Below are 72089 nucleotides of genomic sequence, written 5' to 3'. Positions count from 1 at the left end.
CTTGTATACTAATATACATACACATGGATATATAAAAATATATAAAGCAATACTAATAACATTCATATATGTACTCTTCTGATGCATTAAATAAAAAGGGGAGCTAATAATTTCTATAACTTTGAATAGTACCATAAGCAATATTTTAAGATATTCATTAACACTTAACATGACATGAAAATATCTGGATTTTTATTGGTGACCGAGGTAGAGACTATTTTTACCTGACTTTTTACTGAAGGAAATATTATATTTTAATTAGATCAGTGAAGGTAAAAGTATATTTTTTTCTTATCCAAGTTTACAAACTCTTTGAATCCCATCTGCATATAGATTAAGAACCTTGCCTTAGAGGCTTGAATTTACAACAAGCACATTGTGACAGGGCAGAAAACATTGTTTGCTCTCTTGTGCTACTGGCAATCAAAATACAGTGCTGAATGTGAACTTTGATGACCAAATAACAGCATAAAGTCTACGAAGAAATCCCCAATGTGAAGGAGTGAATATAAAGAACAAAATTTCACTAATCAATTAATTTGTTAGTGCAACAAGTATTTCTTAAAATTAAACTTGTGCATGCTGCTGTATATGAGGAATAATGAATATTGGATGAATAAAAATATTTTAAAAATATGGATCTTATCCTGATGTAAGTTAGTTTTTTCAAGCTATAAAAAGTCTTAAAGTATATCTGAAAATGTCACATAATAATTCTGTTATCTATTGTATGTGTATGTATGTTTTCACTCACTACTTTATTAATTAAAATTAACTTATGAAATTATAAGCAAGATATTTTTAAAAGTTTATTCTGTTGAATAAGATGCTACCTTTGTAAACTAGTGATTAAGGGGTATAGAGCTGATTTTGATTATATAGCTTCAATACATATTCTTCAGAATATTAAAAATATTATGGATTTTATTTTAAAATTGTATATTAGGTTAATTTAATTACATGGAAAATTTGGAGTTCCTACCATAATGATCATAGGCTCTTTACAGTTTCAATTAGGAATGTATGTTTTACCTTTTTTTAAAAATTTCATTCATATATGTATGTTTCTTTAGTAATCTTTATTAGTTGAAATTTTATCTATAAAATGTTATTTGCTGTTTAATTTAAGAAAAAAAGTACTGACAGTTTCAATAGAAATCAGTTAAACAAAACAAGAAAATGTCAAAGTGTATTTAAAGGAAAAAAAGGAGAGGACCCAAGGTGAGCTCTTCTGGATGAGCAAAATCATTCTTTTTTTCCCTAGTAAATCTACTCAATAGGTTATCCAAAAGAAATAAATAGGAAGGGGATTTGGCATGGCTCTTAAAATCATGAATTATTTACATATATTGAATAAAATAGAGCTAGTTACCAATGTGTCAGCAATATAAATGTTTACTCATCTAGAATTGTATTTGAAATGACCATACATTTATAACTAATTATTAAACATTATGTTCAAAGTTTAATGATGTAGAGACCAGTGTTCAAAACAAAAATGACTTTATTTTTTTCTCCCTTTCTTTTTCTCCCCTTTTCTTTCAAAGGCACAGATATGCAATCACAAATGTCTTAGAGCAAAGAAATATAATGTAAATAGTAGATCTGATTATCAGGAGTGTGTGTACATAATTATAATTTTCTTGTTTTACTTTTTTTTCCAGAGTGCATGTGTATTAATTTCAATACAAAAGTAATAGCTATAAATGAAAAATAGGTTGAAATGTAAAGAGTAGATTTTATTTTGATGATACTAATAACTTTGCTCAGACAGATATCTAGATCTAGAAACAATATTTCTTTCTTTCCCATCTGGGTGCCTTTTATTTATTTGTCTTGCCTGATTGCTGTGGCTAGGACTTCCAATACAATGTTGAATAGAAGTGGTGAAAGTGGACATCTTTTTCTTGTTCCTGACCTTAGTAGGGAAGCTTTTAGTTTTTGCCCATTGAGTATAATGCTGGCTGTAGGTTTCTTGTATATCGTCTTTATTATGTTGAGGTATGGTCCCTCTACACCCACTTTGCTGAAATTTTTTTTATAATAAATGGGTGCTGTACCGTATCAAATGCTTTTTCAGTATCTATTGATATGATAATGGAATTTTTGTCTTTTGTTTATATGAGGTATTATTGTACCATCCTTGCATGCCTGCAATGAATCCCACTTGGTCATGGTGTACGATCTTTTTAACGTATTGCTGGATGCAGTTTGCCAATATTTTGTTGATGATTTTAGCATCTATGTTCATCAGCAATATTGGCCTGTATTTTTCTTTATTGTGTTTTTACCTGGTTTTGGAATTAGGATGATGCTGGCTTCATAAAAAGAGTTTGGGAGCCTTCCCTCTTCTTGTATTTTTTTTTTTTTTTTTTTTTTTTTTTTTTTTGGAATAGTGTGAGAAGGATAGAGGTTAGCGCTTCCTTAAATGTTTTGTAAAATTCTCCTGTGAAACCATCCGGTCCATGGCTTTTGTGTGCAGGGAGTTTTTTGATTTCTGCTTTGATTTCACTAGCTATTATTGGTCTATTCAGGCTTTCTGCTTCTTCTTGATTCAGTTTTAGAAGAATATAGTTTTCTAGAAATTTGTCCATGTCATCCAGGTCTTCAAATTTCTTGACATATATTTATTCATAGTAATTTCTTATAATCCTTTGTATTCCTGTGGTATCAGCTGTTATTACTCCTCTTTATTTCTGATATTATTTATTTGGGTCCTCTCCTTTTTTTTCTTGATGAGTCTGCTAAAAGGCCTGTCATTTTACTTATCTTTTCAAAGAACCAGCTCCTGGATTTATTGATCCATTGCATTGTTATTTTAGTTTCTGTGTCATTTAATTCTCTTCTGATCTTGCTTATTTCCTTCCTTCTACCCTCTCTGGGCTTCGTTTGTTTTTGTCCCTCCAGTTGCTGTAGATGTAGGATGAGCTTGTTTATTTGAAATGTTTCTATCTTTTTTAGGTAGACCTGTATCGCAAGAACTTCCCTCTCAGGACTGCCTTTGCTGCGTCCCACAAGTTTTTGGACTGTTGTGTGTTCATTTTCATTAAAACAAACTGATAGTAACCATAGGGGAGGAGGGAGAAGGATGATGGGGGAAAATAGGGGAAGGGTCATCAAGGAACATGAAAAAAGGACACATAGACAAAGCCAAAGGGGGTAGGATTGAGAGTGGGAGGTGAGGGGGGAGGAGTGGGGGGAAAAACGGAGACAACTTTACTTGAACAACAATTAAAAAAAATAAACGAACAATTACATGAGTTTAGGCATCTATTTGGATCAACTGTGTCAATATGAAAAAAAACACATAAGAGTTAAACGGAATAATGCACATATATAGCAAATTGTTTAAGTTAAAGAAATGCAAAAAATTAATGTATTGAATAATAGATGAGTTTTATTGAATACCTACATATTTTCACTTTCTTTTACCTGTGTGCAGTACATCAAAATGGCCCAGATTATTATTGGACAAACAGGTAATTTTTAAAAAAAAATACTTCTTCTAAAAATATAACTACAATACTGAAAAGAAGCTAAACCAACATTTTTAGTTTATTTTATCTAGTTTATAAAATAAATACTTCTCCAAATAACTATGACAGTAGATGATTCGCCTGAATAACATTCTTTAAATGTTAAAAACCTAAAAAAATACCAGACCAAAAATTGACTCTGTTTTATTATTATTCCTTTGAGCCTATTGAGTTAATGATTTTTTTTTTAATTTAAAGCAATTACACTATCCAATCTTTTTTTTTTTACATAGCATTTCCTACGCTCTGGTTTCTCTTTCAGACTGTGAAAATCTTTTGCCTTTTACATTGCATTTTCTGTTACTAAGGTGTATTTAAAATACTTCTGCCTTGAACAGTGCTATGTAACTAAGTGCATCATTATTAAGTGACAGCTTAGAATATTCCTAGGTACTGTAAAGAAGCAGAAACCATATTATTTACCCAGCCATTTAATAAGTGGTTTCTTTATTTAAAGGAAATTTTAGGTCTTCATAAGTCCCTCCACCTCTGCCCACCACACAATGCAGTAAATGGCAGATTTTAGCAGCAATGGATTTGGGAAAGCAAGCCTTAACTTTTCACATATAAAGAATTCGAGGCGCTATTTTAGTGAAGACTTATTGTTTAAAAGTACAATTTCACTTCCAATTCTCAGGATATGATTGACATTACACTAATAACAGAGATGTATAAAAGTTTATAGAAAAATACAGAGCAAATGAAAGTAAAAGTTATATGTAATTAGTTTAACGTGTGGAAAAGTTAATGTTAACTCAGTGGCTTTGAGAATCAACAGTCAATTTATTCATAAAATAAGTTTAATGTATAAAAACGTTTTTAAATGGCAAAATTCATTGTTCTTTATCTTTTTTTTTAAAATATGAGTCTGTTCCAACATGACTGATACTGAGGAAACTATTTGACTGTCAACAAATTCTGCGTTTGATTATACATGACTCCCCCAACCACAGGTGACTGTGAACACGGACAGCTGCACTCCACTGCACTGAGCTGCTCGGGGACACACGTGCAAACATCATCTCATCCGGTGTTACAACTGTTACAGATTTCAGATAACCCTCCCTCCTGCACCACACAGTCACTCACAAGCTACAGTCCTTTTGACATCCACTCCCAAAAACGCGCTTCTGATTTTTTTCAAGGTAAAGTGCTATATTTATTGTACTACATGTATTTTGGGGCCGCTTAATATGTACATAATTGTACTATCCTTTTTTATTAGATCTATATGGTTTATTTTCTTCGGGTGCCACCAAAATTCTTGAGTGCCACACCACTAACCATATTTTTTCCTCAAAACCTGTGGCTTTTTAGTGCATGATTTGGCCTACCATGGTGATTTTTAGTAACACGTATATCACATTAGAGCAGAACTAATTGTAATTATCTGTTTTTTCCATTTTAATGCATTAATATGTTTCAATAACTAGAAAGAGTAAGATCATATAAAGCAAAAGTCCCTTTCTTATCCTTGTCCCCATACTAATAAGTCCCGTGAACCTCAGTCATATTAATTTGTTCTTTAATCTTGCAAAAATCATGTTCTGCATACATAAGGCAGTAATGCCTCTTATTTTTAACCCAATGGCAGAATACTATACATACTTTTCTGTACCTCATTTTTAAATTTAATATTTCTGGAAGATCTTATCAAACACGGAAAGCTTTCTCATTCTACTATATGCACATTTATCACAACTTATATAATAGGTCCCATCAATGGGCATTTTCATTAACATTCAGTAAAAGTTATTATAAAAATACTGCAATAAATAACTAACTTTGTACTTTTGTCATTTTTGTACACGTGCCAATAGATCAATGGGTTAACTTCCTAGAACTAATATTGCTGAGTTGAAGGATGTGACACATTTGAAATTCTGATAGTGCTGTAAAATAAGTTTGTGACATTTTATGCTCCCATCAGTGAATTACACTGAATGGCATGAATGACAATGATTGTTTTCCTATAACCATGAATGTGACTACTTTCTAATATTTCCTCAACAAACAATATAACATAAATGCTGCTTTCGCTGTGTTCCATAGGTCATATTCAGTATTGCCCATCATCTATGACAAAATCCCTTACATTGCATTCCATATATACAGGTGTCCATTGAAATGCACAACAGATGTATTTTTGGAAATAAAAATCTCATGTCCAAAGATAGTTTGGAAAGCCCTGCTTTCTCTGGAAATTCTCAGAATATTTAACATATTAATGTGCATTGAATGTTGCTAATGAGAATATAAGTAAAATATTTCTAGAAATACTTAACCATGGGGTACCTATTAGCATTGCATAGACCACCAGAATTTCTGATAACAATTTGGAAAAAGTAAAGATCTATATGACCTTTTCAATTTGGGAAGATGCATATAAGCATAGAAATATTTAGGATTATATTTTTCTAGAAGTTAGCTTCTCCCTATTTAATCAAATTAGCATAGAATATTTTTTAAGTAACCAAAAATATTGCAATCAAATTATTTATCTTGATTGATATTTTAATACCTGAAAATGCAGACAGGAAAAAACACATTGTAACTCAAAGAAGAATATTTACAAATTCTGCTATTTTCCCAATGTGAGTTTTAGTCAGTAAAAAGATTTACCACCCTAATTTTTGTATTTCACCAAAGTGACTGGGTAAGAAAAAATAATAAGTTTTATCAAAATATTAGTAAATAGGAAATATACTAAAGTTTCAGCAAATAGAAACCAGCAAACCTTTCAAAGAAGAATAAAAATTCATATTTTCATTCAAGTAAATTTTATTGGCAAAGAAACCTACATAAGAAAATCTTCAAAGGAATATATATTTTTTACATTTCTTTCCCATTACTTTATCCTCTTGATCACATATACCTAGTGTCTTTTAAAATCTCCCAAGCAAAGTGAGGTTGTTCCTTAATGTTCTTATAATCCTTCTTTATGCACATTAATAATAGATAATATATTAATGCCTTTATGTGATGAAAAGCCTCACTCTTGTGTAAGAACCCTTCCAAGGTTAAATCTTATCTTTGTAGCTCACCCAACTGAGCGACGCTGCAATTGAGGCGGGAAGAAAAAAAAATATTTACTGACATCCATTACTTACCTGGGAAGATGGAGGGCGGGGTGTGTGTGTGTGTGTGTGTGTGTGTGTGTGTGTGTGTGTGTAGCATTGCCTATAAAATATACTGCATTTAATACTTTTGTTGTGGTTATGTAATAAAGGTATTTAAATCTTAGTGTATACTAACTAGCATAGAATTAATGCTAAATCAATCCTATTTAAATAAATAAAGTCAATGTTATATTCTTCTGAGTAGAGGACTGATTCTATGAAACAATTCAGCTTTGTGTTAAGGCATTATAAATTTTTAAAAAGATGTGTAGTAATCTTTAAAGTATTTTATGGTAAAAATAATATGGATGAAGTATTTTCATCAAAAGTATTAGGATAATTTCTTTTTTACAATTGGCTTATTTAAAAGTAATTTTTAAAAATAGTTTGTTTATTTATTTATAGAGAGAGGAAGGGAGGGAGAAAGAGAGGAAGAAAAACAGCAACGTGTGGTTGCCTCTCACGTGCCCCCAGCTGGGGATCTGGCACACAACCCAGGCATGTGGCATGAATGGGAATCGAACCAGCAATCCTTTGCTTTACAGGCTAGTGCTCAATCCACTAAGCCACACCAGCCAGGGCTTTATTTAAAAGTCATTTCTGCCAAGGCTTGAGCAGTTAAGATAATAATTGTTTAATTAAAATCCTATACAAAGCGTTTGACGTGAGAAGATTACAGATATGTAGACGTAGCTGGAAATGTCCTGACAGAGATGGCAGGGGCTCTGCCTTCAGTCCCCCGTCAGCATTCTCCAGGCACCTTCCTTTATTTCACCAATTTCTTTATTCTAGAAAGTGTGACAGTAACAAACCAACATCAACTCTTTAATGAAATAAAATTATTTAATAATGATTTTCTGTCTTAACAACGAAACGTGCTTTAGTATAGATTGTTTTTTCTCATCTGATGTAACACAACTGTTTCGCATTTACTTGATTTTAAATGTATTAGTATTAATTCCCTTCAGGAGGCTTCCAGGAACACACATATGCTTGAAAAAAAAGTGTTTTGTTCCTTGTCTCAGTGGAGGAGAATGCATACCATGGGGAATCATAGTGTATGTCAGTCAGAAGTGTGAGAATGGACAGATTATAGAATTTGGGCATGTAGAAGATGTTTTTTGGTGTGTTTACAAAAGTGGGTTTTTGTTTCCATTGGATTGGAAGCAGGGGTAATTCTATGACTGAGTATTTTAATAAATCATGAGGGAAAGAACACATTAGAGTTTAGCATAATTCATAAAGAAGTTAACAGTTGCTCATACTGGTCAGGATAGGGCTATCTTTGGTGATGTTTGCGTCTTGGATAATGTTCTTTGTTCACATATGAGTACAGAGTGGTCTTATGTTTATATGGATCTGTCATAGTCATAAAATATTGAAATTGTCCATTTTTAACAGGAAAATATCAGGTTCTATCTGCAGTGCCAGGGCAACTTGTTGCCATACAAGTCCGTCTAATTCCTACCAGGCCGGCTCCTGGGTGTCTGGGGCTATTCCCATCTTTCTCAGATGTAGTCTACTTTGGACTCAATGGTAATATGAGTTATACCAAAATTTAGGCTCAAAAATATTTCTTCCTTTAGCTTTAATCAGGGGATTATGCTAATTCAGTTGCAGGATATTTCAGTATCACTAACAATTAAAATGTTTTATTAAAAGATTATTATCATAGATTATTTGTCATCTCCCTGTACAGATTTTTGATTATTACATTAGCTATAATTTATGATAATAGATTTTTAGTAAACTAAGGATATAGCTTTATAAATCTTAAATATTTAGGAAAGATTCGCATAACATATGTAATATTAGTTTCATAACATGAGAACTAGATACCCATTAACAAAGTGGTTGCAAACAAATATGTGTGTAGTGCTGGAAGTGTCTAGGTAATGAGTATGTGACTGTATATATTGGATATAAGTTGAATTTTGTTTACAGTATTAGCATGCCAGAAGGAATAACTTTTTTCTACCTCAAAAAACTTTTAAAACTTTGAAATATTTGCTTTCACTAAAATTCAGCATATCAAAACTAGAAAAATTTTGTGGCATCTGTCTTAATGATTTGCACCCCAGCTATTACATTATCCACACTATTAATGTAGGTGGTACCCGTAACATTTCTTTCACCTTCATTTCCCAGTGTATGATAATGTCATGTAAATCTTTCCTACTAAATATTTCTTGGACTTATTCATTCTTGCCCATTCCATTGCCAATATTTTAGTTCAAAGTAACATTATCTTTCCTTTGGACTACACAGGACAATAGCCTGCTATGTGCTCTGTCCAAATCGTCCTCTTTTTTCCTAACCTGTTCTCTATAAAGAAGCCATAGTGAGACTGTACATCACAAATGTTGCCTTGTGATAAGTGACATAAAGTCTGTCCCCAATATTAATAAAACAAGGAGGAAAAAGTGATTAACCTTGTTCGATGAAGCTGACAGACTCATAGATGGAGAACAGATGAGAGCTGGGGAAGGGGGTCGTTAGGAGGTGGAGGGACTGAGCAAAAAGAAAAAAATATACTCATGGACAACAGCGAGGTGACTGTCGGGGCAGGGGTGTATAAGGGGACTCGATGGTAATGGAAAAATAAAATAAAGATTATATAAAAATAAAATAAAACACTTCTAGTTGATTCTTAAAGGATGAATAAGAGTCCAAAAGGTAGGTAACTGGTGGTGGAAATGGGTAGTAAAGGGAAGATTCATGCAGCGTAGCAGCAAATAGACACAATAGAGAGAGAGATACAGGTATGTTAGAATAAACGTTGTTGTTTAGAATCCCTGAAGCCTAAGGTACATTTGAAGGAAAGAAAAATAATGAAACTAGAAACTTTAGAAGTACCTGATCAAGAAAATCCCCTATGCAATGATGTAGAAATTCAAATCTTGTCTGCATTGAATTGGGACTCAATCAAGGTTTAGACTTAGAAACAGTATTAAACTTAAACTTAGAAACAGTTTGTTTAGGGAAAAAATATTTCTCTGGAAGCAGAGAAAAGCAGCGTTAGAGGAGACAAGTTTAGAGCAAGAAGTCTGGTTGGAAAGACATGGTTGCATTCCAATGAGGTCTTCCAGGGACATGATGTAAAGCAGTTCCAGGCGGCTCGGAGAGGTGGCAAGCATTGGGTGATATGGTGCAGATGGAAAAATGTGGTACAGGCTGCATGTGCTGGGTGAGACAGAATAACAATGCATTAATGGAATAATCTAATTGTAAATTGGACTCTCCAGTGTTCTGGTTTGGGGAGTATGGATGGAGAATGGTAACAATGGACAAATCAAGTAAAAGAGAAAACACACAAATTGATCAGCATAAGAGAGGTGGTCTTAAGCCCAATTTTAAATATACTTATTTAGTTTCTGGGATTCAAGCATATTTCAAATAAGTAGACACACCCTAGAGCAAATGAATTGGGAGAACGTTTTTATTTGGAATTCATGGGTGCGGTGTTCTGTGAGAGTGTGCAAAGATGGTTAAGACAGGCAGAACACCACAGGCAACTTCTCTTTATGAGCAAGTACTAGTTTGGAATGGTTTCACACTGTTTTGCATTTTCATTTTTTAACCTTTTTTAAAATTTTCCTTTTTTTTTAACATTTGACCTTTATTTTTTGAGGTATTGTTTCTGTTGTTATTTTAACACCAACCTATTTCAACTACCCTGAAGGTAAAAGAGAAAGAGCATTTTTTACAATAAAGTATTAGCGCCATATGAAACTAAAGCCCCAGGAGCTGCAGAGTTTGTGAAAACTAGAATCAAAGTTGAAAAATTCAAAGTAGAAAAATTTAAATTCAGTGGAGAAAGTTAAGGACACTCTATCAGGTTGTTTTTTGTTTTGTTTTGTTTTTTTCCTGTCTGGTAGATTCTCTCACCATGGTGAAATACATCCACAAGTACACTGATTTCCTGTCAAATATTGGTCTACTTTTATAAGGTAAGTTCTTAAAGGCAATGGACAACTTTCATCCTTAAAATATGAGTAGCTATAATATGATGAACCACTTACGAAGAAGCTCACAAAATCTTTTCCAATTACCTTGCTTGCACAGTTAGATTTAAAAAGCCCTGAAGGACAGAGATTAACATAGGCATGTGTATGTGTATGTGTATGCGTATGAATTGTACATTTCCTGGGGACCCGAGCATAACATAAAGCATGGAGCAGCAATGCCATAAATATTGCACAATTGCTTGTTTGATTGTCAATGAACTCTAGCCCATCAACTTCACATTTGAAGACAGAGAACTTGAATTATTGTTCAAGAACCTCTAAGAACGGACTTAACAGTGCAGTTAGGAAATGGCATTACTCATTAAAAAATTTACTTAGGGGGAAGAAGGTGGAGATTTGTCAAATGAAAGAGAAATAATGACTGATGTGGAAGAAAAATGAAACACACCAAATATAAAATAGTAAAGTAAAATAAATTATTTAGTTTTAAATGAAGTTTCATGAATTTTCATTCATCACTAGTCTACTAAGTTGTGAACAAAAGCAAATTAATGAATAAGATAATTTCTTCAAAAATTTCCCTTTGAAAATATCTGTGAAAGTAGTTTAAAGTATAGTACCTTTGATTTGATGGGAATGTATATTTTAAGAACTTTAATCATTATTAGAAGGGGATGTACCTGGCTCTTTGGACCACTGTGTGATTTAAATTAGTTAATACCAGTAATACAGTTAGAGTAATAAATGGCCCAATGAAAGTCCTCAATAAATGTTAGTTATTGTTGTTGTTATTTTTATTTATATCCCAAGTGGCATGTGGGGTATGGATTGTCTCAGGAACAAAGTGACAGCCATTTGTTAAAGATTTTGCTGGTGGTCTGGGAAAATGTCCTGGTGAAGGGAAATAATCAGGCCAATGAAATGATTCAGACATGTGAAAGGTATAAAAAAACAATCCATAAAATGTAGGTGGAATCAACTGGTTACTACTAAGTTGTATTGATTATCTTAATGGAGAAATAATACTTTTTAAACAGTAAAATATCAGAATTATTTAATTAACTGTTCTTTACTATAACAACCAGTATTGTTATAACATGTCAAGTTATTGATACTAGTTAAATGATTAAATTAGTAGGAATTATATCTAGTACCTATACTGTTATGCTAGGCTTTCAAATTTTATTGTCATCAGACTCTCCTGAGACCATATTTGAAATTATAAAACTCAGCCGGATATTCTGAGTCAGTAGGTCCTGGTGTTACTCAGCATTTAAGTAGACATTCCAGAGTATGGACTTTCCAAAGAGCCTTCAAGAAAGTATCTCTAGATTTGGAATTGCATGCTATAGTCAATAATATATAAGAATATAAATAATATTTATTTCAAAGTTGTTTTTATGTGAAATTTGGAACTCTGATGTTCTTATTATCTTAGAGTAATGAGATTAGAATAATTAGGATTTTGGAAGAATAACCCAAATCTTTAATACTCTCACATGTTTATAAGTTTGTTCTAATCTAATGATGCTTAAAAGAGCCCAGTGGCTGCCCTAAATCTAGTAGAGATCAAATTAGCCAAATTTCCCTTAGTTGTTTTGGGTCGCTGACTGTCTACACAGCTCACTTTGAGAACTTACAGACCATGTGCAAATGAAATGTGCTAACTTGGCTCTGAAAGAGTAAAAATTATTCATCCATAGAGCAGAATAATAATGTTCCCCTGCTCACACTATGTTGCCAGAAAGAGTGGATGAAAGTTAATTGTGACATTCCAAAATGAATATTTTTTGTTAATGAAATGTTAATTGTTTTACATGAGAGTGAATTGTTTCAGAAGAAAGTTCTCTTGCCTAGTAGACCACAATTCCTAAATACATCTGCTAAGTCAGTATTTTGTATGTTGGGAATCTATAAGAAACAGAGTGAAAGGCTTTAGTGAAATTTTGTAACTTTTTACAGTTTCTCACATTGACTTGGTTCAATTATAAAAACCTCAAATACCATTGCAAATACCTTTGTGTATATCATTTCTTCTCAATAACATTATCGCAAGAGCTACTTAGTTCTCTCTGCTTTCACTCTTGTCTGCTTCCAATTTATTCTCTAAACTGCGTATACTGAGCTTTCTATAATGTTAATTACATCACTCCCAGTTCTTATTGTTTTCAGAATAAAATTTTTATTTCCTTTCAGTCATGAGTTTACTCTTGTTTATCTCTCTAGCAACATATTAGTGTGCATTTCCCTGAAGCATTTTAAATAAGCTTAAAGCCACTCTCAACAATTCATTTTTTCCCCTACGCCTCTGAGCCCACTTTTCCCTCTAGTTGACACACACTGTTCCACTCCTCACCCACAATTCTATCTCATCTAATTTTTACACTTTACATTTAAGTATATTTTCTGAGCAGCCTTCCCAAGGTTTTGCTCTTCCTATGTGCTTTTAAGTACCGTCTTCTACTGCTACCATGGCATTTATATTATTGTCATTTAATTTACTATTTATTTCAAGGTCTTTACTGGACAGACATATTCTGTGTAGGGGCAAAGTTGTTTCTGCTTTCTTCACCACTGTATCTCCAGAGCCTAGGAGAAAACCTACTGTGTGGTTTTTGCTAGTAAAGAACGTGTACTAGGAATTATGATGGTGGTTGCTTCAATTGTCATTTCTGGAGTAGCTAGGAGAATATAAATTAGAAAATTCTGACTTACAGTATCTTGAGAGATTTTATTATCCTCAAGAACTCCGAGTGCACACCAGAAGCAAGCCATGTGATCGCTCCAGCCTGTAATCAGGGAGAGCTTTTGTACAAAATTCAATCTTAGAAATTCCTTTATTCATTGGTCTAAATAAATTTTAGTGTCATTCCTTTCTGTGACACCAAATTGGAAGTTTCCTCCTTCAGTATCTGTCCATAAGGCACTGAAGAACATGGACTTATTAAATCCTTCCACGCCAGGGCAAGAATTGTATCATCCCAAATTTTCAACATTCATACTTCATATCACAGAATTTTTAGCTGCTCAGGAATAAGAGGAATTATATTTTCAGGTTTCTTTTTGACAGGAGACATTTTAATTCATATGCAATTTATAAGAGCTCATACTATTTCCCTCATCTAATAATTGTGTCTCTACTCTCACTAAGGAACATCAATTATGTCTATTGAATTGAGAGCAACTTTATTCATTGAAAAAATCCCCGTATCCTTTATTTTATATTTATTAAATTGACTAACACACATCTTCCCCATGTGGGAAAACACATGTTCAGGGTTCTGTGGTCTTCTCACCAAGAGAATAAGGATTAGTGCTGCCTCTGTGTGTCCTGTAGGGTCCTGGAAGAATGGAGGCCTTGCTTAAGGGTGGGGAGGCGTGGAGTGGGAAGGTGCATGGTTTAAGGAGAGGTTTACAAAGGAAGTATCTACAAAGCTTCAGGCAGGATTTAGGGAAACAAGTAAAAGATAACGGAGCTCCTAGGGGTAGCAATGGCACTGTTTAAGCATGAAGGGGCAAGATGGAGGCAGTGGTCACCAGACATGAGAATGTCACATGCAAAGGCTTGTGCTTTGGCTTTTGGCTGAGGGATCCAGCAACACTGGTCACCCATTAGGAAGGGAACCAGGTAAACCTGGTCCCTGACCTCACTCCTTATCTTCTGATCTCCTCTTATGTTTCCCATTTGTAAAGCCAACAAGCAACTTTTATTCATTCCTAACTGCCAAGCAGCAAAATTAACTCTTCAGAAGAAATTAAGATCCCATAAGAAAAGTATCCAACTTAAAAGTTTTCAACTGAGATGTTTTATACCTGAGGGATTAGAACTATTTCTATAGGAACACACACACACGTGCAGGCATATACACACATGTATTTCTGTAGGGTCATATACATATGTAAGTATACATATATATAATAAATACACATATATATCTCCCAATATAAATTTGGCCTACTTAACAAAAATGTTTATAAAAAGTATAAATAAAAACATAGATTATTTCTATAAAATATTTGTAAGAACAAATTTAAACCCCCTTCACCCATTTTTTCCACCCCCACCTCCCCACATCTGTCAACCACCAATCTGTCTCATATCTATGAGCTTGGTTTGTGTGACTTTAAGCAACTCATACAGTCCCTTTAATCCTTATCTTCTCTACATATAATGTGAAAATACATTTAATATCTATACCAGGAAAGAGGTATAAATATTAAAATAAAAATATATGTAAAAACTTAGCATAGTGCCTGGAATAATAAACACTCTAATATTTTTTGTGACTTCTCTAACTGCTACACCTATAATTAATATTACTACTGGTACTACTATTATTATTACTATTTCCTTTACTAGTAATTCTACTATTATAACTACTCCTATTTTTAATACTAATTAGCACCACTCAGCCTAATTATTTTTAATTCAGTAGTGTGATCTCAACAGTTCCTTGATTCTATACTAGACAAAATGATTTTTCTGTTGAGGGAAGTAAGTGTTGAGGGAAGTATGACTCAGTTATGTATTTATTTTTTCTAACAATTTTGAAATCTGTTGGGTTAGTATGTCCTATAATGTACCTATGATATTAGCATAATATTGCATACTGATGTCTAAATAAATATATTATTCAGAATGTATGTTCAAACTATTTTTCTCATAGGCGTGCATAGTCAGAAAAAGATTGAAAAACACTAGTCTACTAAGAATACAAGCAAGTAAGCAACATGTTGTAAACTTTATAATAAATTCTATTGCAGAGATCCAGGTATGAAAGTCCTGTTGATGGGAAATATCTAAACCACAGCTTTATGTGGTATTTGACTTAAGGGGCCATGGCGGGTGAACACCATGACGTCTGTCCAGTTGGATATAATGGTAACTAATTGGGCCAATCAGATTATCACTATTAGGAATTTAAATTAGAAATGTAGAAATAGAACGAGACCATTCATAGTGGGAACAGAAGCTGTAACGACAAAGGGAGCTCACTAGAAGCAGGCATCTATACCTATGGATTGAAGATATAAGTAAAAATGATAATAACACAGGTGATGTAAGACGAATAATGGAGGGAGAGGAAAATGGAAGGTGATTATTAGCAGTAGCAACAATAGACACAGATATAGAAGATGCTGAGTCACCACAACAAAAAGAGTAATACATTCTTGCTATTGAGGGCACAGAGAGATAACCTGGTCCTTGGAATTCTTATGTATTTTCCAGTTTCTAGATTATATTTTACTCTCTGCGAGGTCCTGATATATTTCAGGTCCTAAAATTCTTAGGTTTTTGTTATCTTTATTTCCATGTGTACTTTCTTCAATGTACCTCCAATTATTTGAGGTGGCGTGATTTATTCCTAAGGCTTTGCTTAGCAGGTTCAAATCTCAGTTTGCAAAAAAAAGTGCACAAGAAATATAACTTTCATTATTGTTATATAACTCACCTTAATTACTTTTTTGAACTGTAATTCCACTATGTAGCAGAAACTAAATGGACAAACCTTGAGAGTACTATACTAGGTGAAATAAGTCATATGGAAAACGACAAGAACCATATGCTTTCACTCATATATGGGATAAAAACAAAGGGCAGCAAATGAACAAGCAAAAACTCATAGATACAGAAAACAGAATTTCAAACTGTGAGGCTATTTTCCACTTAGTAATTCACAATTATTTTAAATGAATATCAGGAAATTAGATTCTGAGTTATTCGGTTCATATTAGTCTAATTTTCTGACCCAGATTCTTAATAAAGTAAATTTGGTAAGCCTTAATATAAGTGTAAAATACACTGATAAATTTGCAAAAGAGTTATCTATGTGTTGGCAAATATTTTAAGGTCTTTCAGTATTATTTTCTCTATCAAGCCATTGACAGATAGCCTCATTTTGTGAGATAGTAAGCCTTGATTTGGCAAAGGCACTTTTAAGAAAATCAATATGGTAAGGTTATTTTTTCTTTTCTTTTCTTTTTTTTTGTTCAACTGATAAAATTTTATTCTTCTTTTTAAGGTATATTTTATTGATTATGCTATTACAGTTGTCCCAATTTTTCCCCCGTTGCCCCCCTTTACCTGGTCCCTCCTTCCCTCCGGCACTCCCCTCATCTTAGTTCACGGCATGGGTTGCGCATGTAAGTTCTTTAGCTTCTCCATTGCCTGCACTTTTCTTAGCATCCCCCTGTCTATTCTGGTAAGGTTATTTGTTAGAGGTGAATACATAACAACAATTTGATAATGCCAGTTATCACTTTATGACACTACAGTATTATAAGAAGTGCACACCTAGGTATTTGTTATATATCTAAAGCAATGACAACCTTTCTCAGTTATTAACATTAGTTATTGTTTACTCCTTTTCAGAGGCAGGCATTTATTTGATGGAAATGACCATATAACTTCTATAGTTATTACAATTTTAGTGGTTCACATTCACCATGTCCCTCAAAACTAGACCAGCAAAATTGTAAATATCATGAAAATAGAAGTTTTAATGAGTTTTTTATTCTTTCCTAAGGAAACCACTTTTCCTTAACTTGTAAAAATACAAGTTTTTAACAGAATAATACTAACTTTGTATGCCCTTTACCAGAGAAATAGAGGATTTGTTTTCTATTATTTTGAAGATTGCTAGAAAGTATAGTGAACAGAATGTCTTTAGTCAGGCATTGTCAAACAAGAGATATTTGAGAACTGAACAAAGATTTGAGATCCATGCACAAAGTGTAAGTGTAGCAGCATCTCCAAGTGTCATTGCTAATGGACCTTGTTTTTTGCCTTAAAGACTGTATTAAAATTATCATAATGGTGTTTACCTCTTGGGCTAGCTCATTTTTTGGGGGGTGGAATTCATGATTTTTTTAAGTAACTTGACTACTGCCTAGCCCAGGGCTTGATTACAACAGAAGACCACTAATACTTTCTACCTCACCCAGTAAATGTAGAGGTATTTCTTGAGACTTGTTTCATTTTATGTAAAACATTATTTAAAAGTAACTTAAAATGATTATGGCAACAACTTTAGCAATACAGATATAACACATTGTGGACTGAGCTATTTAACAGTAATTTACATATTCTAATAATCCTTTTTAAGAAGCCTATGTCCCTCCAATTCTGCTAAAATCAGAATTGGAAGTCTTGTCTTGTGGTTGATTTGATTCTGTCCTAAGCAGTTTTCAAATAGGCCTGGATCACAAAACACTTTCTTTCCAATTTATCTCTAAATAATGTGATTTGACTACTTGATTCATTTGCTCCATGTCCACTCTCACACCCTTGATTCAGTTAGCAGACACTTACTGAACTGCTGGTTGACATGGTAGTCACAGAACTAACGTCAGGGTCCGTAGAGCAAAAGAATTCACTCTGAACTGGCCTACAAGCTGGTAAGAATAAGAAAAGAATTAAACATGGATACAAATAAAAGAAAACTGTTGTTGAAGTTAAGAAATAAATGCGTAGACAAGTAAAATAAGAGTGTTTTGTTTTAAGGGAGGAAAAAAGAATGCGAGATACATGAAGCTAGTAGGAGAGGCAGAGTTAGATCACAGAGGATACCTTTTAGGAGCATACTGAAGTAAAAAATAAAACCCACATAATTCTTACTATTCTTATTACCAGTGCACATTTATATGTTTTTCATAGCATCTTTACTAATGCCTGACCTTTTTTTCATCTTTTCATGTGGTTTTAATTACTCTGATATTAAGGAGTAATTGAGATTATTATTTTGTTATTGCCACAAGGAGAATGTCATAGTAATTTCATAAGACTAAAATACCCCATCAGTCTGTCAGCATTTTCCAATATTTAAGGAGGCTAATGTAGTAAGTGGAATAATGGCCCTCTCCAGATATCTCTGTATTAAACCCTGGCAACTGTGAATATGTTAGGTTACATGGCAGAGGACAATGAGGGTTACAGGTGAAATTAATGTTGCTAATGATCAGATTTCAGTGAGAGTAGCCTGGGTTATCCAGGTGGGTCTAATGTAAACACAGGAGTATTTAAAGGTAGAAGAAGGATTCAGAAGGAGAGAGAGGGATGGCAGCATAAGTGGGACTTGACCCAGCGTCGCTGAGCATTGACGATGGAGCAAGAAACCATGAGCCCAGGTAAGCGGGGAGCCCTTAGGAAGTGAATTCTTCCCGAGAGCTTCCAGAAAATAATGCAGGCCTGCCTACATCTTGATTTTGGGACACAGAGACAGATGTCACATTTCTCATCTACAGGACTGTGTTGTTTTAAGCTCCAAGTTTGAGGTAATCTGTTACAGCAGCTATAGAAAATTAATAGAGCTATCTTCAATATCCTCCTATCATTTAGGAACTTGAAGTATATTTTTGTTAACTTATATTCGCTCCCAATCCCTAACAAAGTAAACATTACGGGCCTACCTGGTTCAAGTCTAGCTTTGATTTAATCAATTGATATGTCTGGGGCACTTGCTGTAAACAGTCCCTTCTTTCATGGAACTCAAAGTCTGATGAGGGAGCAGGATAAAAACAAAGCCAACAGTGACAGCTTGATATTAAGTACAACCAAAAAAACCCCCACCAAACTCCATGTGCAATAAGCAATCAAAAGCAAAGGACCTAGTTAGAAGTTAGAACATTTTCCAAGGAAAAATGGTTTTTGAGGAGAGACCTCAATGGTGACTATAAAGTATCCCCAAGTGGAGGCTGGCTTGCAGAGTTCTGGAAATCAGGAACTGTGTAGAATTCCTTCAAAAGGGAAGCAGGTCACAAACTTCAGTTCAGGGACGTGAAAGGAACTGCACTCTCTCCTCTAACTCGACTCCTTGATGATCCTTCGCTAACATCTTCACTGGCCCGTGTTTATGGCCAGTCTACATAGAACACTTGTTTACTCCTCCTAGTCATACATTCATAGTTTGTGTATTTTTCGGGTCTGTGTAAGAAACCATCTCCTCTCATATTTCAAAGCTGGAAACAATCTTTTTGCCTACTTCTTTAGCACTTTATCTGTCTCTTTCCTATGGCATTTATTACTCTCTCCTTTGCGGTATAGTTATTTTGAGCAGTTCTTACCTCCCAGACTAGACCATGGCTTTGAGCTTTTCAGGCGTTCTTGGAAAGCGTGAAAGTGCGGAAAGCAGCATATGGTGTAACAGCACTGGGTGCAATACAGAGACGAAGTCTGAAAAATGCTGGAAAACTGAAGACCATGAACATGCTGGATAGGAAGAGGAGCTGAATGGAGACACTGGTAGCATTTTAGCCTTTTCAATTTCTCACAAGCCTTGTAGCCACATATGGATAATGGTTTCTCAGTTAAACAATTGTTATGACTGCTATTTCTAGTCCTCTGCCAATTACTTCAATCTGGAGATAAACTACAATGATCTATTTAAGTAAAATTCATCTAAGGGATTTGCGACTCAGCCACTAAGTGAGCTGGCACATAGCAGACAGAAGCACATACCTAATGTGAGAACATATGGAAGAAAAGTGAAAAATAGGAAGAGTTAACTGAGTTTTTGCTGCTTAGCACAGAATGTCTGAATATTTGAAAACACTCCCATATTGCATGTAGATATTTTAGTGATGGGCAAATTCTGAAGTCATAATTATAAAACTCTTCTGCAAGATACTGTACAATATCTTACTATGTATATCAGGATATTTTATGTTGTAATAAAACTTCAAAAAATCAGAATTTTGAAGCAATAACAAATTTCTCACTCTTACTACATAATTCAAAAGTTGCATGGGGTTTACCGTAGTCTTCATCTGGGGACCAGGAGAGGAAGCCCCACCAGCCAGAGGGATAACATCTGCTATGGTTCTGGAGAGAGAAAGCATGGTGAATTCCACATGCAGCTCCTCTGGAATGCATACCATTAACCTAATCTTCTCCCTTGATTAGGTTATCCTGTACTTCAAGGGAGTGGAGACTGCTATCCTCCCATAGACCCAGAAGAAGGATAGAAGAAATATTGGTGAGGGTGAGTAGCAATACCTACTATGCTTATTGCTATATCCTAATGCGACTGTTACACAAGTGACTTCTACTGGAAAATGATGATGAAAGGTAAGAATTAAGCACATCTTCTAACTTCCAATGAGAACCATATTGGATATCAGAAAGGCCACAGTTAACAAAGGAGGGCCTTTGTAGAAGAATGCCAATAAATTATTACAGAACAAATATCACTAAGCAATTGGTAGTTTGCAGGACTAATGAAACGATTGACACAAGGAAGGCAGGTAATGGGTGCTAAAAGCAGTAGATGCCAGGTTGACTGGACCTGGATATTCCCATGGAAACATTTTACCACACGCATAACTTGCTGTTCACACAGGAAAAAATGTGGCTTCACAATGGAGAGATCCAGCTGTTTCCATCTTAACCCAGTCAACAGCCTTACTACTAATAGTCACAAAAAGCTGTCTTCATTATATAGAATTGCCTATGCCTTTCTCTTGCCAAATGTTTTTAACCGGTGTCTAATACCTTTTTATCTAGTTTTGTTTGTATGGTGCTCAAAATAGAAATATGAGTTAAATGACAAAACACCCAATAAATAATGCATTTATTTAGATAACCCCAGAAGAGAGATTCTGAGGGATAACTAGCTCAGCCTCCACTAGTGTCATAGGGAAAGTTAGGGGACAGGGGATCATTCCAAATGAAAAGATATTTAAGAGATATAATATCCAAATGCAAACTATGTGGTCTTTGATTGAATCTGACTGAAACAAACTAACATACAAGTTAAGGAAATTCAAATATACTATGCTTTTGGGCAGTTGTTAACTAATGTTTATGTATTATAACAGTTTAGTTGGTGATGTAACAGAAGTATAGCAACATTGTTTTATAGAGATGCACGCTATCATTGGTGATATATAGCCATGGTGTATTTAATCTATTTTAAAATATTTCAGCAGCAATTAAGCAATTATGGGGAAATGTTAACAATTGCCCACTCCAAGGGGAGGCTTTCTGGGCCTTCTGACTAGTAGGGTTAAGGAAATTGGCCAAGCCTGAGTCTTGTTTTGTCCACACTTGAAGGTGAGATTAGTGGTTAGTCCAACTCAAAGACACAAACCAAGAGCAAAAGGGGCTTTTTTTCCAAGAAAATCAGGATGTGATTACTTGAAGAAATCTAAATGGATTCTGGGAAGCAAAGAGAGCATTATAAACTGGTTTAGGTCTGTTGCAGGGTGGGGAAGGTCTAACTTTAAATACCACATCCTTCCAACCACTCCGCACCATGGAATTAATCACTCTCTCCTTGTTCTTTCACATCCCCTTGACTATAATAAATAGAACTTCCTTGACATTATCTTTATTGTACACGTTTTCTCTGTAAGATTATATGAGTAGAAATTGAGTCTTATTTATCTTTGTATATTCAGCATCTAGTGTGTGAGTAGCATACAGTGGTATCCAGTAATGTATGTTATAGCGAATTAGTTGGTACTGGTGTTGAATGAATCCTTGTTAGAATAAGAAAAAAATGAGAAAACTCAAATGATACTTTAAAAACTCTTACAGTGAGTGTGCTTGTAATAAGTTCACATACTGTTATAAAAGTGTTTCAGGGTTCTTTGGTAGATTCAGTAACATTGTTTTTACCAGTTATAAAGCTTTCATCAAATAGTATTAAATTCCATTTAAGATTTTCTCCCATTCAGTGGCTTGTCTTTTCATTTTGTTGATGGTTTCATGCACTGCGAAAAAGCTTTTAGTTTGATGTAGTCCCATTTGTTTTTCTTTTGTTTCCCTTGCCTGAGATGATATATCAGAAAAACATATTAGTATAAGAAATGTCTGAGATTTTAATGTCCACGTTTCTTCTAGGATTTTTATGATTTCTAGTCTAACATTTAAGTCTTTAATCCCTTTTGAGTTTGAAATGGTATATTTAGTCTATTTTAATATTCAGAAATAATTAAGCAAGTATAGGAAATTGTTAGCAACAGTCTTCTACTCCAAGAGGAAGCTTTATTGGTCTTTTGACTGGAAAATTGAGAAAATTGTGTGGTGTCAGGAGGTGGCCTAGTTTCTTTATTTTCTTTTTTCTTGAATGTATTCCAACACTATTTACTAGGCCCTCTTTATCCCATTGTATGTTTTTGCTTCTATAAAACATTAATTGGTCATAAAGCTGTGAGTTTACTTCTGGACTCTCTCTTTTGTTCCATTAAACTATGTCTGTTTTTGTACCAGTACCATGCTGTTTTGATTATTATGGACTTGTAGTACAGTTTGATATGAGGTACCATGATTTCTCCAACTTTGTTGTTCTTTCTCAAGATTGCTGTGGCTATTAAGGGTCTTTTGTGTTTGCATGTAATATTTTGGAATAATTGTTCTAGTTCTATGAAATATACCATTGGTATTTTGATAGGAATTGTGTTGAATCTATAGATCATTTTGGGTAGTATGGCCACTTTAATGATGTTAATTATTCCTACCCATGAACATGGTATGTGCTTCCACTTAACTTGTTTGTATCTTCTTCAGTTTCTTTCTTCAGTGTCTTATAGTTTTTTGAGGACAAGACTTTTACATCTTTGGTCACATGAAACTGTCTGAAGAAATAATTACTCAATGTTTATGAAATTGTCTAAAGAAATATAGTTTCTTTAATTTTATGTTTGGAGAAGTAAACAAACCACTCTAATAATTAGTCCCAGGAATAAATGATAATTGCCCTTATCTACATGTCTATCTTAATATTCTAAAAAGTTTTACTTATCTCTAACAATCCTGTATATCATTTAGCACATTAATTCATGAATTAATCTCCAAATTTTGTTTATTCTGTCACACTAAAACAACTTTGATTTTTAATATATTCTAAGGCATACTTTTGCATTTATATTACCCTAATATTTTATCTGAAGTTTTTAAGTGAAGGTGTATATCCATGACTGTATCAGACCTTTTCTGAAAGCATCAGGCTAGCTGGCCTAAACTGGATAAAATACGTATCGCTATAAATAAATCACATATCTTAGCTAAATTCCTATGTAATTCTTTCTGCCTTAGCAAATGTACTGAGTAAAATATTACTAATAAAAATTACATTTATTGTTTACTCAGCTATCTAATATCCACAAAACCCTGAGGGAGAAACCTTTACCACCCCATATTACAGATGTAGAAACTTAAATAACTGCAGTCAGAGTCTCTCAGTATCTAAGTTTCAGGTCACTGAATGCCTTCATGCTCAGCCTGTAAAAGCTTGGGTTTTCCTAAAAGGCAAGCAGGCAGTCATTCCTCCCACCATACAGCCTTTGTCTGGTGGTGGAGGTGCCAGACAAAGGCATCAAGGAGCCTTGTAGGGTCTGGACGGATGGCGAGAGTTGTTCAGTGGATGTGCCAGTCCCCACCAATGAACAGGAGATGCAGTAGCCCAGCACGGGAAATACAATGCAGAGGAGCCCCAGAATCCATCTTGCTTTCAAGCACAGGTCGGAGCACTCTTGACTCAGTCTTCTAAAATACTTGGCAGGCACTTCACTCGTGAATGTGGCTGGAGAGCAGGTAGAAGAAAAGCCATCACAATATCACCATGCTGTTACTATTGTCTAATCTGAAGGTGTAAGTCTACTAGTTAATATTGGTGTATTTCTACCAGATTATGCTATTAGTCAATAAGTGTATCTTAATTTCTGTCTTAGAAAAATTAATCTCTAGAATTCTTCTAAAATATAAGAATCCCATAGATTTTTTTTTTTAATTTGTAGAAAGGAAAAACTATTATGGGAAAAAGGAATGGAACAAGTTAGGAAAAACACTGGACACCATATAAAAGAAAATTTTAAAATAGAACTTTAATAAAACAAGATAATTTTAAAATTAAATACAGGTAGTCCCTGACTTACAACAATGGTTTGACTTGCAGTTTTTGCAATTTACAATGATGTGAAGGTGACTTGCAGTCAGTAGAATCCATAATGTTGATTTTTTTTTTCTTTCCTGCGCTAGTGATAGGCAGTGTGATACTCTTCTGTGATGCTGGGTAGTGACCAGCAGCTGTAGCTCCCAGTCAGTCACTCCGATCAGAATGGTGAACAACTGATACCTACAGTGCAGTATTAAATGTATTTTCTACTTGACATGATATCTTCAACTTACAGTGTATTTATTGGGACATAACCTCATCACAAATAGAAGAGCATGAGTACTCCCGTACCACGTGAGACGATTTAGCCTTGCCCAAACATCCTAAATATCACATGCTTATGTTAAATTCAGAAATCACTCTTCATTTTAAGTACTCATACCTAGTTGCCAAATTATTCTCTTACTGCCATTTAAAAAAAACAAACTGTTTCTGTATATGTTTTCAAAGAACAAGTAATCTAGAGTTAGGAAGTTTCCCATTACTTAGCTAAAATAAATATTCATTCTGCTAACTGGATATCCTGGTCTCATTTTCAGCTAGCTCTAAGCCTATATCTCGGTCTGTAGCTAGATTTTAGCCCTGCTAACATAAAATATTTTTTGATAACTAGGTATTCCAGGTTCATATACAATGCTGCATCTTACTTATTTTTATGGTATTATGAATCTTGTTAATCAATTCATGTAAAATTGATGAGCGAAGAAAAAATATAAAAATTTTCATGCTATAATTTTAATGATAATTTTAAAATGAATAGTTACATGCAGTTCTCAGTATAAAAGACAATAATATTGGATTGTAAATATATGTAACTGGAAGTTTAATGTATAAAATAACAAAGATTATGCTGAGTTTAATTCTTGAAAATGTATAGAACAGAAGAAAATAAAAGCATGAAAAAGCATGAAATAAAGCATGATATACTTTATATGAATAACAGGCAACCTAGAGACAAAAGACATAAGAATATACTACACTCAGATTTATATAATTTACATAACACTGGGGGAGAGACTGGACACAGTCTGTTCACTGAAAACCGTAAAGGCCTCATTAAATGAAACTCAATTCTTGTTTTACAAATGTTCAAAATTCTTTAAAATAAGTGTTTAATAATCATATCCTATGTAAAGCTATTTCAAAAGAAGATAAGATAAAGTAAAAATAATGTTTCTTAAATATTTTAAAGATTCTAAAAGTTCTGAAATTGTCTCTCTCTGTGACTACATGCAGGTCAAACCATTTGGCAAACCAAGATGTCATCTGAGAAAATTCTGAGTACTACTTTGATAAACTATTATAAATGTCAAGCAGTCTGTTGTGAATACCTATTGTAATCAAAATGCTTTTTCTTTTGTTTATAACACCTTTCATGTAAATCAAAACTTAACTGGAATTTTAGAAATCATTAACAAAATTTCTAAAGTTGAGCAATTTTACCATTCCCATGAAGCCTTAAAAATCATTAGTGCATTATATGATAAACAAATGGTCTGTAACTTAGTAAATTATAATGAACAACTTAAAGAACTGCAACAGCTGATCATGAAAAATATAACAATAGCCTCTTTAACTCAGCCTTATTCAGAATAGGTTTTTTTAAAATTATGTCATGATTTTGATATCATATTTATTTTATATTATTAAATAATCATCATTGAGCAACTTAACATAAAATGTGTGTAATTTAAGAAAATAAATTGGTTTAAAAAATTATGCAAGTTCTCCACTTAGCAATGCAAATAAAGTTATATATAAACTGCAAAGTGATAAGCATTTTTTAAAGAAATTTCCTAAATCAGGCATTCTCTTGACTCATTCAGGTCTCTCTTCCCAGAAATTGAATTGACTAAATAATTGCTGTGTTTGTTTTCATAATATATTGTGTTAAGAAACTATATTGAAATCTTTGGTCATTTATGGTGAATATTGTAGAGTTATAAGACAAAGGAATGCTGAAAAGATCATTGTTTTTGAAGTTGTTTACCTGTCTCTGAATCTTTCAATGAAAAAGGTTTTCCCATAATCTCTAAGCTATTTATTTTTTCCAGCAATATTTTTTAAATGTCTGCTCTATGTCAGGCATGATTTAGATGTTAGATAATAAACAGGATCCAAAAAACAAGGCCCTGCTGTGGGGGTGGGTGGGGCAGGGGAAAGCGGTGGCAGGAAAATGGAGACAACTGCACTTGAACAAGAATTTAAAAATAAAATAAATTTTTAAAAAGTTAAATATTTGCTATATGTCAGACATGGTTTAAATGTTAGATAATAAATGGGGTCCAAAATCAAGTCCCTGCCCTCATGCAACTTACAATATACTGTTATAACGTCAAATGATCTGCCAAAGAAGAAAACAAGAAAAGAGAGTTGATACACTTGTGGTTATTTAACATTGAGTGGCTAGACGATACTTTTTAGGAGGTGATATTAAACAGAAATCCATATCAAGTGAGGGAATGCACCATAGAAAGACTTTGGAAACTGGCACTCCTAATAATGGATACAGCAAGTACGGGAAATCTGAGCCAGCGAAGAGTCTGGCCAACTGGAACAGCAGTAAGATGGAAATGGCTGGCGTGCGATGAATGAGGGAAGAGAGGGCGTAGGGTCATTATGTAGTATTCTGTTGGCCAAAAAGTCCATTTGGGTTTTTCTTTTCCCTATAAAATAAGACATATTTTTCATCTTCACCAATAACTTTATTGATTTGGATATTTTGAGTATGTCAGCTGTGTCCCGCTATAGGCTTCTAGTGCGTAGAGGCCAGGGGTGCTGCTAAACGTCTTCCAATGCATAAGGCAGCCCCACAGCAAATAATTTGGCCAAAAATGTCCATAGTACCAAGAAACTTTGCAAACCACTTGTGACACATTCAATCAGTCACAGCGTCTTCTCCATACATTGCACAAATCTTTTTGTGTGTGTGTGTTTACTTTTCTTGAAATAATAAAGCATAATAAGCTGAAAATGTTGCATATTTTCTTATCAATATTAAAATGGCTACATAAAAATTCACTAATTTGGATTAAGTTTTTTTTAATGCATGCTGACATGACAGCTGCCACAATACAATCTAATAAAATTGTTTTGAATGAAATTAAACAACTAAGCACTCCTAGAGATTGTGTGAGGAAAAAATACTAAATGAACTTTTTGACCAACCCAATAATTTGTAGGTCCGGATAAAATTTGGATTTCATTCTGAGTGTACTGGTACTTTAGAGTATTGAAGAGGAAAGTGCCTTGATGTGATTTGTAAACTTTTGAAAGATAACTCTGGCTATTCATTTGACTTCTTACAGTGGGATGAGAGAAAATATTTTGCACATCATCTATCTGATAAAAGGCTAATGCCCAAAATACATAAGAAACTCATTTAAAAAGCCAAAAATCAAATAAACCAATTAAAAATGGGCAAAAGACTTACATAGACATTTCTCAAAGGACAGTATACAAGTGGCCAACAGGTAATTGAACCGGTGCACGACCTCACATCTCATCAGAAAAATGCAAATCAAAACCACATGAATTATCACATCACACCTGTTAGGGTTGCTATTGTCAGAGAGAAGGATCAGCAAGGGTCTGGAACAAAGGAAACTCTTGTACACTGTTGATGGGAGTGTAAAATGGTACTGCCATATGGAAAACAGTATGGAGGTTCCTCAAAAATTAAAAATAGAACTATCTATGTTCAGCAATCTCACTCTGAATATATATATATATATATATATATATATATATATCAAAGAAGTAAAATCTGGATCCTAAAGAGAGATCTGCCCTCCCAAGTTCATTGCAGCATTATTCACAATAGCCAAGATATGAACACAACCTAAGTGTCTGTTGATGGATGAATGGATAAAGAAAATATTACACACCCATACACACACATAGAGAAACATTGTTCAGACTTTAAAATAAAAGAAAGTCATGCTATTTGTGACAACATACAATCTTGGGGAACATTATTTCAAATTATCATGTTGTACATTTTAATTCTGTTTTTGAGCATAATTTTATCTCAGTAAAGCTTGGGGGGAAATTTAGAGTAGGAAAGTATGAGTAGAATCAGAGACCTGGGGAGTCAACGGGTGGTTTTGAATCTAGAAGAGTGAAAATGGTGATTTGACTTAGCATAGTAATAGTGGACCATTGAGACAGGCTTAGGTGCAGATTTAGGAAATCGTCAAAGACCAAACAAAGGTCTGGCAGATATAGGGTGGAAAAGGAGAGTGAAGGCAAAGAAAACTGAAGATTTTTGCGCTGAGTAAACTTAAACATGTCATTTACTGAGTTTGGGAGAAGCCAAGAAGAGGTAATTTGTGATGGATAAACAAGAATTTCTTTTCAAAAATGCTAAACCCGAAATAGCAGGCCAACTCATGGTATTATATATGCTTTGGGATATGTGTGTCTGGTATTCAGGTACGTGGGTAGAACTAAAGATATACAATTTAGTAATCAGCATTTATATGCTTTTCTGTGTAATTCTTTTAGAAGACTAATTTACATTACCTTCACTTTTTTTTTTTTAATTTCAGCTTTTGCTTTATATCTGTATGATTTGCAGGATCAGGTAATATCCCTTCTTTTCACCTATTCAAATCCTAACTCCCAACGGCTGGAAAATTCTAAGCCTTCTACTTCATCAATCATCTTTTCTATCCTTTCTTGTGGAGAACAGGATTTGAATACAACTGAAGGAAAATGAGCATAATTTGAAATATATTGTATTTGGGAAATAAATGACTAGTTCATTGCTTAATTAATGAAAAACATCACCAAACATGAAATGTTAATGTTCTTTTTTTAAAAAGTGCACTACTCTAAAAATATAGCCAATTCTGTTGTTTAAGCTAGTATGAATATATAAATTCACAACGTTTGGAAGTTACATTAAGTCATTGATATTTAAGATCGTTCTTTGCCAGATTAATGGAAACTAATTATCTTAATCGCAACATTCTTTCTGCAAACCACTCTATGACCATTGGCACATATTGGTAAATTGATGCCTATGACTAGGAAAGTGAATTTTAGTTAATAATAGAATAAAGTATTTACTTATTAAAAGTTTAGTTTTGAGCTCTTTATTTCAGTTATACCTGTTATAAACAAATGTAACAATTTAATAGGTATCGTATAATCTGTTATCATCCAAGTTCACATCAACATCTCCAGGAGTGGATACAAAATTACATTGCTTCTAACACTCACTGTGTGAGCACCAATGCACATTAAGTAATTAAAAAATGTTTCCTGAACATCAACTCTGGGTTGAATACTAGTTTTGAAGTACATTAGGATGAAATCAGATCCCAAATCAATTCATTTTTTATTTAGTGGCACACTTAACCCTTCTGCTATTTTTATAGTAGCCACTTTTATGAGAATTTTAAGTAACAAAAGACCATGGATTGAATTCTGATTTCACTATTTAATAGTAATACCTTACATAACTCACTTTTATTGATTTATTCTTTGTTAACAGCAATACTTACTTTTTATAACCTTCATCTGAGGATACATTCATTGATTTGAGAGAGAGACAGACAGACAGAGACAGACAGAGAGACAGAGAGAGACAGAGAGAGACAGGAGAGATCAATTTTATCTTGTACGTATCTCAACAGGGGATTGAACCTACAGCATAGGCCTGTGCCCTGACTGGGAATCAAACACGCAACCATTTTGGTGCATGGCAGGAGCCTCCAACCAACTCAGCCACCTGGCCAGGGCAAGTTACTTTTACCACTTATTCTCCGTTACCACATTTTACAAATGGAACTATTATTCCCTACCTCTTTTCCTCACAATGAATCTGGACTGGACAATGGTTTGGCGGAAACCAGGCTACATGTTTCCTTCCACCTTTCCAAGCTAGTAAGAATTTCTTCTACCTCATTTCCCTAAGTTTTGTGACCACTGGACAAGCAGGACTCTAAGCATCTACTAAAATAGAAATGAAGAATCAGGATACATGATTTATTTATTACAGAAGAATTGATCCAGGGATGGATTTCTGATCATTGACCTGGATGGGAGCAGCCCACAGGTGCATCCTGTGGAGCTGAGGAAGAGCCAAAAAGCACATTAAAACATCAACTTAGAGTAGAATTGAGTTTTGTGAATACTGAAAAGAGAGTAACAATTGGTATGAGACTCTGGAATCCAATCAGGTTAAAGCAATTGATCTTAGAATGATTGGTCGAACTTGAAGAATGACGAAGAGATACAAGAGCTGAAATCCTGCAGGGCTTCTAATAACTTCCCTGTGGCATGTTTTCTGAGTCGTGGGGCAACACTAAGGAGGATCAAAATTTCTGTTCTCTCTGCCTTTATTCATGATCCAACCCATTTTATCAATGTCATGCTTTGAGGCAAAATGAATTAGGAAAGCAAATTCACACACACAATATTTTCTTTCCTGGAAAATGTCTGTGTCTCGGGATGTATTTTTTTCAACAACTCAATTCATGGTGGTGAATGAGAATATAGGTAAACTGTATACTTACCTGAAGGATCTTTAAATAATCATTAAGTAACAGAACCAGAATTTATCCAATTGCTTTATAAATGCTGTTTAACATCAAAGGTTTATTTAGACACAGGAAATTCCAAGGTATTTTTGATTAAAATAGCAATTACCATTTCTTCCTATAGATAATTAAAAAAAAAATTGTTCTTGAATGTAATTGACCCGTAGTCTGAGACACGAGTTGTTATGACAGAAGAGCAAGGCAGAGAATTTTTCTGTAGTTTTATGGCCCAATGAACATGTCTTAATCATCTTGTCCCCTCCCTGTCATGGAATAAATAACCAAAAGAGATAATATTTTTCAAAATTTATTTCTAGAAGACCAAGTTATACAGACATTTCTCCATTTCACTTTTCTTTCATGATACGCATTTTGTTCTTTTAAAGACATTTCTCTCATGATAGAGTAGCATTTTAATGTCTTCATACGTAGAATAAATCAAATTATGGAAGTAAAAGAGAACCTATATTTAGTTATGAAGACAGAGTTTTATTAAGGTCTGCAGTTGCTATTAACGATCTTTAATTAATATGATAACATGCCACCAAGACACTCCAAAATGATATGTCTATTTGTTTGGAAGTATGTAGTATGAATATATTTTTATAAATTCTATGTTTCACAGTGTTATATAAGTAAAACTTGAGTATTCTGTGTGCCAATTTTGTTCCTTGAAATATTTTATCATTAAGATTATATATTGGAGTGTTTCCATATTTAAGAGCTATAAACCTGAGGAGACAGATGGCTAAATGTTAGGCAGATAAATAAAAATGATGAATAATTCAAGAAAGGTTACTAACAGTACATTTGTCCACCACACTAGATCAATCTGCTTCTGTCTAGACTACAACATGAATATTAAGTTTTTAATGAGAAGAATAACTTTTATAACTCATTTCCCTGATGAAATTTTCCGTTGTTTGTTAGTAAAAACCATATATCTTTTTTCCTTAAATTTTATTCGCAGGTGAAATTTTGCATATATTTTGTATTCTATCACCATTAGGTAGAGCATATATTATGTTTTAGGCAACATCTTTTTTAAAAATTATAGCTTGTTTTTACAAAAATTCTTAGATTTTTGTCAAGTTTGTGTCATTTTAATGTCTTAAGTGTGAAAAATTTAATTAAATCTGTATGAATGAAGTCTAAATACATTGAACTAAATTTATCATATTTTAGAGTTTGAGATTAAGACATATACAATAAACTAAAGGATTATTTTGATCTTTTTTTCTACCTTGTATCTTAAACAAAAAGCTTATCGACTGACAGAAAATAATGAATGAAAATAACTCCCTAAAAATTCCCAGAATAAAATAAAAACTTTAAATGTTACTTCAAAAATAAGTATTTGAACACTTATAGTTAAATTTAATAACTTAATCACATGAGATTATAACCAGTACTTCCTAAAATCCCACTGAATTATAATGAATATGTGAAAAAATTATAAACCTCTAGGTAAAAATGTGAGAAAGGAAGTTATACCAAAGTACAGATGTCAAAAATGCTTGCAAAAAAAAAGTGGGTGTATTCAGAAAAATCAGGAATATGCAGAAAGCTGAAAACTTCGAAACTGCAAGGGAAAGGATGATACGAAGCTAGTTAAGGAAAAAATTGGAGGCACTAATTAACTGTGAACATAGGTAGGGGATAGTCTGAATCAAAAGCAGGTAGATGCTTACAATATCAATACTAATCTCCCAAACTGGGTGAGTACCATTCCTATTCGGGACGAAGAAAGGAGGCATCTTATTGGACACCTTGAACCAGTGAGCCTCTGGTTTCATGCCCCGCCCCAGGTACACCAAAATGAAGGGTTTTGATCTTCTACTGAAAACTGGGAGAATAAGTGAAAGTCCATCAGGGAGTGATGATTCCCCACCTTCCTCCCCTTCCTTGGCTAGAAGAACCCTGGCAGACAAGTTTTCGCTGCCCTTCCCCCACCCCCAACATAAACACATGCACACACACCTCCTTGTGAGCTCCATCACATGAGCAGAATGTCAGTGAAGCCAAGTCAGAAGATCTGTATAATGGGTTGGTGTCCACCTGATTATCCTACTCTAAAGCTCACGATAATAATCCAGGCTCCCATAAAGGGTTCTTGCAAGTTTGCTAGGACCACAGCAACAAATTACTGCAAACTGGGTGGTTTAAGACAACAGTAATTTATCCTGTCACAATTTTGGAGGCTAGAAGTCCAAAATCTAGGTGTCTGCAAAACTAAAGCTACCTCTGAAGGCTCCAGGGGGAATCTTTCCTTGCCTCTTCCTCACTTCCGGTGATTGCTGGCCATTCTTTCTTTCTTTGGCATGTACTGCATCCCTCTGATCCCTGCAACTATCTTCACACGGCCTTCTATTCTCTGTGTGTGTCTACATCCGAATCCCTTACCATTTTCTTACAAAGACACAAATTGTTGGACTTAGGACCCACCTCAATCCAGTAGGACCTCATTTTGACTTAATTATATTTGCAAAGACTCTATTTCCAAATGAAATCGAATTTTGAGATTTCAGGTAGACATGGATGTTGGGAGAACGACGTTCAATTCGGTACAAGTCCCTTACACTTTCAATGTGAATAGACATAAAAAAATGGCTGGACATTTGAGAAAAGCGTTAAGACAAACATATGCCTGGAAAGCCAAACTGAGAAGGGGGTGGGGGTGGGGAAGAAATTTGAGAAATTCGTAAGAAAGCATGAAAACCCAAACCAATTAATTTTAGAGATCCAAATGAAGATATCAAAATTATAAAAGAAGAATAGAATGCTATTAAAAATATACAACAAGCCCTGTCTGATGTAGCTCAATGGGTTGAGCACAGGCCTGAAAGTGAAAGGGTCGCTGGTTTGATTCCCAGTCAAGGCACATGCCTGGGTTGCCGACCAGGTCCCCTGTAGGGGGCGTGCAAGAGACAACCACACATTGATGTTTCTCTCCCCCTCTTCCTTCCTTCCTCTCTCTTAAAATAAATAAATGAAATCTTTTAAAAAACACAGAACAAGATTTTGAAATTGTAAATGTAATAGCAAAAATATTTTTAAAAATCAGTTAATATTTGAAAAGTAAAGTTGTGGGAATCTCCCAGAAAGTAGAAAAGAAGAAGAAAAAAAGGAAATAGTAATAGAAAAGAAGAAATTTAGATGCTCAATTGAGGTATTTTGAGTATCTGATTAAGATTTCCAAAAAGAGAATATAAGGGAAAAAAATGGTAGGGATATTAGTTTTTCAGAAAAAAATGAAAAAGTTTAGTAATTGTCCAACATTATTATTAAAGGAGCAATATCACAGCATATCAGTGTAAATTAAAAAAAAAAAAAGCATGATCCTTAAAGATTTAAGTAGGGGCACAGGGAATAGGATATGTTACATGGACTGATAATCGGGATAATAGCAAACTGAAGCTAAAAAGACATTAAATGAATGTTTTCAATATTCTGAGCAAAAATAATTTCAGATCTTTAATTCTAGACTACCATGCCATCAATCAAGAGTGAGGACTGGGCAGATACACATATGGATATAGATGTGGATATGGATATAGATAATATAGATAAACATGTAAATACAGATATCTATCAATTGATTCTAACATGTATAGTCTCAAAAATCTACTTCCCTATACACGCTTTCTCCAAAAAAAAATGTGAAAGCTATCTTCTACCAATACATAACAGACATTATTAATAACCCACTTGATTAAATGTGAATGAAAACTGACTGATTATTGCTCAAACTAAAGGGAACTTTGATGTGGATCTTTTAGCATTGCTGGATCTAACCTCTAAATTGTAACTGAACTCTGTCTCTAAGTGGTTTTGTCAGTTAACTCTGCATCCTTCATTTGGTTTCGTTTGCAGTCAGACTCCTCTCCTTCACTCAGAAGGACCTTACTTCAGTGTCCCCCACGAAGGACAATTGTTGGTTTTCTTGGGGTCACATGTCATCCTGAATTTCCCTCTTACTCCACCCACCCCAAATCACTGGGATAAAGGTACTGGTTTCTCTGCACGTTCACCCTTTATCTTTTCTTCTTTTAATAGAGGAGTGAGATCATATAATTGACAGATAAAAGCAGATCTATAAAAAGTCACGAAATGAACTCTGGCAGAAAAAGAATCCAATCAAACAATTATAAAAAAATGGATGCCTGCTAGAATAAGTTTCTTTCTTTAAAGCTTTACACATAAAGCATATCTTACTCAGCCAATAATAGAGGATTATATGCATTACAAATACAAATTCTTGTGATAAGTATGACTATTGTTTTGTGAGATTTAAAGTTATCAAAATATTGTGTCATTTCATGTTCTACACGAGAAATACAATGTAATTGATATACTGAGTTAAAACCAGAGTAAAATGTGCTTGAAACACTTGGCTTCAGCCACTTATAAAAATACCTTCCCCCAGCTATACTATAAAGATATGTTCTTTTTTTCTGTATATACTGTATTCAATAATTGACCATTCAACCAGTTTTGTTCTGACATCAGGTTCGAAAATAGAGCCAAACTACCATTTAATGTGTGTTTTCACAAAAATCTTTTATTTTTTTCATTTTTTTCTAGGAAAATATCAAACAAGCACATAAAGCAAATAAAAAAGCCATTCTTTGCTAGATTTATTTTTGAAAATAATGAAAACAAATATACAGGTTCATTTTCCTTTTCCATATCTTCCAGAAATCTAAACTCAAAAGCACAATTCAAATTTCTGACAACATCTCTTTTATTCTGGTTCTCTCCAATATGATTTGTGTTTTATATTTTAAGTTATATTAAGTTACTATGCTAGAATGAATTTATGATGGTTTGCTGATTAAGAAAATAGTTTTAATATAACCTGGGCCCCTAATGCTTGTATAATCTAACAGGTTACTTAAGCATAAGCTTCAGTGTTTTCATGTGAATAGAGAAGTCATGGTGACTACCTTACGAAAACACTGCGAGAATTTAGTGAGATAATGTAATTATAGCATTTAAAACCATGCCAGACATATCCCTTTATACTTATTCATAATAATTCTCTAAAACTTATCAAACATATCTTACATACCAGTTATTATGTTGTGATTTGCAGACAGAGTTGAACAGACGTAACATACGGAACAGATGTAAAAGATGACCTCATGCGAGGTCATTAAATGCCTAATACATGGGGATGACAGTTACCAACACTGTAACAAGCTATGAAGATGCGTGCTACTTTCAAAGAACCCATCTAGCATAACTTTATTTCTAAAATCATGCAACTAACTTTTATTTGCCTCTACATTGAATTATTTTTAACCTACCTGTTTAAGTCGTATCTCTATCATTTGACCCGCCTCATCTGTTCTACATGCATTCATCTTTGAAATCTTGACACCAGCTATAAAATCATGCTGTATCAAGATGAGTGATAAAGCAGGACAGATGAAGATCCTTCCAGCTATGGCTTCAGTGTGGCATAACGACTGAGACTTCCCCTGTCACACTCACACACTGCTGCAAGCTAGTACTGAGTCAACAGAGACAAGATTACATGACTACTTCTGGGTCCAACAGAGTGGTGAGCACAGTGTTTCATATTCCAAATAAGTATTTTTGGAATTGAAATGAATTCTATAGATTTCATGTTTAGTCACCACTATCACTTTAATTGAACAAGCCCTCTTTTTTTTTTTTTTGTTTGCAAAAAGAAAAGGTTAAGCAAAATGGTCACTCACTTCTCTGTCCTGTCTGCAACCTTGAGTTTACCTTTATTCCTGTTCTCATTATATGCAGTCAAATATTTCTATTATATAGTAAAAAACCTGATATGTCATTTCATTTATAATGCCTTTTTGATACATTCAGACACTCTGTAAATATTTGTTAACTAAAGAAATGACCTGCACACTTAAAGGATGCATCCTTATGGTATGTATAATACTCATTATAGTAATTTAAAGCACTAATTACACCATGCCTTATTTTAATTATTGAATGGTACTTATTTTCTCCTAAAGCATTTGGGAATGCATAATACATGATTAGGGGAATGGAATATTTTTATGAGGGTTGTTTGATAAATTATTGAGTAAGGATTTTCACCACACCTGCACAAACTCATTTGAAAGCAGAAGACAGAGTGTTTGCCTAGCGGAAAAGTGCCACAGTGATAAAACAGAGAATATCTGCATTCTATTTTATTTCCAGATGGCACAATGTTACAAAAGTTGAGTCCAACTAAATTATGGTGGAAATGTGTGTTCTTTAAGAATAGATCTGCATAAATTACTTCTGAAATTCTAGGGACCAAGTTTGCACTATTCGTACAATATAAATTGTACAACTAACAATGAAGTTCAAATTAAATATCAGTGACTTTGTTTTTTCCTTTGGCCATGAAGAAAATTAGGAAATCTTCATTTGAAAAGAGCAGCCTGTCCAGTATATCATAGGTTTTAATTTTCAAGTAAAAGTAATTGAACTGTTTAACAAAAGGAAGTGTATTTGAGAATTAAGAAAGGTTTGTGATTAAAACAATATGCATCACTTTAAAGAATTAATGAAAAACACATTTATATGAAGGTTCAATGAAGTTAGGAAGGCAAAAGCTATTTTTTAAAGGAAATAAGTGTAGCTTTTCTTTTGTTACAATACTCTTTTGCCATCATTGGGTCTTGTATGAGGGTTCTAACTAAAAACGAATATAAGCCCTCAACTTCAGAGACTCTAGCCAACAGAAATTTATTTCGTGTTCATATAACAGTCCAATATGAGAAAGCTCATAGTGCATAAGTAGCTTTCGGCATGGTTGGTGAGGGACCGGGGCTCCTTCTCTGCAGTTGTGCCATGCCCTAGGGTTTCAGGGTATTCTGCATTCAGTGGGCCGACGGGGGAACAAAGGGCACATAATTATACACAAGTAATCCCATATATAGGTGCAGGGCACCTGGACATTTGTTCCTGGAAAGAGAACTACTTCTCAATGATATCACTGTGCTGTGGAAAGGGGGGAAATTATTGTAGAAAATTTACCATTGCTGCTCCATGCACGTAGTGCCATTCTCACATAGGAAATTAAATCATAGTCTTGCTCGGCGCAAGGTAACACTTCATCATTCTGGCTTGAAACGCTGTTAAGTTTATTTTGGTAAGAGTGACAAGCCAATACTCATGAAAACATTTTATAAGCACATAGTCAATTGGTAAAAATATTTGCATAAGTTGGTTGAGATTAGAAACTTCTGACCCATACTCTTTTTTAATAACACCTGAATCTCCATATTTACAAAGACATTTTGTTAATAATCTGTAGTATATATAGTAGTATTCAATTATTTTGTTTTTTAATAAAATGTACTCATTTTCACTTCATTGGTTCCTCCCTGTGACCATGTTTAGGGAATATAGTAAGAGATTGCAGCCTTTAATTAATAACACTTTTAATTATTTACATATATAAGTATATATAAATATATGAAAAGGTATAAATATATAAGTATATATAATTAATTAACTCAAAATCGAAATTTAAGTTGTTGTGGTGTTCTTTCCTGAAACAATGGTCAAGAAAAGAGTTATTGGGACCTTGAATTAAAATTGTAATTAATATGAAGTTGTCTAATGGGGTCACTGGCAGATAGCGCCAGCCCCTGGCAAGGTTGCTGGCAATGACCTTGGGTAATGCTGGCTACTGTTATTAAAGGAGCCAGGCTCTGACGGAACCACGTGCACTGCAGAAAATGGATGCAGGAGAAGCTTCTGCAGCTCTAGAGGCGGCCAGGCAAGCACCCCTAAAACAGGAAATCAAACCATTTCCTCCTGCAGTGTCCTTCCATCACCCTTGGCTGACAAAACTCAACAGCATGGCAACTGGCAAAGGAATAAAATATCTAAAGAACCAAGATTCATTTTTATAGTGCGGCAACAAAAGGTAAATTTGGAGCGGAGAGGCAATACAAGACTAACTTGGTTAAGCCCTTCCCTGGTTCCTCTTCCTTCATCGGTGATGCACAGAGCAAAGAGCCCCGCCCCCCCCTTTACCCTTTCATATTTCAGCTATCTTTTCTTATCACTGTACATAAGAAAAATGAATGTTTTGTTCCATTGTATGTTCCTTATCTTGAAAAGCATCTAAAATATAGAAAGAACTCAATGACTATTTTTGACTTAGTCAGTGAATGCTGAGTTAAGGCGATACACAAAGCTAAATTTCAACATGAGACTTTCCTCTAGGCTTCTGGACCCACACACCTGAATGTCCCTCGCATACTGATGGCTGAACTCATTGCTCTGCAGACCTGCTCCTCTTTCTGTATACCCTGTATATTAGTAAATGGTGTCATTTCTGGCTCATCGATCCTACTAAGAAATTTGGAAGTCTCCCCTGTCTTTTCTCCCCATTTTACATATTTAATCTATTTATCAGGTCTCAGTAACACTATTTGTCATTTGTAGGCTGGGTTCCCTATTGATATTTTTTTTTATTCATGTCCTTATCATAGCTCTTCTGGATTATTACGAAATTCTCCCTGCTGGCCTTTCTGCTTGCAGTTTTGCAAGCCTCTGATTTACCCTTTATACTGCTGCCCCAGTTATCTCATAAGATGCAAATCTCATCATGGAACTTCTTTGTTAATCCTTCAGATGTTTTCTATTACTTAAAGCAATGTTTCTTGGCACGTGCTCTTAGGAAACCCTAGGCATGTACAGCGATCTTCAGGTGTCATGAAGAAGAAAAGAAACAGGGCAAGAATCTCGGACCCACATTCTTCTTACCAGGCAGCTTAATTTTACCTCTTGTACATATTTTTCTGTGACCTTTAGTTTGACTAATGTGTTTCACTACAAACAACTATAAATAACAAAATTGCAATGAAACAATTTTGAAAACAATTGAAGTAAAAGATAAATCACAAATCTTTATATGGCATGCATGATCATCTACAATCTGGCTTTCGACGAATTTTTAGCCTGATCTCTAACTGCATACACTCACAGGAAAGCAGAGTCAACCATAGGCGCATTCAATTATTCAAAGTCCTCTAATATGTCACATTTTTAACCTACTCACTGTTTCAGAAAATGTCTTGAGACAACTGTGTGTCAGCTCCTATACTGAGTGCTGGGAACATAATTGTGATTTAAACAATCTAGTACATTAACTATTAAAATATAGGATGTAAGTGCACGAGAAGCACTATGTATTTAAAAAGTAGAAAATGGATATAAGGAGTTTGGAGCTTTAATTATAAACATGATGGCCAGAAAAATCCTAACAAGTTGTGGAATATGAGTGAAGGCCCATGGTAGGTGAGTAAAACAAGCACTTCAGACATCTTGGGGGAAGAGGTTTTCAAGCAGAGAACGGAAAGTGCCAGTTCCTCAGGGAAGAGTCTGTCTGGAGCGCTGGAGGAAGCTGAAAAAGCAGTCTGGCTGGTAAGTGGGAACAAGGCAAAAATGTAGTGGGAGATGGGATTATGGGTAAGATGGTAACCGAAGTGTAAGAACCAAGTGTAAAAACCTTTTTTCCCTGTGTCCTTTCCCCTTCTCCTTTCTTATAAGAACACTTGCTAGATTTAGGGACCATTCCAAACCAGAATGATCTCATCCTAAGATACTTAATTACATCTAAAAGACCTCTTTGTAAATAAATATGCACTCACAGGTCATATTAATGGGGTCTCAGGCTCCAGAACTGAGCAATAAACTGTTGTTTAAACCACCCAGTCTGTGATGTTTTATGACAGTAGGCCAATGTGATTCCACTGACTACATAAAAATTAGAAGGCAAAACATAGTTCAAACATTTAGAGCTACTTGGAAAGATTTTACTCAAAGAGAATGATTTTAAGTATGCAACTGCAAAAGTTGTATTTAATCCTTTTCTGAAGTATGATTTCTTACTTTGGCAATTTTTTTTTTATTTAGATGGAATTTCTCTTGTAAGCTGCCAGTAATACTGGCATCATAATTTTGCTTATGATGCCAGTATTATATCAAAAGTTGTTAAATGCTTAAAATAGAAAAACAATTCCAATAGTGGTTTGATTTTTTAAAATTCCAGTTCATGAAATGTAAAAATTTTGAACATTTGTAGTGATCAGGTGAAATATATGACAAAGTTGTGATTATTTATTATTAATTCAACTAAATTATTCAACCTTTAAAATGATGTAAGGAGAAAATAATGTGTTGTAGAAAAGTTATTAGGTAAAAATAAAAAAGTTAGTAAATTAAAACATTGGAATAAGATGCATACACGTAATGATATATTTTACATAGTAAGAATGAGTGTGGTTTAATTTTGGGGGTGTCAAAGCAAGTGTCAAATAGAAAAATATCTTCAAATATAGTAGTGTTTTCTCTCTTTGCTGCCCATGTAGACATCTTTGAGGCTTTGGAGAATTACTTAGTAACTGAACTTTACTTAGTAAATTAATATTTAATAGTATTAAATGATTTTGTAAAGTAGTCCTCAAAATTTTGTGTGCATTCTCTTATTTTTAGCACCACCTTTATTTTCAAAATTCTAAGTTTTGATAACATATAGACACTAACTTTTGACATCTACTAGCACATTTCACGAAAGCAGCAGGGTGGGTGTGTGGGATTGGAGGCCAGAGGTCTAGGCCGGATATTTAATTTCGAAGCCAACAGTATACAGATGGAGATTTAAGCTATAACATAGAAATTTTTCTTTCATTCTGAAAGGAAAAATGAATCAGAAATCTTCATATGTAAAAACCATAATCCTCATTTAAATGTATATGAAAAAGTACATTTCCATCTGAATCCCCTAATACTCATTGCTTTTGGAACTGTTGTGTATTATAGAGTATTGTTTTTTCATAGTAGAGTATTGCTTAACCTAGCCTAATGAGCATGCCGTGAATTTGCCATAAATATCTAGCATAATAAATTTGTGCAACTCATTCATTTTGTATTTTTTTAATACTCAGAGGGAATTAGCATTAGGAGTACCAAGTGACTACATTCTTTGTGTGTGTGTGTGATTGCATTCTCCAAACCATTTGGAATGGCTACTAATAGCATTAATCAAAATTCTGTATTTCATTGCAAGAAAAATGCTGAACATAAAAAGTTTATACCTACATTTCCAATCATTTACTTTAAAAAAACAAAACACCTCTACCTTGTTGTTCTGCCAGAAACTCAAAATCAAATATACAAAAGACAAAAGGCTAAGCACAGTGTTTTTTGTCCTAATTTTTCCTTAAATATTTCTTCCTCTTCTATTTTCTGTTTCTGCTTTAGAATCACTCGTTTTTAATTTACCTAGCCTTAAAATATTAGGATTACTTCAGGTGTTCTTTATTTTGTTTATTTTCATCTGATGATTACAGATGTCCAGACTTACTGACTGACCCTCCACAATAGCTCTTACAATCCAATTCTGCTCTCCTTTCTTTCTGTGTGTAACATAGTTGACATCCATTTGATTTACTGAATAATTGAAATGTGTTCCTTACTACCTCTAAACCATCTTCCATAATGCTACCAATTTAATTTTTCAAAGGTCCTTAAGCATGTCACCGCTTTGCCTAATAACATTTGATATCTTTCTTATAGTTATTGGATAAACATTTATATTCTCTAAACTTGCAACTGAATTTCTTCCTGCTTTTCTTTTACTTTTTTTTTTTAGACTGTGATCTAACCAAATTTAACTACTCTTTCCAACATATAGTATGCATTTTTTTCCTCCACGATTCCCTTCCTGAAGAAATTGCTTCCTGTGCACAATTCTGTGTTCTCTCACTACTGCATATTGAAACATATGTAAATAAAATGTTACCTGGCCTCATCAGCTCATCTATAAAATTGGGCTGCTGCACTATTTTGTACTTAGTTTTAATTTTTATTATAAAAGTGATATATATATGGTTATAAAAAATCAAATCAATATTCTAGTCTCCGTGGAGAGCCATTTTCCTTTATTTATTTTGGTAGTTACTTCCATAACTCCAAAGAACATGTTTTGATTTTGTATCAATTTTTTATAGTCTATATTAAAATAGAAAATTGCAGGTTTTAATGGCTTATCTTACAAAATCTATATGTTAGATAAACCATTCCTGGTGGCCACTTGCTTTTTTTCCTCTAGACAATGGTTTCCCAGTCTGCTGACCAACTGCTGAACACTGAGTTCCAGATCAACTTCAATTTCACCCAGCCCACCTTTCCAAAGGCCTCTATTTCTTTTCCTGCCAGTCCTTTATTCCAAATTTGAAGAAAGCTTTCCCTAGACTCCTTGCAGTAAGAGTTAATAAAAGCAACACTTTAAACAAGATCAAAAGTAACGAATTCGCTTTCCAACACAGAGGATGAGATTCCGCAGCTTCTACTTGCAGTTACTCTCAGATCCAGTCCCACATTTTGAAATGTCCAGGAAATGCCCTTCTCAGAGCAGGTCCTGGTCTCAGTCACATGGGTGAGGTCAGCTTATCTGTCCCCAGTGGGAATACCCTGGGGCATGTCCACACTGCTCAGACTGTAGTTGCAAAAGCCTTGTAGGACAGAGAGAGGCATGGTGTGTCTCTCCCTAAAGCAAAGTGCACCTCCTGAAGTGTTTTCTGTCTTCAAATCTATTCTCTCAGGGCAAACGAAAAATCAGAATACCTGCTTCGTTTAAGAGAGATCTGCAGAGTGATCTTTTCTTACAGCCTTTAAAGTTGTAAACTCCTAAAGGTACACTATGCCTATGTTTTCCAAAAATTAGACTGCTTAGCCACAAAGAATATTATATGTAAAATAATAGTGTTATAGTCTAGACAGAGCTTTTGCAGTTATCAGACTTTTTAGTTTGTTAATCCATGTAAGAGTTGAGTATTTTTAACCCTTTCTGCAGTCATCGAGATCTGTGCTCTTGTAGGATGATGTACACACACACTTTTTACACTGTCAGGTCATAATAAACAAGTGTGGCAGTGATTAAATCCATAATTAAAAAGGAAACTGTTTCTAGAAGAAATATAATCTGTATCAATGCAACTTTTCTTATAACAAAGGCTGTCTCTTAAATGGTCATATAGAAAATACAGGTCTCTGGCTTCATAGTACCTCAAATTCAGGTTGTTGCTATGTTCTGCATACCTTACCAAAGAGAAAGGTATTTAACTACATGAATCATTAAATTATGCTTTCTAATTTCTATTTTGTAACTTTCTTGTTATGGTTGTAAGGTTCATAAGATTAAAACCTAGATGTTCCAGCTCAGAAGACCAAGTTCTTTCTTAACCCTTTAAAAACGATAAAGATTTCCTATTCTTGCAACTGAGAAAGCTCCACTGTGAGTATCATTTGGAGTCTGTTTTTCTCATATGTGTAGAGGCTGATTCCAGATGAGAAAAGATGGTGGAAGAGCTACTTGTTATTTTCCTTTTCTATAACAAGATGTTAAAATCTTGTACCAAGTCATGGCCTACCAGAGTAACATACTTTAAAATGCATAATTTACTAAGGAAGTGTGTAATATATTCCACGACACTTAGACCTCTCAGTCAGATTAAATTTATTTTAAAAAAAAGTCAGATATATTTTGAAGAAAGGATTTAATTAGTAAAATTACCTTAAGAGAAAATGCAGTATTCAGTATTTTCAAAGTTGTCTGCGATAGCTTCTTTCCCAAATGCCTTTTAGAACATTGACGCTCCCCATCTAGAAGTAAAATTTAATTCTTTTTCTAGAAATCTAGGTAGTACTGTGACATGCTCATAACCAGGAGGGACTCTATGTTTTCTGAAACTATGCTGTAAAAGATAAAGTTTCCACCTATTCAGCAGGGATACTAATTTTAGAGCCTAAGCCAAATCCAACTACCCTGAGGCCACCAGAAGAGGCTAAATCAAGCACCTGTACAAAGCTTCAGGCAAGGCCCCTATTGATAGCCAGGATCAACCATCAGTCACGTGACAGAAAACACTTCCAGATGATTCCACAATTCAAATAATCAAGTCACCTCCCACCCTCAGTGGTTCCTGATACTGGCCCCAGAAAACATGGAGCAAGAAAAAGCCAATCCCACTGTGCTATGTCTGAATTCCTGACCCACAGAATCTGTGAGCACAATACAATTAATTTTTACACCACTAAAATTTTAAAATAACTTGTGACACAGCAATAGCAACCAGAAGAGAATGCTATGCTGTGAGTACAACTGGGAGAGAAGTGGAGTCCCTGAAGAGCCACCCGAAGTATTCCTGAAGCCCAGTATGCGCTCTCTGGGGGACCTCAGGACCGATATTCTATGCAGCCAAGGCGGTTGCTGCAGAACAGGAAGAAGAAAGCAGAGGCTGCAGTAGGCGATAAACATTCCCATTGGTGACAAGAAGTACGTCACCATTTCCTGTGGACCAAAGGGAGGCAAAGCAGAAGAGACATCTTCCCTATGGCCTTTTATGTCCTATCAAAGAAGACTACGTGGGAGAGTGAGGGAACTCCACAGCTAATGTCTGAGTGTGGAGCTGAGATGAAAGTTTCCACCTACAGAGGCGGTATCAGGCATATCAAGGAAACTTTAGGAAGAAGAGCCCAGCAGAGAACTTCTGAAGAACCTTGAAAGTAGTCCAGGATAGGAGTTTTAAATAGCTCCAAGACCTAGACAGTTAGAAGCCAGCGTATAATATTAGTTCTGTACTAATATCAACACATAATGTAATAGTGTAATACTAACACAGTATTATAAGACAAGAATTTTTTTTTTTTCTTTCCTTTCCTTTCCTCTCCTCCAAATTGTAATTGTAGTTAGGAAATTAAAAGAAAATAAAAAGTGAAAAAACAAGAGCAAATGACAAAAACAAAACAAAGCAAACCCAGAACGTACATAGAAAAGTAGCATATGATGTGGGCCTGCCCATCATCCACAGTAAACAGCTGGAAGGTATCGTCTATAGTCCCAGACACATATGAGGAGATGTGACTATTAGAGTTAAGGCAGGTCTTCTTTAGTTTATTCAGTAGGATTGTTATTAAGAGGGAGTTAAGGTGGAAAGAATTATTAATGTTTGAAGAGAATATAAAATATTCATCAAAACAAAAGACTGAACTAGTGTAACTGATTATCAACTGAATAGTTACTTTGAGGTCGGCGATCAAGAATTTATAAGTGATTAAGACTGAGTGGTTATCTATTACTCTCCAGCCAGTTTGCCTCTTGGAGGGACACATACAGGGTGAGGCAAAAGTATGTTTACAGTTGTGAGTATGCAAAATACAGAGTTTATTCTTGTGTTATTATTATCTTATTATTTTATTTATTTTGCTTCACCCTGTAAATTAAGTAAACAGTTGGATTAGACAAGCTTTGAATTTTCTACCAAATGATGGTACTGAGTAGTATTGCAAAAGGGGATGATTTGAATCAGGACCTTAAAATTTAAGTTGGGTAAAATTTAAGATGAAGAATGAGGAAGTGAGGTGTGGTGAAGAAAAGTAAAAGGCTTGTAGAATCAAAGCTGGAAGCTCCAAGCAGTTGGAATGGGGATAGGAGAGGAAATGAGTTAGAAAAACAGCAGGTGGTTGTTAAATTAATGAGTCAATGATATGCTTGAAGCTTTAAATATAATGACCCATTATTAGGATAAATTTGTATTCTATAGAATATTTTATAATATATATTCATATGTTGTATATTATATGTAATAAGGATATTCAGAATATAAGAAGTTATCAAGGATACTTCACTGAATCTTTATATTCCATATGTCACATTATCTCAATTATGCTAATTCCAGAGTCAGAGGGAAACTCTTCCAACAACTAAAATATTTTATAAATATTCACTACACTCAAAAGATATGTCTACATTTTCAGTATTTGCTTTTAGTAAAAGAGTTTGTTATGCTCAACTTACCTGTATTAAAGTAAATTTTTAAACAAGCAAATACAATGTCTATTCTGGATGTCAAACTGTTATGGCAGACATTGTGAGGGCTAACAATTATGAATCATTTTGAAAATTTGAAAAATCAGTTTACTTATGTAACTGAGGTGAAGACACAACTTTTTCTCCAACATACATATATATTCTGGAACATTCATCAATGTTTAAGAAAGATGAAATGCAATCAGATAAGAAAACACAGGATTATATTCCCTGCTGTATGCTGATTACAATCTAATTATTAAACAGTATACCTAGATATTTAGTATTCTGTATTATTTTTCAGTTTTCCATTTTAGATGGCTTAGTCACCAAAGCATGCGATTCTCAGATTATTTATAGATAGAGGCCACAAAGCCTTGACACATAGATGTTGAATGATGACACCATAAAATAATCCTTTAATATCATTTATGAATATGTATGACATTATCGTAAGTAATATTCATTTCTCTAAACTTATAAACAGGGATAAAGACAAAATAAAATAAGCAGTAAGTATTCCAATTATATTGGTTCTGTACATAATTTCTGTATAAATAATTTATATAAAAATCTTTTGAAAATTTAGAATTGTTATTCTCTAGATTAGTACGTTTTGTTTTAGAAAATTCTCACTGCTACTAAGCAATAGAAAAGGAGAAAAATTATATAGTAGTGTAGGTGAATGATGTCAATTGGAAGTATAACCTCTTATAATGTTTGTTTTTAATATTTGTTTTATAATTTTCAGGAATACAGTTGAAAAATCAAAAACAATAGCAAGCTCAACTTGACCATCTGTTGGATTTTATACTTCAAATTTGAATGTAATTAAGTAAACATTTTATTTTCAGCATTGTATTCATTTTTATCTTTGATGCTCAAGTATATTGAGAGATTTAAAGTATTTCGTTGTCAAAGGCATTACAGCTTTTAAAAGTTGGCTGTATCATGAAAGCTGAATAGTTCTGATTTCTTTTATGAAATTTTTTTCTCAAGAGTAGTTAATGATTATAATTATTATGTACCTATTATATATCTATTTTAAATGCTCTAAATAACAACAAAGGCACTATGACTTTAAATTTACTCCAAAGCATGAAATTAAATTACCCAAATCTGGCAAACAGGAACTCTTTAATAGGAGACAATTTCTACTCACAGCTATCTAATTTTTATGATTTTTCATTGATTCTTCAAAGTACATTATTTTGGAAGAAATATGTGGTTAAATTTTAATAACAATAGGATAGATTCCTTGAAAGAGTTTTGTACTCCACTTTAGATAGCTTATAAATAGATATTACAACAAAGAAAATGTTAGAATAGATTTAAAAATTAGTACTTTATATAAAGGAAACCTCTTTATGAAGTAACCACTATCCACACACCCCCCCCCTTTTTTTTTTTTTTTGAAATAAAGGAATAGTAGATATTTAAAATGAACACGTGGTACACCTACACAATGGACTACTACACAGCAGTAAAAAAAAAAAAAAAGAAGAAGAAACTCTTACCTCTTTCATCAGCATGGATAGGCCTGGAGGCTATTATGCTCAGTGCAATAAGCCAATCAGTGAAAGACAAATACCATGTGATCTTAACCTACAAGTGGAATCTGATGAACAAAATAAACTAATGAAGAAAATAGATACGGAGACATAGATACATGGAACAGACTGACAGCTGTCAGAGTGGAGGGGGGGCCCGGGGTGAGCGGATAAAAGAAAGTGAAGGAATTAGCCAAAGAACATACATGCTTGGCCCATGGACATAGACAATGATATGGGAATTGCCCGAGGCACCGGGATGCTGGGTGGAGGGGGGCAACAGTAATAACAGAAGCAATAAAAAATAAAAACATGTATTTCAAAATTTTTCGTATCAAGGCAAAACTACCTGCCTTAATATTTTTTGCAAGGGAGTAAATTTAATGATTGAGATTTCAGGCACAATGGAAACAAACACACACCAAAACCAAAACCAAACCAAACCAAAAAACAGCTGCAAAAAGAAACATTTGAGAAGATAGTAAATGTGAGGAGAGAAGTGTGCTAAATCAGACGAATCTAATTTTAATTTGGGGCTTCAGCATGTTACCGAACAAAAGGACCCGTGGCGGGGAGGTGCCCAGATGCTGTTACCGAAACAACAGCACCCTCCTTCCCCGGGACCCCTCGGTTGTGGGTCCTTGGCCCGCCGCCCTTGGCATTATGGCTCTGAATGGCAGAGTTTGGTGAAAAGGAAAAGGAACTATTTATTCAAAAGTTATACAGGTTTGATTAAGGGATAAATGTCACCCTTAAACCTCAAAATCCCTTCAAAACAACCACCAGCCCGCACACCGTCCTGCCTTCCCCGCTTTGCCCAGTCAGGCCAGTCAAGGGTACCGTCCTTCAGAAGAAAAGGAACAGAAGTCCGGGGCCCAGCTGGGCAGGCCTCTCGCGGGTCTCAGCACCATCCGCTGCGTCGCCGAGGTCTCCAGCTCTTAATCCCTAACCATGCGGCACCTTCTCCTGGCCCACTAGCAAGAGTCCTTTCTCCCCTCTTTCTTCCCGCGTGGTCGTCACACTGTTCCCCAGAGTCTGTGTCCCTTGGTCTCTCCTGCAGGCCCCCCTGTCTCTCCTCTTTTTTCTCTCTCCCTCTCTCACATTCTGTATTAAGTCTTTTAAACCTTTCTGGTTTATCTTTGGTGATATGCCAAATAATCCTCTTTGCAAAGGAGGAACGAAGCTATCCTGTTATTGACGTGCAAACTGACTTCTCAATGGCCCTGCTCAAGGCTCCCATCCCCCATTGGCGGCCCGCCCTGGGGCGGGGAATTTATTTTTCTTGGACACCGCAATCTCTGGACCCCGTTACAAATACACTTTTGGCGGGGGAGCCCTGGCTGTCCCCTGTTGCAAGCAATCACTTGCTTTGTAAACTTGAAAAGTTACTTAACTTTTATGGGACTTCAATTTCTCATTTGTAAGTTAGAGAACATGAATTGAAACGGAAGGTTATTTTCGAGGTTAGAAGAAAACTACAAAGAAGGTTTGACAGAGTTCTAGCGTGTAGAAGACACCAGAGGATGCTAGTGATTTCCACTTGCACTGTCCCTGAAGTCATCTCACAAGTCCAGCTGCCTGTTTAACTCCTTCACACTTTGACTTTGCAGCGAAGAGTAGGATAGATTGTGTTTTAAAGCTGAAAAGTGACCAGAAGATGTCCCTTACTAAAAAAGTAGTGACAGTCTGGCTAAATGTGAGCTCGTTTAGGAATCAGAGTATCGTGGTTAATATAAAATTCATAGTATTCTAGAAAGAGTAAGGAAGTGACCTGAATGGTGACAATTTTGGAAATAGTAGGGAAATTAGTATGGCAGACATGATAAAAGCCTTCATATAAGAGTAGAGACAGCTGCTTTTCTTTCTATATATCATTAATTATTCTGTACTATGGCTTAATTACTGGGACATTTTGTATACCCCTTACCTTTCCTCCCCAAATGTTTACATTATTATCCTTATTTACAGCTGGGGAAAACAAGGCTTAGAAAGATTGTCACTTGCCAAGGTCATCAAACTAGTAATTGGTGGACAGGATTTCATCCCAAACCATCTGACTCTGAAGATTATGTTTTTCATCACTAAGCTACGTGGGTCTTTAGATATTAAGCCGTCTGTATGTCACAAACAAAGGCTTTCTGTACAAAAATGTATAAAGAAGGCCTATTAGTGAAATTTGCCACTGGCAAAGCAGTAAAACAGAAAAGAATGCTTTTCTTTTACTTCCTATTCCACCTTCCTTTCTTTACATTTACTTTCATATTTGGAATTGAATTTTCATAAAGAAGTATCTACAAATGACAAACACAAAAATGATACTTTATGAAATAGTTCCATGAATGTTTGTGTGAATTATATAAAAGTGTATAAAGCCTTCATGTAGTTATACTTCTAAAATATATTCTGTACAGAGAATTGCAGGTTTTATGCCATTTTTTTTTTGTTTGAACATCTTTGTTGAGATAATTCACATGTACAATTTGCTCATTTGAAATATAAAATTAAATTTTTAAAAATATTCACAGAGTTTTGCAACTACCATGACAATTAATTTTTGAATATTTTTATTCCCTCCAAGAAACTAAGTACCAATTAACAGTCCCTTCCAAACCCCTCCCCCCTCAACTCCTGGAAACTATTAATCTGCCTTCTCTCTGTATGAAAATTTGTCTGGTCTGGATATTACATAGAAATGGAATCACATAATGTGGTCTTTTGTGACGAGTTCCTTCACTTAGGTAATGGTGTCAAAGTTTATCCACAATGTAGCATTTATCATTACTTTATTCCTTGTTAATGATTAATATCTAAATATATGGAATCTGCATTATATTTACAGTATCCAGTCTTAATCCTATGGACATTTTTGGGTTGTTTCCACTTGTAGGTGATTATGAATAATGTTACTCTGGACATTTACATATGAGTCTGTGTGTTTGTGTGTATACATATGGTATTTATTACTTGGATATATACCCAGAAGTAGAAATTATTGGGTCAGTCAAAAACTGTGTTTACCCTTTTCAGGAATTGCCAGGCTGTTCTCCACAGCAGCTGCATCATTTTATATTACCAACAGCAGTATATGAGGGATTCAATTTCTCCTCCTGCTCACTAATATTTGTTTTTGTCCATCTCTTTGAAAGTAGCTCTTTATCCTAGTGAGTGTAAAGTGGTAGCACATTGTAGGTTTGGTTTTTATCCTAATAATAAATGATGTTGAACAATTTTTTATGTGCATATTTCTCAGTTGTACATTTTATTTAGGTTAATACCTATTCTGATTTTTTTCTTATTTTAATTGTTTTTTTAAAATTTGTTGACTGTTTATATACTATTCATACTAGATCCTTATCACATGTGATGTGAAAATATTTTCCATTTGTAAGTTGTCCTTTCACTTCCATGGTAGTGTCTGTTGATGTACAAAACTATTTACTTTTGATGACGACCAATTTATTTGACTTTTATTGCTTGTGCTTTTGATATTACATCTAAGAAAACATCTTCAAATTGGGTATTTGGTGTGAAGTAGGTGTCCAAATTCATTCTTATTCTGCATGTGAATATCCAATTTTCACAGCATTGTTTGTATAAGAGACTATTATCTTCCCATTGAACAGTCTTGGCACCCTTGTTGAAAATCAGCTGACCATAGATGTTTGGGTTTATTTATCAGACTCTCAATTCTATCCCATTGATCTACCTCTACACATATGCCGGTGCCATATTATCTGGATTACTGTAGCTTTGTAGTAAGTTTGAAACAGGACTATGTGAGTCCTCCAATTTTGTTCCTCTTTTGAAAAATAATCTTAGTTTTTCTTGAAAATAATCTTGAATTCCCAAACGAGTTTCAGTATCAGTTGTTCTAAATCTGTAAAAAGTCATTGAGATTTTGATATGGATTGACTTAAATTTGTAGATCAGTTTTAAGATGTTGTCATGTTAACGATATTAAGTCTTGAACACAGAATTATTTTCTATGTAGGTCTTTAATTTCTTTCAATGATATTTTGTAGTTTCTACTATATACATTTTGAATTCCTTTTGTTATAGTAATTCCTAAATGTTTTAATTATTTAATGCTATTGTAAATAAAATTTTATTCATTATCAGAGAATTTACTGTTAGGAAATTGAAATATAATTGTTTGTTGTATCGATCTGCTTATTGTCACCTCCACTGAAATATCTAATGGCCATCTCATATCATGGCAGAAATAGATTTAATTCCCACTTCTACCCAAAATGACCTCCCCCCATTTTCTTCATATTAGTAAATGACACTCTCACGGCAGTTTTTAATAGCAAAATCACAAAGCCACCTTGGATTTCTTTCTCTCCATCTTTCCAAATCCCTCTTTCTTTTATTAGCAAGTCATCTCAGCTCTATCTTCAAAATTTATCTTAAATATGTGTGTGCATGTGTGTATGTAAACCTATATGTCTATTTCAAATATATGTATATATATAAATATATATCTCAGGTAAGTGTGTGTGTCTAAATTATTACTACAATTAACAGTCCAAGACTCCAACCTTTCTGCCTAGACTGCTATAAAATCTACATCAGCCTCCTAACTGGTCACTCTCAGATCACTTTCCTCTCCTGTAATCCATTCATCTCTCATACTGAAGAGTCTTTAAAGTAAAAGTTAAATCAAACTGTCTCTGGATCACCTCTATGCCAGGGGTTGGCTCTGCCCCGGCATGGTCCAGGACATTTCTTGTGCCAGGCAACCTCCAGGTTCTTGACTCATCCAGGAAAAATTTCAAAAATGAGTGGGAACAAGAACAAAACAAGTATTTCTCAGGTGGAAAAAAAGAAAGAGGCCAGGGAGCCCTTGCCGCTGTGGACGTAGGCACCCGAGTGGCTACGGGCCGGCTGACGAGTAAGTTGCCCATGCAGTCAGTTAGTTCTTGCAATTTTATGTGTTTCCAGTTTTTGAACTGCATGGTGCCAAATCCTGTCCCTGCCTCCTTACTGGGAGGAGGCCTCTTTTCTAATTTGGTCCATTCTGAAAGTGTCATGGCAGTTGTCACCCAAGGCCACCCTTTTACTTGGGTGCCAGTTTTCATTACCATGAGATATAATGAATTTTGGGGTTGTTCTCTGGTCAATTTTTCCTCCATCGTGGGAGTCTGGCTTTAGCTCGTCGTTGTTACTGACTTCTGTGACCACTATAGGAGTTTCCTGCCATAAACGGGGCTCTGGTGAGACAACCTAGTGGCTTATGGCTTGTGATGTGGACTCCTGTTTCCTCACTCTGCTTTAAGGGAGTTTTCTGACCTTCTTTTTGCCTTGCCTCAGAGCCACATCCGTACTTAAAAACACCCAAGGTCTTTACACTGTACTTAGAATGAAATTGTTATTCATTATATACATATACCCACTTGACTTGACATCTTTATGATTTTCTGTATTCCAGTCACACAAGCCTTCTTATCCTTCCTTGCATGTTATTCCCACGTCCTAAAACATTTCCTCCTAGTGTCTAGCATGATAGGCTCCTTCCTGTCATTGAGGTCTTAGGTCAGTATTAACACCCTCAGAGATTTCTTCCCTAGTTATCCTATCTGATGAGCCTGTCCTCATCACTTGCCATCACATCAATTAGTTTTATGTTATTTATAGCATTTATCAATAGCTAAAATAAGTTTTGATTGTTAATGCACTTAATTAAGTTCTATCTTCCCTTTTTGTTGTGTTTGGATGAGGGACCTTGCTTTTCTCACTCACGGCTCTAGCACCCGTACTTAAAACTCTTGTTGTGTGAACCAAGTCTTAATATTACTATGAAAGATTTCACATGTAGATATCACCATTACTACCTGTCAGTATATAATTTTCCTACAAGTTGTATGATAATTAGTATAGAATTCAGGAAAAGTGCCTGTCACTTTTCTATACAGACTTAGATAATTTTTTTCTGTTTTCTTTAATCAGGGTTGTCTAAGTCAAGACATTTTAAACTCTTTGTCAGTAACAGAAAGGAAGATAATTTTATGTTGATGATTGGAATGTCCAAGTATTGCTTTAGAAAGTAGAGGATTAAAACAAAAATTTACTTAAACATTTGGAGGACAACATACTTTCCTACTTTTACAAATTATTTAAATGGCCTTTATTTTAAACTCCCCCCAGTATCCGTTGAATTGATTTCTACTAAATCAGTTAATTGTGCTAGAAAAGTTTTCTAACAATGTGAAAATATTAAAATTACATATTTATTTCACTCCATTCACAAATAAATTCCAGAAAGATTAAAGACTTAAATGTGAAAACCTAAGCTTTAATGTTTCAAGCATATATAGTAGACTTTACAAAGTACCCACATACACACACAACCTCATAAGCTATAAGAAAGATAAATGTGTCTGCATAAAAATAAAAAAAAAACCTTATGTGTGAGAAAAGATCCAATTAAAGAAAACATAAGCAACAGATAGCAGACATTTTAGACATAAACTAAACAAAAGTATTACTCATAAAAATAACTGCTAAAAATGGTAATGTACTTACATCTTCCTCCCCTTCTCCAACACATACACAAAGGGCCAAAGGATGTTTATTAGATAATTAAAAATTGCCAAGAATGGAAAATCAGATCTTCAAAGATCCACTATCACTTATAATCAGGGGAATGCAGATACTTTTAAAACTGTGAGGTACATTTCACACTTAACAGATTTGAGTAAAACTTATTATACCAATTGCTATTTAAACTGTGGGAAAGAGAAATAATCATGTATTTATACTGAATTATATAATGGTATAATCATTTTGTATAGTAATTTCTCAGTAGCCAGTAGAGCTGAATATATGCATTTCCAACAGCCCAGCCAAACCACTTCTAGGAGTATTTGCTGGAGGAAATCTCAAATAATGTACCAGAAAACCTGCTCAGAGATTTTTAACTGTATTGTTTGCAATTAAAACAAATTAAAATCCACATAAATACCTATCAAAGGAAAATAGATGAATAGCTGTTTGGTCATATGATGCAAAATTGTCTTAGATTTAAAATGAGTTAACCAGAACAACAGGCATTTAGATGGAAAATTTTGGATTCATGTTTAGTGACTAAACATACTGCAGAATAACATAACTGATATAGTGTTATTTACGTAAGATTACTTAAAATTTAACACAATGCAATACTATATATTGCTTAGAGATGCATAAATGTGTAGTAAAATATGGGAAATTGCATGGGAAGAACTCAAACCTACTTCAAGGTATGATTGTCTTTTGGGAGGTTAGGTAGTGTTGGAGGGAGAACTACCATTTCTTATTTCATGTATTTATAAAATTTCTGAAGCATATAAAGTAAATAATATTTGTTATACTTGAGTAGGAGTATACATATTAAATTTTTATTTTCCTCTGTTTGAAATATTGTATGTATTGGTTTCCTATGGCTATTGTAACAAATTAGCACAAGTTGGTAGTTTAAAACCATAGATATTTATTATCTCACATGCTAAAATCTAGAAGTCTAAAATCAGTTTCACCGGTCAAAATTTAAGCTTTGACAGGAGCACAATTCCTCTGAGAGTTCTAGGCAAGCATCCATTCCTTGCTTCAGCTCATGGTGGCTGGCATTCCATGGCTTGTGGCCCCATCACTCTGTTCTCTGTCTCTGTTTTCACATCCCTGTCTCCTCTGTATGTCTGGTCTCCCTCTACTTCTCTGATTAGGACACCTGTATGGCATTTAGGACCCACAGGAATAATCCAAAAAATGCAAAAAAAATTACCACATAAAGTAATATGCACAGGTTTCAGAGATTAGAGCCACCACATTATATGGCAAATAAAAGAATCAAATTGAAGAACAGTGTTTACTTCTTCCCTTTGTTTCCCTTTTTCTCAACAAATATTTACAGAAGAACTATTATTTACTAGGTACTTGTTAAGCTTTGAGGATACAATGATAAATAAGATAACAAGGTACCTGAGTGAAGGAACCTTACATCGGAGTGTGACAGAGGTACAGGGGGTCATTATTTATAATTATGTAATTAGAATTATACATAATTACTTATATATTTATTTAAGTAATTATATAATATGAATTCTATAAAGAAAATACATAATGTGTGATCAAAAATATCAAGGGGTACAAGGGAACTATCAAGGGGTACTTTGTGTCATTTTTCTAGGAAAGGCCTTTCTGATTGGGTGCCATTTAAGTTATTTCTAAGAGGTTGAGAAGAGCTAGTAACACAAAGAATTAAGGAAAGAGCTACAGAAGTGGTGTCATGTCTATGAAACCTGCAAGGTCATGTTTGCACAGCTTTCTGTATCTAAGTTGTTTCTAACAGTTTTAGCCAATTGCTTTGTTGTCTTAAAAAAGAATTATAATTAAAAAAAGACATTCAAACTAGATATTTTGCAGAATGGGTTTTTTAATTCACATGAACAGAAACAAAATCTTCCTTCTGTAAAATCCAATGAATTAATATAAGGTATTTAACTGCAATATGGTAGCATTTGGCCAAAATGTATAAATGTGATAAGAAGAGATCCATTTTTTTATATTTTAAAGGGTTAACAGTATTTACTGCTAATGGAAAGAACAATTCCTGCTTGGAAAACCTTAACAATATACACAAAAGAAAATTCTTGAGTTCTTTCCATGTATGTGTGTTTGTGTGTGTGTATATATTTATATATCTTAGTTCCATGGAGATACAATCTTCATGCCTGCAAGAAATAATAACAAGGTCACTTGAACAAAATAATCTCGAGGTTAGGAAAGGTGATTTTAACTAGAGGATATGAAGGAAGAGAAAAAACAAATCAGGAAACATAGTCAATAGTTGAAGGGCAGGAGGTCCTTAACCACTGGCAATACTGATGTTTTTGCGTGAATTTGAAGTGAAGCCTACATAAGCATTCTTTTCTTGAAATATATGCCCTCTAATTCCAATGCTACAAAAGTTAAAATGCTACAGAGAAAATGTTCAGAAACAATGAATGTTCAATTTACACCTGAGTTATTTCGCCTAAAACAATTTCAAGAAATTACTCTGAGGGTCAGAATGTAAGAGCTTTGATCATCTTGTTTCGACACATAGGAACATAGCAGCAGCAGTGAGAGAACCCGTGTTCAAATGAAGGACTAAAGAAGCAACTCCAGAGGCCTGAGCTCCCAGCGTTTCATTTGTGTTTGATCTCTAAACCGTACACCAATAGGCTCAAGGAAGCCAATATTTGTGTTGATTAGTCCTACATTTACCATAGTACAGGAAGAAAGGATTTTAATACTTCGCATGGAGGTTTTCTATCATTCTATCAAACAAGGTATATTATATCAAATTTCAGCAAATAAAATGAACCTTTTTTGGTGCAATGCAATTGAGTATAACTGAAACCAAAAAGAGATGTATACTAGATCTCAGTTAGAAAAACCCTATCTTTAAGAGATTTTTTAAAGAGTAGTTTTAAATTCACAGCAAAATTGAGAAGGTACAGAGCCTTCCCATGTACCCTCTAACCCCATACAAGTACAGTCTTTGCCATTTTTAATATCCCCCACCAGAGTGGTACATTTCTGATAACTGATGAATCTATATTGACACACCTGTCCTCCAAAGTCTATAGTTCACAATAGCGTTCACTCATGGGGCTGTATAGTCTTTGGGTTTGGACAAATGTACTGTGCCATGTATCTACTATATGGTATGATGCAGAGAAGTTTCATATCCAAAAAATCTTCATGAGTCTAGTTAAAGGTTTGTCAATCTTGCTTATCTTTTCAGAGAACCAGTTCTTGGGTTCACTGATCTTTTATATTGTTTTGTTTTTTTTTTTTACACTCTACTTTGTTTATATCTGCTCTCATTTTTATTATTTCCTTTCTTCTACTCACTTTGGGCTTTGTTATTATTTGTCTAGTTCTTTTAAGTGTAAAGTTAGATTGTTAGATTGTTTATTTGATATTTTTCTTATTTCTTGAGGTAGGCCTGTAATGCTGCAGATTTCTCTTAGAACTGCTTTCAATGTGTCCCCTAGATTTGGGGTTGTGTGCGCATTTTCATTTGTTTCAAGGTCTCTTTTGATTTGTTTTTGCTCTCATTGTTAACCCATTCATTTTTTAGTAAAATGTTATTTAGTCTTCATGTCTTTGTGTGTTTTTAGGGGTTTTTTGTTGTTGTTGTTGTTGTTATTGATTTCTAGTTTCATACCATTATGGTCAGAGAAGATACTTGAATCTAATCAACAAGATAAACTTACAAACGTTAGAAACTGACTCACAGATGCAGGGAACAGACTGACAGTTGTTAGAAGGGAGGGAGTTTGAGGGCTTGGTAAAAAAAAGTGAAGGGATTACGCAAAAAAAAAAAAAAAAAAAATCCTCATAGGCACAGACAACAGTATGGTGATTTCCAGATGTAAAAGGGGTAGGAACAGGTAGCAGAGGGCAAAGGGGAAATCAATGGTGATGGAAGGAGACTTGTATTGGTGGTGAACACACAATACAATAAATATGTAAATAATGTAATATGGAATTGTACACCTAAACCTATATAACTTTATTAACCACTGTCACTCCAATTAATTCAATTACAAATTTTTTTTAAAAAGCCAATCCCCAAAGGTTAACTCTGCATAATTCCATTTATATAACATTCTTGAAATAATACAACTATAGAAATGGAGAAGAGATCAGTGGTTGCCAGGGGTTAAGGAGGGGTTGGAGGGAGGTGGGTATGGTTTTAAAGGGCAACATGAATCCCTATGGTGATGGAACTATGGAAATGTTTTGAATCTTGACTGTATCAATGTCAGTATCCTAGTCATGATATTGTACTGTATTGTACATTGTATAAAATGCAACCATTGGAAGGAACTGAAGGGTACACGGGCAAACACACATGCACACATACATCCATCCATATGCAAAGGCACAGCCTCCAAGAACCTATTGATGAGGACTTACTGCACTCGACAGAAGATGGTAGGAGGGTTCTGCCTTCTTTCTTGCAAGAGATGTGAAGTAAAGAATTGGGAAACAGCGGTTAGACATGAAGCTGGAGAAAACGTGAGTGGCCAAAGTAATAAAAAATATTTTCTGCTTCTAAAAGCATTTTATTTTATACTTTAACTATAATAAAACATTTAAAACAATTTTAAAAGTGGGAACTTTCAATTACCACTAAAATGAACTTCCAAAATAATAGCAAATAAATGGATTGCTGATTTGTCCTGCTAGCACAGCTGTAGTAGCGAGGTCAGAGAACAGGAGCAGAGCTTGGCTCTCTAATTGTCCTCTGAGGACACAGAGCTATGCCGCAACACAGGCCAAGAGCTGCTCAGGGGTAACATGGTACCTAAAATTCAGATTGCTTTTTCAAAACTAAGTTATTGCTCAGTGACATCTCATAAAAGGCACATCATTTGCAACAGCATACACGAGCCTTCCATTGATTAAGCTGAGCCAGGACTTAGGGTTCCTTCCCCGCTGTTCTCTCTCTTTGGTGTATTCATGGAAATTGAAATTTCATTTCAAGAAAAATAAGAGGAGCAACATTTTAATAAGAATCTTCAGTTACTCCAAGATTCTGGTTCTCCTCAATCTTCTTAGCCCTTTCTGTCCAATAAGTCACATTAGATAGAGAGCTTCTGAATTTTGTTAATGTCTTATGTTGGGGAAATGTCATAGTGACAAGAGCCTTTTATTTGTGCATCAAAATTTATCTCAGGGAATAGACCTAGTGGTCAAATCTGAGAAGCAAGTTAGAAGAAAGCTTAATAGGTGTCTCCATTCCCCTCTACCATTGTGTCCTCAGCCGTTCTTTGCCTTCCTTTGTTGCCAGCAAAGGCAGAAAACAGCAAATAAAAAGGAACCCAGGGTGGGCCAAAGCAGCTCTGAAATATGGATTGGGTGGGAGGAAGATGTCAACAGGTGCAAATAGACTTATTGGCCTTCAAGAATTCTATCGTTCCTTAGCTCTCTCATACACCAAAAGTAACTGACTCTTGCTGAAGGAGAGAGCTATAATATTGAAAAAATAAAAAGGTCAAGATAGATGGACGAATGATAAAACCAGAGGACTTTAATCCTAAAACATACTATACAAAATGTATTAAAAAGGATGTAAAAGTATACATTTGAATTTTGCGCCCCCTCCAAGGTATTCATCACTTTTGCCAGCCAAAGCAATATATTGTCTTAAAAACTTGGAAAAATATTAAAAATAAAGTGATGAAAATAAATATATCAGGGAAATATAAACCTTAAAAAGTTTGGTGTATACCGTTGGTGGGAATGCAGACGGTGCAGCCACTGTGGAAAACAGTTTGGAATTTTCTCAAAAAGCTGAAAATGGAACTGCCTTTTGACCTAGCAATTCCACTGCTGGGACTATACCCTAAGAATCCCAAAACGCCAATTCAAAAGAACTTATGCTCCCCAATGTTCGTAACAGCACAATTTACAATAGTCAAGTGTTGGAAGCAACCTAAGTACCCATTAGTTAATGAGTGGATCAAAAAACTATGGTACATTTACATATGGAATACTACACAGCAGAAAGAAATAGCTACTACCCTTCATGACAGCATGGATGGAACTGGAGGGCATTATGCTAAGCAAAATAAGTGGAACTATAAGTGGATCGTAATCAACAAAACAAGTAGCAACATTGAAAGAAAAAACAAAACAACAGTAACAAGAGGGATGGAGGGAGGGGGGTAATGGGGAAAAGAAGGGGAAGGGTCAAATCCAGGAACATGTATAAAGGACACATAGATAAAGCCATAGTGGGGAGGAATTGAGGGTGGGAGGTGGGGTGAGTAGGGCTGGGGAAAGTGGTGGTGGGAAAATGGAGACAAATATATTTGAACAATAAATACATACATACATACATACATACATACATACATACATAAAATAGACTCCAGCCTCTTCTGGGAATACTGAGGGACTATTGTGCCATGAAGGAGGAATATAAAGTTAATTTATTAACATGTGTCTGCATATATCTTGTTATTTGCAACTTTTTTATTAACCAGTCACTTCAAGTTGTATAGGATATAATCCAGTATATGTAATTAAAACTAAGGCTTCTTGAAACAAAATAATAAAAAGTAGCATAGTGGAATCAAAGAAAAAAATGTTTGGTGTATAAATTTTAATATCTTAAGACAATTTTAAGAAAAAAATATCATCTGGTTAAAAAGAAACACTACATGCAGTAAAAAAGAATAAAATACTAAGAAAATATGAAAATCAGAAATATATATACACTTAACATAATTTAAAACATATAAAACCAAGTTTGAGAACTGCAAAATATATTTAAAAAACCTAAGAAGCAGTTATATTTGGAGATTATAATGTACTTCTCTCAGAAGTGGATACCAAAAATATAAATACAAATAAAATATAAAATATATACTTATTGTAATTGACAAACTCAGAACAATGCAAACATTATAAATAACTTTGACCCCAAAAAATATAATACATTTTTTCAATCTGTTTATGCAAATATGGAATATGCACTAAAATTGAGAATAGTTTGATCTCCAAGTAAACATTAATAATTTTGAAGAATTACCATTAAACACTGTATGTGATATTGTATAAATTAGACTTAAATTACAAAATGATAGCTAAAATTTTCCAAATCTGGAAGGAACAACCAAAAAATTGAATGTCCTCTGATTAAAGAGAAAATTATGAGTGATATTACAAATCGATCATAAGTTTACAAGTGATTGATACTGAAAAAAAAAATCTGGGGACAGAGGTAAGGTAGCACCTAAAATCCTATTTAGATTTTTAAACACACTACAAAACAAGAAATAATTTGAGTAAATTCATCATTCAATTAAGCAAACTAGAGAGCAACAGAAGTAAAAGTAAGGAAGAATAAAAACCAATGAAAAGAATAAAAAATGTGTTAAAAAGATAAAATTGCTATTAAAAATGTTAATAATATTGACAAATATGTGACCAGGTTGATCCAAAAATGAAACAGCAAAGATGCATATAGAAATTATGAGTGGAATGAGGCTAAATAATTATCCATAAAGCAGATTAAGGGATCAATGTAATGTTTTAAATGTATATTCAAAAGCATTTGAAAAGATAAAATGTCAAAATTGGCACAAAAATATGAAAATCAAACAGAACATTAAATATTAAATTAATTAGAATGCTTAACAATATCTTCTCAACAAAATAAAAGCTTCATGGCATGCTGGCATTACAGATGTATTCTAATAGATCTTAAAGGAACCGACTGCCCTTCTCTGTGAAGGTGTTCCTGAAAATATAAATATAAATCTGCATCTCATTTTCTTCTATTCTAAAACTGAGTAAGTGTCCCGTGGAAATTCACAAGCCTTATTAATCCATGAACATAGAAGCAAACATGACAAATAAAATGTTAGTATACACATTCTAATGATATATTAAACATTAATGTAACATGATCAAGAAATACAAAGATGGCTTACCTTAAGGAAACCCAATTGATCGAATGTGCCTTATTAATTGATAAAAAAAGTTTATGTTATCACAATAATACTGAAAAGCTTTTGATAGTTTAATTTCTATTTGTATGCATACTGCTAAGAAACTAGCCATATTGGGCAATTACTTTGAAAAAGAATACTATCTATCATAAAACTATAGCTATATTTCCCCTAAAGGAGAAACTTTAGTAAATTCCAATTTACAAACGGGAACACAAAAATGTCTATGTCTCTGTTGCTGCCCCACCATGGCCTGAGATCCTTGCCAAGACGCGAGGCAGAGGCAAGAAGAGATTAGGGAGCACAGGAGGGAAGTGGCTGTGTTATAGTTGCTTCTCATGTCTCTTGAGTAGCTTTTCTAAAGCCTTTGTTTTGTTGTTTATTTTTAAGTGTATTTTATTGATTATGCTATTACTGTTGTCCCAATTTTTTCCCCTTTGCCCCCTCTACCTGGAAACCTCCCTTCTCTCCAGCAATCCCTCTTCCTTAATCCGTATCCATTGGTCCTGCATGTAAGCAAGCTCTTTGGCTTCTCCCTTTCCTATACATGTCCCTCTCTATTTTGTTCCTATCAATTATGCTTCTTGATGCCTGCAAAAGCCTTTTTTTTAAGTGAAAAGAATTCATATATTGACTTGTAGCAAAAAGTTGAACCATTTGTCCTCTAACAGGCCCTACATTTTGTTTATAGCTATTGCTTGTTTATAAAAGGCATGTAACTTGTTTCTCTGTTCTGATACTGTCAAGACTAAGATCCAAAGTATGACTATTTCATTCCTTTTCTCCTTTCTGTTGGAAAACTATTTCATACATGATGCTGTGCCCCTTACATTGAACCAAAGCAGTGTCCAAAGCATTGAACAAATCACATGTGTCCAATAGTCTTGTAACAAGGCAGGTCTGCCCAGATAGTTGGAAGGCCCGGGCCCCAGTTTGCGGAAACCCCGATGCACCAGAGCCAGCACCCGGCACCCCAAGGAGGGTGCTGAGGTGGCAGATTAAAGCAGCCTGCCTTCTGTGAAGGGAGAAGCTGCCTGATAAAGGGAAATTGCCCAAGGCAAGAGGCTAGTATAAACACAATGCAGTTGGCACAAAGAGAGGCAGAGAGCTTCAGGATTGAAACCAGAGCTGGAGCTTAATGGCCCACATGTGGCCTTGGGGCTACTAGCTCATGACACAGGGTACACAGCTGGGGGCTGGACTGGAGACTTCTTCCCATGCCCTGAAAAAGGGGCAAAGAAAAACATGGCCATTGGTTTAAAAGCCAGACACCCCTACTGGCTTCCTGCATGCGTGGGATTGGGGGAGGGCCCTTTTGAAAGCAAAGGCATGGTGAAGCCCCTTCCTTGGTGCGGCCCTCTCTGAGCTCTGCCCCATTCAGGTGGGGAGCATTCAGCTCTCTGACTTGCCTCCCATTTCCAGTTGGAGAGCACTTGAGGTGACTGGCAGAGGCTGGCCCCGTTTAGAACTTAGGTTTTATATGGTCAGAAGCCAGCTCCTGGAGGCCGAGTCCCATGCTGGGACATGTGCCTTGCCGACTGAGATACTGAGACCCAGTGCAGCATGGCACAAGGTCCCAAACTGCTTCTGCTTTCTCGCCCTGGGAGGAATGCCCCTCAGGGAGGCTGAGAGCAGCACATGGAAGCACCGGCTCTGGGGGCGATGGCAGCCTGAGGCTGCAGGACCCCACGGATGGAGCCTCCCCTGCACTGGAGTGACCTGGCAATGCTCCCCAGAGACTGGTTGTAGAGAGAGCTGCGAGAGACAGTGGAGAAGCTGACCCTATGAGCCCGCACTGGAGAGACAGAGAGCTTGGAGCTAGAGGGTGGGGTGTGCAGCCGCCTTAAGCTCCCAAGGTCAGATAAACTATAATGGGGAACCGCTGGATTTGGTCTCGCGTTCTAATCTTCCTGGTTTACTGTCGGTTGGGGATGAAGTTGACTTGGAGCGGAAACATTTTCAGCTCCCTCAAATCGGGCTTCCTGTTAATAAAAACCTGTTTCCCTCCCTCCTCACAAATCTTTATGATGTGTTGTAGCTGGCGTACACTGTACAGCTGCTGCGCAGCTGTAATGGTCTCACTGTTAGTGATGCTTAAATTACTCATTGGTTTCAAGCCTTAATAGTCTAAGTTATTTTAAAGTATTAAAAATATTCAAAAATCATAAGTATGAAGCTCACAAAGGAACACATTTTGGTTATTAGCACCCAAATTAAGAATTGAAATATTACCAGTAGCCCAAAAGCCCTCTTTATGTCCCTTCCATATAGATGCAAGGTCCTCCCTAAAGTTGCCCCTGCCTATACCATGGGTAAGCTCTGACTGTTCTGAAATGTACGTGACTGACCAAACGAAACATACTTTTTTGTGCCTGGCTTCGTTAAAAAACTTTGTGTTAGTGAGATTCACCCATATTGTTGTTTGTAAGAATAGTTAGTTCATCTTATTGCCAAATGTTATTTCTTTTTAAAGATTTTATTTATGCATTTTTAGAAAGGGGAACAGAGGGAGAAAGAGTGAGAGAAACATCAATGTGTGGCTGCCTCTTGCACATCCCTAGTGGGGACCTGGCCTGCAACCCAGGCATGTGCCCCGACTAGGAATCCAACCAGAGGCCCTTTAGTTTGCAGGCTGGCACTCATTCGGCTGAACCACACCAGCCAGGGTGCCAAATGATATTTCATTGAGTATATATTCATCACTATGCCTTTTCTATTATCCATAGACATTTTTTTCCTATCTTTAGACTATTACAAACAGTGTTGCTAAGAATATTCTTGTGCATATATTTTTGTGACAATTTTTATACATTCCTGTTGGCATATATCTAGGAATAGATCCCTGGGTTATTGGATAGGCTATGCAGATATGGCAAGTAATTTTCCATGGTAGTCAAATTCATCATTTTTTTTCACTTAAGGGTTTTCCATTAATGAAGATTATTGTTTGATTAGCTATTATATTAAATGAATGTTAGTTACTAAGAAATTATTGTTAATTTTATTAAGTGTAAGAATGGTATTATGGATATTTAAGGTGATGCCAATATTTGGGGTTTTATTTTGAAGTATTTAAGTACAGAATTGTATCACGTATTAAAGTATCATATAAAATAGAATGACAGGAGGGTTGATAAAAATAAGTATGGGAAAATGTAGATAATTTTGATAAGTACATAGACATTGATTTTCACTCTCTACTTTTCTGCATATTTGAACATTTTTATAGCAAATTTCATTGCATGAGGCTAAGTTCTGTAACTCACTTCCAATCAAATGTCATTTCTGTATTCTTTTGAAACTTTTCAATATGTTTACAATTACAACTTTAATCCTAAGGGATTTCTTATTAACAAATAACTTACATGTAAAAAAAACAAGTCCTTGTAGGCACATATTATGATTCGTTTCTTTCTACAAACAGAGTCCTTATTTTAAAAGTAAATGAAATTCATATAAGATGTTACTATTGAACTATCTTTTATTTTGCAATCAAGCTATTATTTTTGTATTAGAACATAAAAAGGTTCTATTAACATAAGCAAATATAAAGTTGAATTAAAGCACTATTGGCTTCTAGGCATTAACATAGGATTAACGTTCAAAGAAAGGAAAGATTAGGATAAATTTAGCGAACATCAACTCATTTTAACTCAGGACCCAATTACCCTGTAAAATAATGGTGAATCAAATAATAAATAAATGCATACTGAAAATTGTCATTTGTTCATTCAATGCACATGAAATAAGCAAACTTAAAAAAGAAAAGGAATGATTTAAATGTCATCAAAGGGGAGTTTGAATAATTTAGATAGAAAAACTACTTCCAGTCTGTTCTTTCATTTACTTTCCTAAAATATATTAAAAAAATATAATTTTCCCCATTTGTTTGCATAAATCTTTATATTTCCAATTTCAGAAATCAGAAGCTTAAACGCCAAAAAAATACTGGCTTCCCTTACCCTTAGATAGCACAAATATCCCTGGGGTATTCCTTTTCCTCAACACTTAATGTGAATTTAACTGCAAGTTCACTCAGCCCCGGGCTTTCCCATGATTTCTGCTCTTCACTTCTTCCTGAAGTTGTTCAGGTTTCTCTGTATCTAATATTTGCAACTCATTTTATCAAACCCAGGTGACCTCTTCATATTTCTCAGTGTGTTGTGCCGTGTCACACAATACCCCTTATTGTATACAAGATTGTACTGAATATGGGCAAAGAGCGGGTAATAAATCATCTGATGCACCTAAAGATTTCTGCTGTCTATTGGAATCATTTTTTTTTTTTTTTACCATTTTAGGCTGCCACTTCCATTCTATAAATTTATTTAGGGAAGGAATACTAATTTTGCCTTTATCCTTCTGAGTTCTTAGCTGGTACCTCTCTAACAAAAGACAAATAAACATTCAAAAGACAAAGAGCTGAGTATTAGCATGTACTCTTCATGAATATGTAAGACACTCCCAGGGACAAATGAGTAACTCCCAAGGTGGATTAGAATTAGGATTAAATAACATCTCCACAGGGGAAGGGGGATGGATGTAGGGCTCGAAGGGGAGAGTACATCATTTTTAGGGAAGATAAATGGGTCCCCAGAAAAATATGTGACAGATATAATAGGTTGTGACAAAGTTAGTCTGTTGTCAATTTCTAGCCTCCCTTCTTGTGGTAAGAGTCAACCTTCCCTGGTTGAAGACACTCCAACAGAAAGTATTTAGTACACTTGAGTTTCATTTTGAGGATCTCTCTTTAGGCAGGCAAGCGGTGTTCAGAAAAAGCCTTTCCCTGCATTGCTGGGTTTTCAAATGATTGGCTAAAAAAAACAAAATCAACATACTGAAGTGACATATTTTGGAGTGGCATATCCTATACTCATACAATCCCATCTGGTGGTGTCATATTCTGCTGCTCTTCATTGACAAAGCCTGTGATCTCAGCATGTGTCTACCTTTGCTGTGTGTAACTTTGTGAATGTGGAGTTCTGTCTTTCGCCACACCAGAGTGTAGTCTTCTGTAGTCCTCATAAATACAGGTGCGTATTAGGTGTGCACGTGTGCATTTTGTTTTGGATGCAAACGCAGGCAAGAGACTTAATTTTCCTCTTTACGTCTTAGCACACTATGATCATCAGTGACTGCCACACCCTCCTGAGCAACTTTTACTGTGCTGTGACCGAATGTGTTTGTTTTGTTTGGTCTAGCAAATTCTATTTTTTTGCCTTTGCTTACAATATTCTCTTTTTTGTCTCTCCCCTCAAATGAACCTGCTCTAATATTGTAGGTTGTGCCCATGATGTGAGGTATCTCTGAAAAAGTAGTAGTATAGTGAATGTATGTGTCTTGATTCATAATGCTATGAATATTTTGTTTCTCATTTTAAAATATGAACCAGAGCTGGTTTGGTTTTTTTTTTTTTTGTTTTTTGGGTTTTTTTTTTTTTTTGGTTTATCTATGTTGTTGTGTGTTTATCATAGTTAATCTAATTGTTTCATTGTATGTCAAAGGAAGCCTTTCCATATTTTACTTAATCATTTCTAATGACAACCCCCTACATTCCTCTGAAGCCCAAATAATGCTAGAACCCACGTGGTTCTATAAGAACTTATTCTGTGGTGAATATCAGGAGTCAAAATATTTGTTCCTAGAGTTTATGCTTACATATTTTTATGCACTATCAGATTGCCCCCAAATGGTAGCAACTGGTTGCATTCCCACTAAAAGCAGGAAACTGTCTATTCCCACATACTAGAGAGTATGGGATCTTTTCCTACTTACTTTGGTCAATTTGAGGGTGTATAGTGGTATCTCATTTTTGTTGAAGTTTACATTTTTCTAATTCCAAAAAGATTGAGCTTATTTTCATAAACTTGTCATCATCCTGTGAATTACTTACACAAATGCTTTTCTATTTTTTTCTTAAATTTCTTATCTTCTTACTGTAGGAGTGAATTACGTAGTAAAAACTTTCTTTTTGTCAGGTTTAGCTGCCGAAATATCTCCTCCCTGTGTTGTAACATCTATTTGTTAAATGTGGCCATGTTTTTCACTGTTGTGAAAAAATACTATTCTATTTTTGATATTTATTTCAATGTGTGAAAGGAATATATGGCTGAATAGTTGCTTCATAATGAAAAATATAACATTTTTGAGCAAGAGGGAAAAACCTCAAATGGGCTAGAGGAAAGAAAAATCATCTTTTCATTAAGCATATATCCTATATCATTCAAATTTTAATTAACAACTGTATCCTACTAGATGTTACTGGCAAATCATATTTTTATAAATTTGCAATAAACTCTTTCAGCAACAATAAACTGAAAACAAAGTGTAGGTTCATGAGAAATTAGATACTGAATTTAAATTTCTCAAAAAGTTGATAAATGTGTGACTTACCCTTGAAATTTATCAGCATTTACTGTCTCCCTTGGGGGGCTGTGGCAACATCACTGGCCACATGAGAACCAGAAGACAAACACGTTTACTGAAAAAACATCAGCTACACTTCACAAATTAATAGTCATTAAAACACTGTTGTCTGAAAATGGAAATTTAATAGGGACTGTTGCAAAAGGTTCATTACATAATATTGTGTCAAGTATGACTTTTAATTACATCAGATGATTTTTCTGCTAAATTGCTTTGGCTCATTATTGATATCAAGTTTGTGTGTGTGTTTGCACTTATCAGAAATGTGATGATAGTTATTGATATGTCACGCCCATTAGCAGAAGAGCTTTGCAAAGAGTTAAATGACACCGATAAACAAGTGTCATCAGATGCATCAATCAGAAAGTTAATTCCAATAAGAAATCATTTGTACATTTAAATTATGGAATCAAAGCTAACATTTTAGAAGTTCTGTCAGAAACGTCTGACATTTTTGTGGCTATTTTAAATTCAATTAAGAGACACTGTTAAATGTAAAATTGTTTTTGATATGATAATAAAACTACAAACTGGGTAAGCAAAATGTCATGATGTAAGCATTGGTCTCACTAAAGAAGTTTTTGAGTATAAAAACATTTTTGGAATTCTTGGAAACTCTATGCTGTTTTGAATTCTTGGAATTTATAGTAACATATGAAGAAGTGGAGATGTCCTATCCATCAAAATAGAAATGGTAGTAGTAGAAGGTAATAACTATATTTACATATATAATGTATTTTTAAGAAGCAATATAAGGTTAAATAAATTCACAGGAGAGAAAGAAATGGGCAAAAAAAATACTTGAAGGTACAATGGCTGAAAACATACCAAATTCTTGGGAAACATATAAATTTACTGTATTTAACCATGCCTGATGTGCTCCTATGTATAATGTATACCTACATTTCTGGCCCAAGCTTTCAGGAAAAAAAAAAATCTTTCATTTTCTAATTCGATTGATTATTTATTTATTTATTTATTTATTTATTTATATTTAGATGTTTGTTTTTTATATTATAAAAGAATTTTAGCATTTCATTTTGAATATACTATGGTACAAGAAATTTTATGCAACAAATAATTACAAAGCACAAGAACGATACAAGGTATTTCAAGTACTACCCATGTATAATGCACATTCTTATATTTCCCTCAAAAATGTGGGCAAAAAGTGCATAGTATACACAGCAAAATATGGTAGAGATCCAAGAAGCTCAGAAAACTCCAAGCAGGATAAAAACACAAAGAATCTATACTTAAAACACACTACAGTCAAACTGCTGAAAAGAAAAGAGAAAGAAAAAAGTCTTGAAAGCAAGCAAAGAAAAATGGCTTAATACAAAGAGGAACGACAGTAAAATGATTGCATGACTTGTCAGAAACCATGAAAGCTGGAATGATTCACTCAAAAGGAATAACACCCCCCCCCCCCAAAAAAAAGGTAACTACGTATTCTAAATCTTACCAGGCTACCCTTCATAAATAAAGGCAAATAAAAACCTTTTTACATGAACAAAAGGTGAAAGTTTTTTTTGCTAATAGACTGCCACTATAAGAAATGTTAAAAGTCCTTCAATCTGAAAAGAAATGTAATGAGATGGGAACTCAATTCTACAAATTGACAGAAGGGAATTTGTAGGGAGGAAATATTTGTAGGGCAATGGATGTATTATGAGATCATTGTGATTAAGTAAATGTATTAATTTGTTAAAATTCATTATATTGCCTCCTTACTAGGTTACTGTATGTAAATTATACCTGAATAAAATAAGTGCTCCAATGAGAAAGGCCCTCAGACGTGTACAGTAGTTCACGCTTTGGTTCTTCCTGTGAAAAAAATAACTTATGTCACCACCTACACCATTACACTTCCAGTAACTCCTAACATAATCTGAAATAAAATTTATACTAGAGCTTGGATAATATGCTGATATACCAATAACAAATGTCCAGCAAAATTATAGACATGATAGTTACAGGTACTTGGATAACTGACATTTCTTTAGGGAAAATGATTCCAGTTTAAAATGCTTTCAACCTGATAATTTGACTTAGATAAAATAGTTAATCTTCAAAAAGCATTAGAAGCATACTTTGTCAGTTTGTTTTAAAACTGGGCGGATTAAAAAACACAGTGTAATAGAGTTCTCATTTTAGCTTTAAAACTTACTTAGAAAAATATTAGGAATCTTAATAGGAAGAATTGAACAAATCAAACCTCGAGGATGAGACGTGGGATAGTATGTGACACGTGGGAATTTCTCTAATCTCTAATGAACCCAATTTTCTCAATAGGTGAAAAAAATATGACAAGGGAAAACAGAAAATAAAGAAGAAACTTTAAAGCTGATGTTAGCATTTTTGCAACGTGCTATAAATAATTGTTTTGTTAATTGGCTGTATTTAAAAGTGGCTGAGGAATTCAAAGAATCTTACATATTAGACATTAAAAACTATAAAATATGAATGTTGTAATCAACATGTATTTTGAAAAATATAATTTGTTAAAATTTTACTTCATATTTATGTACCTATTTAGAAAAACGAATGTTTTAAAAAGATTTTATTTATTTATTTTTAGAGAGGGGAAGGAAGGGAGAAAGAGGAGAGAAACAGCAATGTGTGGTTGCCTCCCGTACGCCCCCAAAGGCGGGCCTGGCCTGCAGAAAAAAATAATTTTA

The sequence above is a fragment of the Pteronotus mesoamericanus genome, unplaced genomic scaffold (genome assembly GCF_021234165.1).
Source record: "Pteronotus mesoamericanus isolate MK-2021 breed Mesoamerican mustached bat unplaced genomic scaffold, CSHL_Meso_final scaffold_174, whole genome shotgun sequence".
Lineage (NCBI taxonomy): Eukaryota > Metazoa > Chordata > Mammalia > Chiroptera > Mormoopidae > Pteronotus > Pteronotus mesoamericanus.
Note: the sequence above shows the minus strand (reverse complement) of the source record.